This window comes from Lathyrus oleraceus, chromosome 1 (assembly GCF_024323335.1).
Source record: "Lathyrus oleraceus cultivar Zhongwan6 chromosome 1, CAAS_Psat_ZW6_1.0, whole genome shotgun sequence".
NCBI classification, from domain to species: Eukaryota; Viridiplantae; Streptophyta; class Magnoliopsida; order Fabales; family Fabaceae; genus Lathyrus; species Lathyrus oleraceus.
Window position 1 is genome coordinate 319,627,294 of NC_066579.1, and position 70,862 is coordinate 319,698,155.

General features: G+C 36.7%; 8 protein-coding genes, 1 long non-coding RNA gene and 1 pseudogene across 13 annotated transcripts; 3 read left to right on the plus strand and 7 right to left on the minus strand.

Annotated features, from left to right (window-relative positions):
• Positions 1-447: 447 nt before the first annotated feature.
• Positions 448-8,724, plus strand: LOC127133374 (uncharacterized). 3 transcript variants are annotated; one of them, XM_051061732.1, is made up of 10 exons: positions 450-1,057; positions 2,095-2,866; positions 3,399-4,023; positions 4,150-4,321; positions 5,307-5,658; positions 6,018-6,128; positions 6,618-6,969; positions 7,064-7,289; positions 7,817-8,038; positions 8,237-8,724. In XM_051061732.1, exons 1-10 carry the CDS (start codon positions 537-539, stop codon positions 8,379-8,381), a joined length of 3,498 nt encoding a protein of 1,165 aa, XP_050917689.1. In that variant the 5' UTR covers positions 450-536; the 3' UTR covers positions 8,382-8,724. The 3 variants fall into 3 exon arrangements, with proteins under 3 accessions (XP_050917692.1, XP_050917689.1, XP_050917690.1); XM_051061733.1 differs by having other exon boundaries at positions 451-1,057; positions 3,402-4,023; XM_051061735.1 differs by lacking the exons at positions 7,064-7,289; positions 7,817-8,038; positions 8,237-8,724 and having other exon boundaries at positions 448-1,057; positions 6,661-6,921.
• A 3,255-nt stretch (positions 8,725-11,979) lies between these two features.
• On the minus strand, positions 11,980-12,642 carry LOC127104913 (F-box/kelch-repeat protein At3g06240). The gene has a single exon (XM_051042053.1). It carries the CDS (start codon positions 12,640-12,642, stop codon positions 11,980-11,982), a length of 663 nt encoding a protein of 220 aa, XP_050898010.1.
• Positions 12,643-12,708: 66 nt separating this feature from the next.
• Positions 12,709-13,158, minus strand: LOC127104922 (putative F-box protein At3g10240). Its single transcript, XM_051042063.1, has one exon. The coding sequence runs from the start codon at positions 13,156-13,158 to the stop codon at positions 12,709-12,711; it is 450 nt and encodes a 149-aa protein (XP_050898020.1).
• Positions 13,159-15,174: 2,016 nt separating this feature from the next.
• LOC127104930 (uncharacterized mitochondrial protein AtMg00300-like) lies at positions 15,175-15,510 on the minus strand. Its single transcript, XM_051042072.1, has one exon. The coding sequence runs from the start codon at positions 15,508-15,510 to the stop codon at positions 15,175-15,177; it is 336 nt and encodes a 111-aa protein (XP_050898029.1).
• Positions 15,511-23,708: 8,198 nt separating this feature from the next.
• Positions 23,709-24,887, minus strand: LOC127104938 (F-box/kelch-repeat protein At3g06240). Its single transcript, XM_051042079.1, has one exon. The coding sequence runs from the start codon at positions 24,885-24,887 to the stop codon at positions 23,709-23,711; it is 1,179 nt and encodes a 392-aa protein (XP_050898036.1).
• A 6,728-nt stretch (positions 24,888-31,615) lies between these two features.
• Positions 31,616-40,697, minus strand: LOC127133452 (disease resistance protein Roq1). The gene is made up of 6 exons (XM_051061739.1): positions 40,158-40,697; positions 38,870-39,983; positions 38,472-38,759; positions 37,990-38,387; positions 32,339-32,660; positions 31,616-32,241 (listed from the first exon to the last, which is right to left on the minus strand). The coding sequence occupies exons 1-6, from the start codon at positions 40,640-40,642 to the stop codon at positions 31,711-31,713; spliced, it is 3,138 nt and encodes a 1,045-aa protein (XP_050917696.1). The 5' UTR covers positions 40,643-40,697; the 3' UTR covers positions 31,616-31,710.
• LOC127133410 (uncharacterized) lies at positions 34,726-37,808 on the minus strand. 2 transcript variants are annotated; one of them, XM_051061737.1, is made up of 2 exons: positions 35,388-37,808; positions 35,068-35,248 (listed from the first exon to the last, which is right to left on the minus strand). In XM_051061737.1, exons 1-2 carry the CDS (start codon positions 37,544-37,546, stop codon positions 35,221-35,223), a joined length of 2,187 nt encoding a protein of 728 aa, XP_050917694.1. In that variant the 5' UTR covers positions 37,547-37,808; the 3' UTR covers positions 35,068-35,220. The 2 variants fall into 2 exon arrangements, with proteins under 2 accessions (XP_050917693.1, XP_050917694.1); XM_051061736.1 differs by having other exon boundaries at positions 34,726-37,808.
• A 110-nt stretch (positions 40,698-40,807) lies between the features above and the next one.
• Positions 40,808-41,764, plus strand: LOC127104944 (protein REDOX 2-like; annotated as a pseudogene).
• A 162-nt stretch (positions 41,765-41,926) lies between these two features.
• LOC127133436 (methylecgonone reductase) lies at positions 41,927-43,584 on the plus strand. Its single transcript, XM_051061738.1, has 4 exons — positions 41,927-42,453; positions 42,544-42,787; positions 42,960-43,139; positions 43,219-43,584. The coding sequence occupies exons 1-4, from the start codon at positions 42,137-42,139 to the stop codon at positions 43,441-43,443; spliced, it is 966 nt and encodes a 321-aa protein (XP_050917695.1). The 5' UTR covers positions 41,927-42,136; the 3' UTR covers positions 43,444-43,584.
• Positions 42,525-43,283, minus strand: LOC127133468 (uncharacterized). 2 transcript variants are annotated; one of them, XR_007807450.1, is made up of 2 exons: positions 43,135-43,283; positions 42,525-42,773 (listed from the first exon to the last, which is right to left on the minus strand). It is a non-coding gene; the product is annotated as an uncharacterized LOC127133468 (long non-coding RNA). The 2 variants fall into 2 exon arrangements; XR_007807444.1 differs by having other exon boundaries at positions 43,056-43,204.
• Positions 43,585-70,862: the final 27,278 nt, after the last annotated feature.

A 70,862-nucleotide genomic window follows, 5' to 3' on the forward strand; every position in this document is an offset into this window, starting at 1 on the left:
ATTAAAAAAAGATTGAAATGTTAGTCTTTGACATACTCCCTTTATACTATTAAGGTGATGACAAATGATGTTGATAAATTTCCCCACTATGCTAATCTTCTAACGTTCATTAAAGCTGTAAAAAAAAAGATAGACATATTAGTTTGTGACATACTCTTTGAAAGGGAAATCAATGTGAGCTAATGACCTAGATCATTTACTTATTGTCCATGAATCCTTCTCCTTTTTTATATGCCTTTTTAGTAGATGTTTTTAGTGTGTTATTTGTAAGGAACTTGTCTATACTTTTTCTTTTCTTTTCCTTTTTCTCGATGTAAGAAAACAAATTTGTTTTATAAATTATAGTCATAAATAAAATCGTGATTATATTAATTAAATATCACAATATTTTCTTAAATTTTATAATTTTTTTTATTGATTGACACAGTTTTTTTATGTCTTAATTTTAAACTTCTTTAAAATTCCAATCCAATACACCGAAAGCCTTTTATCACCGCGTCTTCTAACCCTCGAAATCGGGTTTTCAGATTTTCAAAATGGAGCCAAAATCGTTTACCCCGCCGGGAGAATCGACGGCGCCACCGTCCTCCGACGAGGCAAAAATTTCTCTATTCCCTGTCACAAACTCTTCTCTTCAAATTACTACTTCCTCGGTTCCTCAATGGCTCAGTAACTCGAGCTTTACCACTGACCTCTCCGTCATAAACGACGACGTCGCATCACTACTCAACCGAGAAACCGTTCAATCCCCGTCACAAGACGACAACGACAGCGATGAAAATCAAGCTCAGGTGAAGTCCTTGCCTCCTACCTACGCGATTCTGGAATCTTCGGAATCCGATGGCGACGGAATGGAGAGAGTGGAGAAGAAGAGAAGCAAGAGAAAGAAGAAGAGGCGGAAGCGTGATCGGTCAGATGAGAGAAGTGGATATGATGGTTATGGTTCAAGAAAGTCGCGTGTTCGAGCTTGGGCTGATTCTGAGGCTAACACTGCCAAAGATTATTACTTCGACTCTCACGGTGATCGTGATAATCTCGCGTTTGGGTGTATCTACAGGTATATTGAATGGAACAATTGGAATTTGAATTGAATTTTTGGTTCATTTCAATTTGCAAGTGGTTTTGTATTGGATTCTGAATGATTAGTGTTTCTGTCAGTGAGGGTGTTGAATGATAGTGTGAATTTGGTGCTGTTTATGCAAACAACTTATGGCATATCAATAAGCTGTTTTTATCTCCATTTTTTAATTGTGCAAGATGACTTATAAAAGCAACTTATGGCATATCTATAAGCTGTTTTTATCTTCATTTTTTTAAGTTGTGCAAGATGACTTATAAAAACAACTTAAAGCTTATATGAAGATGATTTGACTTTATTTTAACTTTGATATTGAAATAACTATTACATACTCACTTGCATGATAAACATTTATCTTATAAGTGCTAAATTAAATTGTTTATCCAAAGAGGGCCTAATGTTTATTTATATGTTTATAATGCACTGTAATGGGGACCATGATTTAATGAGTATTTGGCTTTATTGGCAGGCATAATGACCACATAGATAGGCTTTTTTAGAGTTTTGCAGGTTAAGACTTATGATTATGAATTATATAGTAATTAGTATGGTTCTGTTAAGCTTGTTTTTATTACTGTTGCTCCCGAAGTTACTGTCAGATACCTATGACATATTAGTTCTTGCTTGTTTTAAGATCATTAAGTAAATTAGTGAAGAATTGGTCTTCTCATTACTGTTAGCCACCTAGGCGAAGTTCTACGGAGATTGCAGATTATGGAAGTGGTTCCAAGTTAATTTTCCCAAAAAATTGAAACAAAGTTACTTATTTTGGGGCTTGAGAAATAAATGGGGAAGTCGATTGAAATTTGACTTTTGCACTCTTAGATTATTAAGTTAGTGATTAAAGTGACGCGGCGAAGAACATAATTTAATTTCCATTGAGCCTGTGACTTCTTATTTATACTCAAGAAGTTTCTTCCCACCCCCCATCCACACAAAATGATTATGTTTTGCTGATTATTTTATTTGTGTTGTTAGTAATGTGTGATTATATTTCTCTTATAAATTCCATGCAGAATGGATGTTGCCCGGCACAAACCGTATAATCCCTTAAATATATCTGGGCAACATGTTAAAGGTTTGTATTGGTGGAATCAAAGTGGTTCACTAGGGGAAAGAGATGGCGATATTGATGCTTTGGATGATAAAATGAAGTCTTCTGGGCGATACTGGTCTGGAAAGTATATGGCTTTAGAACAACATAAAAGCTTCAAGCGCATTCGGCTTGTTGCTCCAAAATTGTCTCCTCATACAGCTCACAATGAGTTTATACCTTTATCAGATGTTGGTACATCTCATGGCGCTGTTGGCAGTGAATCCGACTCTAAAGTTTCATCAACAATTGAAGAATCTTGGGAAGATGAAATGTTAAATAAAACTAGGGAGTTCAACAAACTAACAAGGGAGCACCCCCATGATGAAAAAGGTTGGATAGCTTTTGCAGAGTTCCAAGATAAGGTTGCAAGAATGCAACGACAGAAAGGTGCTCGCTTGCAATTACTTGAAAAGAAAATTAGCATTATGGAGAAGGCAGTTGAGCTTAACCCAGATAATGAAGATCTATTACTTTTCCTTTTAAAAGCTTACCAAACAAGAGATAGCTCAGATGTGCTAATTGGGAGATGGGAGAAGATACTTCTGCAACATTCTGGAAGTTACAAGTTATGGAGCGAATTCTTGCATGTTGTTCAGAGAGATTTCTCCAAATTTAAGGTTTCAGTGGTTAGGAAGATGTATGTCCATGCAATTGAAGCTCTGTCTGCTTCATGCAGCAAGCACTCTAGGCAGGTTCTCAGCTTTTTTTGCTCACCCTCTTCTTATTTTGTGCGTGAAAGCAAGTATTGTCTATCTTTTTTTTTTCTTTTCAATTTGTTATCTTGTTTGCACATGTAGTGTTATTCTGTATACAAGGATTGATCAGATCACTAACTTGGCTGCAAGATAATATATAATAGGGAAAGATAAAACAAAACAAAGGAAGGAATATTAGTCACCAAGAAACTTTTTATTTATTTATAATCTTTTTGTTCCCTTTAAAAGTGGTTGGAAGGCGAAGGGTTTATTTGACCGATATTGAAATCTTATGCGTTGTCATTTTTATATATTGATGGGAAGATGAAAATTGAACTAACCTTCTATTTTGCTTACGTTTTGGAGGTGTATAAACTTGGTGCTTTTTTGTCAGAGGTCATGAAGTTGATGTTTTAAGAAGTTGTCCACATCAATTCCATGACTGTTTTCACTTAGTAATTTCTTCTTTCATTTAAATATTTCAGAAGCTCCTCGAATAGATTTTAAATGGAAGAAAATTTGTTTTTAGCAGGCTCATCAAGCTCCTGATTCGTCACTGGATCCTGCAATTGTTCAGCTAGAACTTCGTCTTGTGGATATATTTCTCAGTCTTTGTAGATTTGAGTGGCAGGCTGGTTATAGAGAAGTTGCCACTGCTTTATTTCAGGCTGAAATTGAGTTTAGCTTGTTTTGTCCACCTTTGCTACTCACAGAGCAGAGTAAGCAGAGACTGTTTGAGCATTTTTGGAATAGTCACGGTGCTAGAGTTGGAGAAGAAGGAGCTCTCGGTTGGTCCACATGGTTGGAGAAAGAGGAGGAAACTAGGCAACGGGTCATTAAAGAGGATCTCTCACATGAAAATGAAGGCGGAGGTTGGACTGGTTGGTCAGAACCATTGTCTAAAGATAAGGAGGGTGTCACCAATTTCGAAGTTGAGTCTGACAATGATATGGTTATAGAGGATAATCAAGATGAGGATGAATACAAAGATGTTGAGCCCAAAGATGATACTGAGAATTTGCTAAAGTCGCTGGGAATTGATATTAGTGCTGGAGATGATGGCGAAGTTAATGACATTTTGACCTGGATCAAATGGTCAGAAGAAGAGTCTTCCAGAGATTGTGATCAGTGGATGCCTGTTCGAAGGAAGTCAGGTAGGATTTTCTCTCTCTGAATTCATCATGACTATACTTCTCTTAAAATGTATTTGTATACACACATGTATACAATTTTATTACAAACATCATGCTTATTTAAATGTGTTGATGAACAATTAACAGATACAACCCCTTCTACTAGTGAAGCACTCAAAACAGAAGAGGATGAACAACTCTCGAGAATCATATTGTATGAAGATTTAAATGAGTATCTTTTCACTCTGAACACAAATGAATCTCGAATATATTTGCTGTCCCAATTCATTGACTTCTATGGTGGGAAGATGTCTCAATTGTAAGTTTTTAGCTGTAAATATCAAATGCTAGAATTTATTAATATTGTTATGAGATAGATTTCTTTATTTCTATATTTGGCAGATATGTATATTAGTTTCTAGAGAAAACCATTATTTGCGGGTGTGTCCTTCCAGGGTGGCTTCTTGCTTATACGTATGAGTGTTATTTTGACAGAACTGGACTATAAAATTTGACAACAACTTAGATGATTAATGCAGCTCAATACATGGTTAAACATGTTTAGTAGATCATTAATGAATATAACAATGTGTCGCAATTCACTGACCAACCACAGAACACCATTAACCACTATTTAGAATATCATTAACTATGATTTTAAGGAATATATTTGAACACAAATTGTGGTTATTACTGGTGAGATTTCATGTATATTTGAAAACCTGAAAATCATGTAAATTTGAACATACTTAGATGGTTATAGTGAATAATATGTTGTTTGAACACCTGAAAATCATGGTTAATAACGCTAAGTATTGTGATTAATTATGTTCGGTGGGTGATTGATTAGTTGCGACACCTTGTTATCTTCATTAACCATCTACTGAATGTAATTAACATCATATTTGATACCGTCCAAATTCTTGTCAATTTTGTGTTATAATGTGCTGATGTGTTTAGTGGAGAGGATGGTGGAAAGTATTAGAGAGAGTGTCGGGGTAATGCCTATAGTGGAGATGATGGTTTGGGCATGTAGAGAGAAGACCGGTAGATTCTGTAGTAAAGAGGGTAGACCAGATGGTGAGAAGACAAACAGTTAGAGGAAGAGGAAGACCTAGAAAGACTATAAGAGAAGTTATTATAAAAGATCTCGAGATGAATGATTTGGATAGAAGCATGGTCCTTGATAGAACATTATGGCGAAAGTTGATCCACGTAGCCGATCCCACTTAGTGGGATAAGGCTTAGTTGATGTTGTTGTAAAGTGTTGATGTCTTTGGTTTTGCTTCATTTTTCATTTGTAGGTTTTGCACAAACAGTCCAACTTGGATAGAGAACACCCTTAGCTTGGAGGATCTACCAGATTTTATGTTAGAGAAGCTGAAATGCATCCATAACATTTTGACAAAAGCACAGGATATTCCTACTGGTTTCACTTTTGACTTCCTATTAGGAAGTTTCACGATGAATGGTGATATGATGAAATTTGTACGGAATGCAGTTTTGCTTTGTTTAACTGTTTTTCCGCGTAATCACATTTTGGAAGAAGCGGTTCTGGTTTGTGAAGAGCTTTATGTTACTAAAATGAGTTCTTTTAAATGTGCTGTTACACCATGTCGAGCTTTAGCAAAGTCTCTCTTAAAAAGTGATAGACAGGTACTCATCTCTTTCTCTCTCCCCCTCCCTACTTCCTTGCTCCTTTCTGTATCATAAATAAATTGAATATATTTTTTAACAAGAAATTAGCATCTACAGCTATTGCCATTGAAATGTTGTAATACAACTTACCAACATGTTTTTATTTTTCTCCCTTATCTAATGGCTAAAATGATGAAATGAATATTCTCAAAGAGGGATGCCATCTTGTTGCTATTCTTATTTTTGAGGAAATAATCAAAAACTATATTTCATTGGACATTCTATGGTTCATTTGTTATAGTTGGCAAGCTTTATCAGATTCTCAAATTTTGACTAGTGACTTTTGACTTCTAGTTTTTGTATTTTGTTTATTGTAGGATGTATTGTTGTGTGGTGTATATGCACGAAGAGAGGCTAATTACGGCAATATTGATCTTGCAAGAAAGGTGTTTGACATGGCATTGTTATCTGTGGAAGGGCTTCCTGAGGTATATACTGTATTCTCTACTCTGCCGCAACTTGGTTATAACCCTTTTCATACTTTTCCAATGTTTTCTTTCATATAGCTACAACACTTACTCCGGGATTAGATGGGGTGTATTATTTGGTCTATTTGGTTCAAAGCATATAACCTTAACAATAGTGAAGTTAAAGTTACAAAATTATTGAGGGATTGGACAACTTTATTCCATAAAATTTTTATCTCTTTTTTTTTCTTTCTTCGGGTTGTTGTATTTTAGGAGGATAACATATCCACTTTCAAATCTTTAATTGTTTCTTATCCATATGAAATTTAATTATTTTTTATTAAAAAATGCATCAATGATTGCTTTAAATTTAAGACACAGAGGTTGCTGATCTCCCTTCTAGATTGTCCTATATACAGACACATCCATTTGTGTGTATTAAAATTTATGTATACATGACCTCCTTGCTTTATTATTTTCTTAATTGCTTTCATTAACTTTATGGAGTAGGGGATACAGTCCAATGCACCTCTTCTATATTTCTGGTATGCAGAGGCGGAGCTTGCGAATAAAACTGACGATGGTCGTGAATCTTCATATCGTGCTACACATTTACTGTCCTGCTTAGGCAGTGGTACACAATACAGTCCATTTAAAAGTCAAGCATCAAGTTTGCAACTGCTCAGAGCACGTCAAGGGTTTAAAGAAAAACTGAGAACAGTAGGATCATCTTGGGTTCGTGGCATAATAAATGACCAATCTGTCGCTCTGGTATGTTCTGCTGCATTGTTTGAGGAGCTAACTACTGGATGTGATGCGGGCATTGAAGTTTTAGATCAAGCCTTTACAATGGTGCTTCCAGGTTATGAATCTTCAGTTTTTAACTTTGATGAATGATTGCAATTGAAATTTATTGTGTTACTTATCATCTCTATCCGAATGCTTGTGACCTGCAGAAAGGAGAAGCCATAGCTATCAACTTGAATATTTGTTTAACTATTACATAAGGATGCTTCAGAGACATCAGAAGAAATCTAGTCTGATCAATGTATGGGAATCCATCTCTCAGGGCCTCCAGATGTATCCCTTCAGTCCAGAACTCTTAAAAGGTGTAGTGGAGGTTGGCCACTTTCACACGACGTCTAATAAATTGCGGCGGATCCTAGATGAATGTTGTTACAAGTAAGATCCTTAACTTGTAGTTTTAGCAAGTATAAAGACCGTTTATGTAATGTATAGTGTTTGTCTAAAAGGTGAAATTAAATTGAAACTTCATCTTATATCATAGTTTAATAGATATTCCAAATTGCAAACAAAAGACACCTGTTTTGGAAACATTTATGTGTTAACTTGATGGTATAAAGAAACCTTCATATATTAATATTTCCTTTATTCTTCTGATTTGGAAATCTTTTTTATCTGATTAAATGAATCTTGAATGTTATTTGCTCGTTTGGACTGTGCGTTTCCTTTATACAAGTGTAACATTATTGATATTTTTTCCTGCATAATGGTGGTAGTAGATCCTCTCACGTTGAAAAAAACACGGGGAATTCGTGTTTTTAATCTCTACCTTTCAGTCCTCCTATCTTCATTTTTAAACACATTCTCTCAATTCTTGAACACTGGAGAATCCATTTCCACAATTTTTAGCTTTTCTCTTTACAATAAACTAAGCATTCTTTACTTATTTTACATTATATCGACAGGAAACCATCTGTAGTTGTCTGGCTTTTTGCATTGTCATACGAGATGGCTAGAGGTGGTTCACACCACAGAATCCGTGGGTTGTTTGAAAGGGCAGTCTGTAATGATATGCTTTGCAACTCAGTTGTACTGTGGCGCTGCTACATTGGGTATGAATTGAACATTGCACACGATCCTTCTGCGGCTCGACGTATTTTCTTTCGTGCTATCCATGCCTGCCCCTGGTGAGGACTTGTGTTTTAGATTACTTCTAAATTCTAATGCTCACAAAATGCACTTTTTGCTGAATGGGCAGAGTTGTTCTACTATACTTGTATACAAAAAAATTCATAATGAAATGTGTTAACTTTTTTTTTTTCTTCATTTAGTTAGTTATTGTTATTGTTATTATTTGATTTAATTAATGTAAATGTGCATATCAGGTCGAAACGGTTATGGTTGGATGGGTTTCTCAAGCTAAACTCTGTCCTTACTGGAAAAGAGCTTTCTGATCTACAAGAAGTAATGCGGGATAAAGAACTTAATCTGAGAACAGACATTTATGAGATCCTTTTACAAGAGTCATGACCTCTATTATCCAGAATCCGGCAGTAGTTTATTACTCGATGCACCGCCCTTGGCCTAATATGACGTGATCTTTTCTATCGAGGATGTTTGTGCAGTCAAAAATATTGTTGAGTTTGCTGTTTTTATTCGGGTCAGTTTACAAGCATGCTTATAGCTTGTAGGGTCAATACAACTATAAAAGTACTTGTAAGTTCAAGAGACCATCATTGGACAATGTATTTGAATGCGCTAGGGGCTATGTGGATGTAAATATATATTGTAGTAGAAAGAAAATGCAAATATTGGAGCCTGATGTTGCTAACTTTTGTTGTTTAATGATTATTGGTTGCGTGTTTTTGTTAAACGACAATACAACCTTGTTTAATAAATCAATAGGAGTTTGATTGGTTGCACTGTCTGATTTTATAAATTAAGATTTGGCTGTTGCAAGGTTGCATAAAAAGGTAGATAATAGAGGGCAGAAAAAAAAAGCCAAAATCTTTGAGATGCCAAAGATTTATGCTTGATTATTAGTTTCCTGCAAAAACATTTTTGCAGCAAAAAAACTGCTTAATGTAATAAGCAAAGTTACATAATAAAATACAAACAGAATGCAAGCAGCATGAAATATTCACTTTTGGTTTTCTTTCCAACATTTATAACCGTAAAACTAACAATGAAAATGTGACAGTTAGTACAAAAAGGGAAATTATATTGTACATAAAAAATCTAATATTAAATAACACTTCCATTATTATTCTGCTTCTTAAATTTAAATTCCTGTATGATTTTGTAGTCTACCTAACATTTTTTTATACTATTATTTTATTTTGATTAACAGACAGTAAAAATAATATGGTGCATTCTGTATACTAATAAAAAACAGCTTCCTCTCCCACATAGGTATGCCAAGAGTTGTGTACATTTAAGGTATATATTTAAGCTGAACTCAAATCAAATATCTTCATGGCTGTCAAAACCTGCAAAATACAATTTGGACCAAAAAGTTTGACATGATAGTTTATGGATTGACAAAACCTACTCTGATGAATGTACTACATTAGTGAGATATAAGTAAGGTAAAAAAAAAATACAATCTAGCTTATTAAACTAAAAGAAATGTTTAATTTTGCAATAAGAACTTAAAAGAAATGAAGTCCAATATCCAAAATCTTGCTAAAGTAACAAAATTGTTGCATAATATACCTGATGATGACTCAAACGATGAATTATCATGAGCCATACATGAAACAGACACTTGATTTGTAGTGGAAGTCAAAGCCGAGGGTGCTAAGTTCACTTATTGGAACAAGAAATAGGATCGTTGTTACTTGTAGATGAAGCCACCTCAATTTCACCACAAGGTTTGGTAGTATCTGTACCATCATTACTAATCACAGATTTCCTTTTATTGAAATTGGGATGCCCATGTTTTTGATAAAAAAAAACCATAGTTTAGCCATTATGATGACATAAGGTGCAAACTCTGTTAGAATTTTCGAAACTAAAATTGTGTGAATTACCTCTGCTCTTGAAGTTTTGTCTATGTGCCACATTAACAAAAATAGAAGAATCATCAATTGGGCCCACAATTTTGTGATTGCTATCTTCTTGAATAACTAGAAAATACATTCAATTAATTGATGGTAAGAGATCCATGATGAATACTTATGTTTTCACAACACAAAAAGAATCATTCAATCCTGTACGAAATTGAATGACTTGGTATTCAAGTCTATAGTTTTGAGCAAGTTGTAAAGTAGTACAACACCATTGTTGAATACATGTGTAGATAGGTAGAGATATGTGTGAATTTAATTCTTCCCATAAGCCTTCCAATTCCAAAAAATACTCAAAGACAAAATTAAAATAGTATTTTAGATTATTGATAGATGAAATGTAGCTATGGGAATTCTAACTTCCCATAAGCCTTTCAATTCCAAAAAAAATCTCAAGGACAAAATTAGAATAATATTTGAGATTATTGATAGAAAATGTAGCTGTGCAACAATTAATAGTCATGACAAAAAAATCCGAATCCTGACCCGATTATAAATTTATAATCTAATGAGAAAAAATAAATTTAAATTGAGGTGGAGGCGTAATCCAATTTTTAATTACGGATGCAGGGGTGAAAGTGGGGATGTTAGTACCCGCCCCACATCCGCCAATTAAATTTAAGACTTAAAAAGTCTTTTGGTCCATGTAACTTAGCGAATTTTTGATTTTGATCTCTCTAATTTATTTTTTCTGGTCTGAGTCCCTATATTTCACTTTTGTGTTGGTTTTAATCCCTAAAAATAAATTCCGCAGGAAAATTAGAAGGAAAATCTGAGAAAATCTGGAGATTTTGACTTTAAGAACTAAAACCAATACAAAAAGTAAGATATAGGGACTCAGACCAAAATAAATAAATTACATGGACCAAAATCAAAAACTCGCTAACTTACCGGGATCAAAAGACTATTTAAGCCTAAATTTAATTTATTATCTTTATTTTAATAATTTTTATTATTCATTTACCCTTCTTAATTTTAAGATATCAAGTTTATTTGAATTATTATTATTTTTTTTAAAAATGAATAGATATTACAATTATATTTAAAATAATAAAATATTTAATTTGATTATTGATTTTTGTGTTTATAGAAAAAATATATATTTTTAAAAAAATACAATTTATGCGGGTGAGCGCGAAGTAGGGATAGAGAAATCCGTTCTTCCTGTAAGATGAGAATGATACATGGAGATGAAGGCGGAGTTGATAATACTTAAAACCGTTCATTGATACAATATTGAAATGTTCGAAGTGATTAATGATTATAGGTTAATTAAATATCTATTTATATTTATTTAGGTCATTTTATAATTATGTTAAATAAATCATCAGTAAAATATTTTAAATAGTTAATGAAATATATGTTTATAAATAGTTAATAGTTTATAATTTAGTGGTTAATAAATTATATTATGACAATTAGTATGATAAACTCATATTTGCATTATAAATAGTGCCTTCATGATAATTTTTTTTTTTGAAAAGTAAATGTTGCAACCAAAAAGAGAGAAAATTTGTCACACAATTATCCCCCATATATAATAATAAGTTTAGATTTACTTTATTTAAATAGATTATAAATAAATGGAAGATAAATAAAACAAATTTAAACTTAGAGTATCAATTTTATCCTCTTCCAATTGTCGTCTTTTCTTATTTCTAGTTTTTTATCTGTACAACTTCTTATTACACAATTATAATAACTATCATTTAAAATTGATCGCTTTTGTAAGTCTTATGAATTTGACTCATTCACTAACACACATTCACCTTATCTTTGTTTTCTTATTTGAATGATGAACTAATTTGAGAAACAATAGAATATTGAAAAAGATGTAAAGGAAGAAGTCTAAATCTTGGACAAAATAAAAAATAAAACACCATTCATACTATTGAAAAAATCAAATTAACTTAAAAAATAAAAGAGTACTATAAAATAAGACAAATGAAGCAAAATTATGGCTTTTAAATATTCCATATATTTGATAGTAATTTTGACATGCTCAATTGATCAACAACTTTTATACAAAGTAAAATCTAATAACCACAATCTTATGAAATTTAGTCCTTGATAAAAAGAAAGATTTTCTTATAAAGGAGTATTTGAAAAGTATGTAAAAGATCATTAATAAGAAGCTTCTCTATCTTCTGGGTATTCAAATCAAACTGAACTAGTTCTTTGTATTTTGTTCTAAAAAATATTTCACCTTTGTTTCCTGCTCCAATAGGACGATCAATATAACTAGGTAATGACTCAACAATGAAGAGTTTAGTCCACGACTCCTTCATACCATATTCACCCAAAATTGATATGTAAAGAGTAGATGTTATACTTCCATAATTCGTAGCATAAGTTGTAATAAAAGCAACGTACCCATTTAATGTCATAAATCGTTTATCTTTAGATTCACAATAGAAATTACCATCCACTTGTAATGGTAAAGGTGTTTTGTAGAACACCTCACAACTCAAGTCAAATGAGACCAAACAATCTTCATCTCTATTCCACCAATGACACACTCCATTTGTGTGCAATGTGGCACCCAAAGTAACAGAACCAAGAGGAATATCTACATCAAGTTTCCTCCAAGAGTCCGTTCTTAGGCTATACAGTTCCCATATGGATTCATTTGATTCAGTATCTTCTATGCCACATCGAATCCATTCCATTGCATTCCGAATCACTTTATAATCATCTCTAACACGGTCATAACCAAATCCCATAAGTGAGAAGACAAATCTGTAATGAGATGGTTGAGACTCAACGGGACTAGGAGGAAGCACTTTGAATTACTTAGTAGACAGATTCCAAAATACAGTTTTTGGAACTACAGTACCAGTGTAGAGGCAAAACATTTCATCAACAAAAGTACCCAGAATGTTAATACGTATGTTATCCTCTTGAAATAATGGTGGCCAATCTAATTTGACCTTATTTTCAAATTTCTCACCATAACGCGAAAATAAGGTGCCGCAAAATCCATCATATGAAAATTTAAACTCTATGGTGTGACATGAATTATCATCATAAGAAAAATTATTATTAGATGCAAAATTGATGCGATACATGTTCATAAAATTAGGGTTTTCAAATAAGAGAGACCATGATTTCTGTATACACCTAAATCGCACCAAAGATTTTAGAGGCAATTTCGATATAATGGACATTGTAAGATCATTAGGTACATGATTTCTTACCTTTTCAGCTGTAATAGAATCTGTCGATTTTGAATTCTCCATTTCTCAAATGGTAGACGCGATTAAATGATTAAGAAAAACTATTTAAACAGAGTAAAACTGCACACCAAACACAATTAAGCGATTATGATAATGAGAATCATAAGATTTAGAAATTTGTTTCCCCCTAAGAATTCTTTCTCATTATATACTCCGCAAGTTTGATCCAAGAGATGATCTAATTTTTGAGTTTTCTTAACTATGAAGTTTTTGGTTTAGTCTTAATTACTACCTCTAGTCTTTAATAAAAGAAAAAATTTACTTTTTAGATTAATCGAAAAATCAATGTATCTGGATTATATATAGTCTAGATACATTGATTCTTCAATGAATCTAAAAAGTAAACCTTATCTTATATTAAAGACCAAATGGAGTTATCACATCTCAAAAAATGCGATCCTTCGTGGGGTGTTCGCACGCTCACGGAAAAGATGTTCGAACAAAGTCGCCACCAAACTTTACTTGTTCCAAAAGAGGAAAAGGAAAATATGGATAAAACCCTTAAAAATAAAAACAAAATGATCTTCCAAACTAAATTAGGGGTTGGGAGTCGGTTACGCAAGGGGAAGGTATTAGCACCCCTCACGTCCGTTGTATTCAATGAGAACCTCTTAGTTAGATTTATGATAGAGTGTTAGCTATGTTAATTGTTATCTTGTACTTATTGAGTGAGAAAAATAAAGAGAGGAACATGTTTTTTATTAAGGGGGTGTCTGACAAGAATTCTTAATCCTACTCTTACGTATCTTCAGGTGCTATGGAGAACTCAAGGCTACGTAGTTCTACTTTGAAAAAACTATTGGGTGGATTGCTTTTAATGAGTGATCCTTTAGACATATCAAGTGATTAAACCTTTACTTTCTGCTCACTCTTGGAGGCAGAAGTCTTTGTTTGTTTCACGTCAGATATGGATAAAGCATACTTGTTTCTGAAAATGTTTTCCGAGTCGCGCAAGAGTGGAAAACAAGTTTGATTTGTTAAGTATTTTGTTGGATGACGATTACTCAAATGACCGAGTAAGGATACTCGTATCCAAGTAATCGAGAAGAGGAATAAAATGCTCTAAACCATCTCCTTTTTCATCCTTAATTGTAAAAGGTTTTAGATAAGATTAATGTAATTTGGATGAACGACAAATACTCAATTGACAAAGTAAGGCTACTTATATCCAAATACTCATGGAAGGGAATAAAAGACTCTAAACCACCTCCTTTTTCGTCTAAGTTTATTACGAAAATGAGTTTGACTTAAGTTTGATTATGAAAGCGATTTGTGGTGAACCAAATTAGAAGTTTTTAATAGATGACAATTGCTCAAATGACCGAGTAAGGCAACTCGTATCTAAACAACCGAGGAGAGGAATCGAAGACTCTAGACCATCTCCCTTTTCACCCTTTTGAAAGCAGTGTTTAAATATGATTAGGTAATTTAAATTTGATTAGGGAAAAGACACTCGACGTTTGATCGAGATTTTTATCATTTGTGTTAAATTTTTAAAACTAAATGAAATGATTTGAAGGTTTTTTAGAATGATGGAGAAGTGGATAATGAAAATGGTTCTGATTTGGGAAAATTGCTTGACGTTGGACTGAGTATTTATTTTTTCTTGGGTTCTTTTTGAAAGTGTAGATTTTAATCTTTGAATTAACAATTAACTAAGTAATAAAAGAAAGCGGTAAAATTATTACACATTTAACCGAAGGCACCTTACCTTCTCCGTCAGAGTTCTATTCATCCTCTCTATAACACCATTTCGCTGTGGTATCTTCCTTATAGAAAAGTGCGTCTGAATTCCATTCTCCTCACAGGAATTCATGAACTTCTTGTCTATGTATTCAGTTCTATTATCAGACCGCTAATACTTTATTTTTCTCCCTGTCTGGTTCTCAACCTTCACATTCCATAGTTTGAACTTGGAAAAGATCTCAGATTTATATTTCATGAAATAAACCAGAACCTTACGAGAAAAATCATCAGTGAATGTCACAAAGAACTTGGAACTTCCAATAGAGTACTCTGTTATAGGTCCCAAACATCAGAATAGACATACTCTAAGATTCCATTGGTCTTGTGTTTCCTGATTTTGAAATGAACTCTACATTGTTTCCTAAGAATCCAATACTTGCACAATCCAATTGTGCAACTACGAACATCCTTAAGCAAATTCCTCTTATATAGTTCCATCATCCGAAGTTCACTGAGATGACCCAAGCGCATGTGCCACCATTTAGTTGCATCATTATCGGTTTTAACAAATGCTACATCACCTATAACTGTGCCCCCTAACAACTTATAAATGATTCCTGCAGTCCTCCTTGTCGTCATCACTGTCATTGCACCCTTGATAACCCTCATGGTGTCTCTATCTCCATCTGACCGGATTGAATAACCATTTTATTGAAGAGTACCCAGAGAAATTATATTCTTCCTCAATTATGGAACATAACTCACCTCACTCAATGTGCGCACGCCACCATCGTCCAAAGAAATTTTAATTTTCCCCTTTCTAGTGATGATACAAGTTTTATCATCACCTAAATAGACAAAACCAAAATCACCTGATATAAAAGGGTTGAACCATTCCCGATGCATCGTCATATGGTAGGAGCACCCAAAATCAAGAATACATGCATCAGTGCACTTTATAGATGAAACACAAAGAAAATCCTCTTCACTACAAGAGTCATCATATTGAACTACATTTGCTGAACTATTGTTCCCTGTCTTGTTTGGGCAGTCCCTCTTCCAATGGCCAATTTGTTTGCAACCATAACAATATTCTATTTTTCTGTCCTTGGACTTGAACCTCTGTTTCTTTCCAGAACACACTGCCTTGCCCTTGCCTCTGCCATGGTCTTGACCTTCTTTCACAATAAACCTTCACCTGAGCTTCCTCCACCTTCTTCTACACTTTGGTGACGTTATGTGTATTGTAAAAGATTATAAGAAATTGAATCCAGCGTGATTGTTTCCTTCCCTATGTGAGAGTGATCATAAGAGCTTGGTAAAGAGCATACTAAATTAATGATTTTTTCCTCATCGTCAACCTTTACACCAAGCAGTGTTAAATCAGTGATGATGTTGTTGAAAGCGTTGACAAGAGCCTACAAATCGCATTCTTCCTGCATCTCCAGGCTATAGAGATTATGCTTCGCGAACAATTTTTTCATAAGCATCTTGGACATGTACTGATTTTGCAATTTTCTCCAGACATCCTTCGAATTTCTGAGGTCTAGGATATGATTTATCACGTCATCAGAAACACAAAGTCTTATCAATCCTGTAACCTTCTCCTTCATCTCATTCCAGTCAATAGTTGTGATGTCTGTCAATTTCTCATCACGAAGCGCCTTCTGTAAACCTTGTTGAGCCAACAAATCCTTAACCCTCCTTTGCCATAAACTGAAATTTTTCGTTCCGTCAAACCGACTCACTTTGAATTTTGCACTTCCCAGATTAAGCGTCATCTGATACCAATTGCTAGAACAGAAACTCAAATACAAATCAGAGTAAAGAAAAACACACAAAAGCTTTATTCACGTAGTTCGTCCAAATTGCATACGCTTGCGACTATAGAGTAGGTATAGTTCCTTTTATTTATATCTTGTGAATTGCATATAGATACAATGTTACAAGCCATATATATAAATACAAGGTTTTAGTTTATCTAACATCCTAATCCCTAGTTTCCCTCAACAAACAACTATATCTACCAATAATTATCTTAACAATATGAGCTATACTCTCAACAACCTATAGTTATCTCAACAATCCACACTACTAGAAAATATACCTTCGGTGACACAATATTATAACGGTCACTTTTCAATCGTAGTCATATCATATTTTGTATGCGCATCTTCTTTTTTTAATTTTATTAAAAAAAATTTCAACACGGTTCCTGAAAATAGCCGTGGTCGTAGAACATGGATGACAAACTTCGAATCTCAACTTCAATATTTTTCCTTTTTTTCAATAAAAATAAGCGCGTGTCTGTTCACATTTATGGTTATTTAAAAATTGAAAGGATAACAACTATAGTTGTTTGATTCAACAATGGTTATATGTTCTATATTTCACTACGGTTGAAGTTTGCAACCGTTGTGAAATTATTTCCCACAAAATTAAAATATAAAAGGTACTTCATTCCGTTGTTATTATTGTTATTATTTGATTTAATTAATGTAAATGTGCATATCAGGTCGAAACAGTTATGGTTGGATGGGTTTCTCTAACTAACCTCTATCCTTACTGGAAAGAGCTTTCTGATCTATAAGAAGTAATGTGGGATAAAGAACTTAATCTGAGAACCGACATTTATGAGATCCTTTTACAAGAGTCATGACCTTTATTATCCAGAATCTGACAGTATGTTAGTACTCGATGCACTGCTCTCTACCGGATGTGATGTGACCTTTTCTATCGAGGATGTTTGTGCAGTAAAAAATATTGTTGAATTTGCTATTTTTATTTGGGTCAGTTTTCAAGCATGCTTATAACTTGTAAGATCTATTGAATTAAGAGAGATTAAGAGACATTTAGGTTAAATCGTGTGCTTTGAAAAGTATTACGAAGACTTTATTATATATATATATATATATATATATATATATATATATATATATATATATATATATATATATATATATATATATATATATATATATATATATATATTACAATTAATTATATGATATAGTCAATGTGAGACTATTCTATATACAAATATTCTCAACACTATATATTTACAAATATCAACACTCCCTCTCAAACTTGAGCATATAAGTCAAATGCACCAAGCTTGTTACATATATAATTAGTTATGGGACTTCACAAAGATTTTGTAAACACGTCTGCCAATTGATCATTAGAGTTGACAAAGCTTGTGATGATGTCACCTGACTCGATTTTCTCTCTAATAAAGTGACAGTCTAATTCAATATGTTTGGTACTTTCATGGAATACTGGATTTAAAGCAATGTGCCATGCAACTTGGTTATCACAAATAAGTGTCATTGGTCTTGCTTCTTCAATTTGAAGTTCCTTGAGCAACTGTTTTAACCAAATAAGTTCACATGTTGCCATTGCCATGGCCTTATACTCTGCCTCGACGCTTGATCTTGCAACTACATTTTGTTTCTTGCTTTTTCAGGATATAAGGTTTCCTCCAACAAGTACACAATATCCAGAGGTGAATTGTCTATCAATGGGTGACTCTGCCCAATCAGCATCAGAGTATCCAATTATCTGAGTATGTCCTTTATCTTCATAAACTAAATCTTTTCCTGGAGCACATTTGACGTATCTCAGAATCTGAATAACAACATCCATGTGTTCCTGATAAGGGGAATTTAAGAACTGACTTACCATACTAACTGCAAAAGAAATGTCTGGACGAGTGACTGTGAGATAATTCAACTTTTCAACCAATCTCATATACCTTCCCGAGTCAGATAGAGGCTTCCCCTGATTGGATAGTAGTTTGACACTTGGATCCGTAGGAGTATCAACTGGTTTAGCATTCAACAAACATGTTTCTTCCAAAATATCCATAAAATATTTTCGCTGAGAAATCACCAAACCATCTTTAGATTGGGTTACCTTAATACCCAAGAAATAATGGAGTTTACCAAGATCTTTTATCTAAAATTGATTTGAGAGATGTTATTTTAATTGGAGTATACCCTGCTGATCACTACCAATTATGACAATATCATCTACGTACACAATAAGATAAATACACCATTGGGCTGAGTGACGATAAAAAATAGAATGACCAGCTTCACTACGGGCCATACCAAACTGTTGTACTACATCGCTGAATTTGCCGAACCAAGCTCTCGGAGATTGCTTAAGACCATAAAGAGATCTGTGTAACATACACGCCATATTTAATGACTCCCTCTGAGCAAAAAATTCAGGCGGTTGCTCCATATATACTTCCTCTTCAAGATTACCATGTAAAAAAGAATTTTTGATGTCAAGTTGATGAAGAGGCCAATGTTGAATGACTGCAATGGTTAGAAGTCTAACAGATGCCATCTTGGTTATAAGCGAGAAGGTATCACTATAATCCAATCCAAAAATATGAGTGTATCCTTTTGCTACCAAGCGAGCTTTAAATCGATCAATCTTATCATCTGGACCAACCTTCATTGTATAAAGTCAACGACAATCTACTAAAGATTTTCCAGGGGGTAGAGGAACCAGTTTCCAGGTACCATTGCTTTGAAGAGCACACATTTCATCAATCATTGCTTGCCTCCACTCAGAGTGAGATAATGCTTTACCTGGAGTTTTAGGAATAGAAACAAAGACAAAGAAGACAAACAAGTTTACTGCAAAAGGGAAAGACGATGATACCATAAATCAATATAATGTGGAAAAGGATTTCGTGTTTGACGTATACCTTTTTGAAGGGCAATCGGAAGACCGGAATCCGATTGTAGGATCGGATCCGGTGATGGCAGAGGTGTGGAGGAGAGTCTGCAATGACCTCAGGGACATGTATGACCCCAGGGATAGGGACGACAGACGTTGGGTGACAATGCTGATATGTTTGAAGTGGTCGAGAATTGTGTGGTAGTACTTTCTTGAAGTGGTTTCGGAGATACATGGCTGGACTCGAAATATGGAAGAGACTCGAAGAAGGTATCATCAGCCGATACGAGGTATCATTGTAGAGTATGAGAAGAACAACGATAACCCTTTTGGGAACAATGATAACCAATAAAGACACACTTTAGTGATCGAGATGCTAGTTTATCAAGACCAGGGGGAGATTATGTACAAAACACGTAGACCCGAATAATCGAGGAGGACTTGGTGGAGAGGAGAGTTTGGAAACAGGATTGAATGAGAGATTTTGTTATTAAGGACAAATGAAGGCATGCAATTTATGAGGTAACATGCCGTGAGCACTACATCCCCCCCAAAACAGAGAGGAACATTACCATGGAGAAGTAGGGTCTGAGTGGTTTCTACGAGATGCCAATTTTTGGGTTCGGCTATCCCATTTTGTTAGGGTGTATGAGGGTAAGATGTTTGGTGCAGAATACCATTGGATGACATAAAAGTTTGAAATTGTTGGAATAAATATTCACGTGCATTGTCACTTCTTAAGGTACGAATAGACAAACCAAATTGGGTTCTTATTTCTCGATAAAATTGTTCAAAAATAGAAAACAATTCATATCTGTTCTTCATTAAAAATATCCATGTGCAACATAAAAAATCATCAATAAAAGTTACAAAATATCTAGACTCAAAAGTAGACACAGTATCCGAGGGACCCCAAACATCAGAGTGAACTAAAACAAAAGGGGATGCAACCCGTTTATTGACTCGGTCGGGAAAGTGACTACGAGTATGTTTCCATAACTGACAAGACTCACAATGTAAAATGGATAATTTAGATAGACTAGGCACCAACTTTTGTAGCTTGGGAAGACCTGAATGACCTAACTGTGCATGTATAATGAGTGGAGAATCTGTGGTGGAGCATGTGGTAGATGACATAGAAAAGTAGTAGATGCCTTGAGACTCACATACGACGCCAATCGTTTGTATCGAACTCTGATCCTACATAGTAACATTATTATTAGTAAATGTGATAGAACAATTAAGGGAACAAGTTAAATGACTGACTGACAGTAAATTAAATGGGCAATTAGGTACATATATGACATAAGTCACAGAGAGAGATGGTAGAATTTGAACAGTACCAATCCCTTGGGATCAGGTTTGAGAATCATTTGCAGAAGTTATACTCGGAAAGAAACCAGAGGTAGATAGGGAAGAAAAAAGACCTTTATTACCAGTAACATGATCAGACGCACCAAAATCAAGGACCCAAGGACCAATAGGAAATGATTGAGAGAAGCAAATAAATGAATTACCAGTATGTGCAATCGAAGCCGTGGAACCAGAGGTCTGATTAGTTTGACACCACTTGAGAAAATCCTCGTAGCTTGGCGTAGGGCTCTGAAGAGAAGGTAAAGTTTGCATAGTGTTTGGGTTATCAATTTGAGCTGCATTTACCTGGCGTGGAGGTATGCCATGTAACTTCGAGCAACAGCCGATAGTGTGTCCAAGTCGGTTATAATGGTCACACTTGGGACGAGGTTTGGAGTTGGATGACCCTCCTCGAAGGTGATTTTGATTGTTTCCAAGAGATGCAAGGGAAATAGTGTCACCTGGTGTCAGAGCAACAATAGATGGAGGGGAAACCAGACCAAATGCATGAGGTGTAGCCAAGCGTAACAATTGTTCACCAATTGCATCATAGTTTTGAATAATAGTACCTGATAAAATCTGGTTACGAACGGACTCGAGTTCTGGTGGTAGTCCCTAAAGTGCCATGACCATGAAAAGTTTACTTTGTTGTTCGGAATGAGCTGTTGCATCTTTTGCATAAGGCATGTGATTGCGTAACTCGCTTTCAACGCATCAAGCTTACTCAGATAGGCTTGCATATCCATATTTCACAACTTCAGTGTGTCAAATTTGAGGATGACACTGTATAGAAAATGAAAGTCGTTGGAGAAGACTTTCTTAGCCTTTTCCCAAACCTCATTGCAAGTGGAGAAGACTTGATACTGCACTTGGAGGTTAGGTGCGATGGAAAATCATAACACAGTACACATAGAGGCATCAATTTTCTTCCAGTTAGAGAGTTTTGCGGCGGTAACATCAACCAATTTTGTGGTTAGGTGATCTTCATGTCCCTGACCATGAAACCACATATCGACAGCACATGCCCATATGTTATAGTTGGCTGATCCGATTAGTTTTTCACATGGGATAAACTGAACTTTAGTAAACGAGACGAAATCAGCATCTTCCATGGCTTAAAGAAACAAAATCGGGACTGTTTGAACTGAAGCACAAATTTCCGAGAGTTGAAATGAAAAGCAGAGACTAGATCTGTGACCGATGGAAGGAGCCAAGTGTGTCGGCTGGGAAAAACGGCCGGATCGGGCGACAAGATGGTTTTACCTGAGAATTTTGAGAAGTGAGAGGCAAACTAGAGTGATGACACGGTTTGTAAAAAAAAAAATTCTCACCAGAATCCAGTGGGTCAACCGAGTAAAGCACGATGAAGAGTTGTCTCTTAGTAGGCTCTAGATATCATATTGAATTAGGAGAGACTAAGAGACATTTAGATTAAAGTGTGTGTTTTGAAAAGCACTACGAAGACTTTATTATATATAAAGAGATTACAACTAATTATATGATATAGTCGATGAAAAACTATTCTATATACAAATATTCTCAACACCATGTATTTACAAATATCAATAGTATCAATACAATTATAAAAGTACTTGTAAGTTCAAGAGATCATCATTGGACAATGTATTTGAATGCGCCAGGGGTTAGGTGGATGTAAATATATATTGGAGTAGAAAGAAAATGCAAATATTGGAACCTTATGTTGCCAACTTTTGTTGTTTAATGATTATTGGTGGCGTGTTTTTGTTAAACGCCAATACAACAGTTTCTAATAAATCAATAGAAGTTTGATTGGTTGCACTGTCTGATTTTATAAATTATGATTTGGCTGTTGCAAGATTTATTCTGCTTCTTAAATTTAAATTCCGGTATGATTTTGTAGTCTACTTAACAAATTTTTATACTATTATTTTACTTTGATTAACAGACAGTAAAAATACAATGATGACATCGATGACATATTCATGAAACACAATGATGGATGAAATTTCATCTAAAATAAAATTAATGAGCCACGAATAAATGAGATGGTTGCACCTTTCCCATATGCATCAGTTTAAATCAAGAATAATGGGGATTTCATCGATCCATCAATGAACTTAAGCTTCATAGTTGTGTTATAAATTATGCCATCAATGAACTTAAGCTTCATCGATCCACCCAAGGCTCACATAGTAAGATAAACTCATATTTGTGTTATAAATTATGCCTTCATAATTATTAATTTTATTTGAAAAGTAAAATGTTGCAACCAAAAAGAGAGAAAATTTGTCACACAATTATCCACCATATATAATAATATGTTTAGATTTATTTTATTTAAATAGATTATAAATAAATGGAAGATAAATAAAATAAATTCAAACTTAGAGCATCAATTTTATCCTCTTCCAATTGTCGTCTTTTCTTGTTTCTAGTTTTTCACATGTGCAACTTCTTATTACACAATTATAACAACTATCATTTAAAATTGATCGCTTTTGTAAGTCTCATAAATTTTACTCATTCACTAACACACATTCACTTTATCTTTGTTTTCTAATTTGAATGATGAACTAATTTGAGAAACGATAAAATATTGAAAAAGATGTAAAGGAAGAAGTCTAAATCTAGGGCAAAATAAAAAAATAAAACACCATTCATACTATTGAAAAAAATTCATATTAATTTAAAAAATAAAAGTGTACTATAAAATAAGACAAATGAAGCAAAATCATGGCTTTTAAATATTTCATACATTTGATAGTAATTTTGACATGCTCAATTGATCAACCACTTTGTATACAAAGTAAAATCTAATAACCACAATCTTATGAAATTTAGTCCTTGATAAAAAGAAAGATTTTCTTATAAAGGAGTATCTGAAAAGTATGTAAAAGATCATCAACAATAAGCTTCTCTATCTTTTGGGAATTCAAATCAAACTGAACTAGTTCTTTGTATTTTGTTCTAAAAAATATTTCACCTTTGTTTCCTGCTCCAATAGGACGATCAATATAACTAGGTAATGATTCAACAATGAAGAGTTTAGTCCATGATTCTTTCACACCATATTCACCCAAAATTGATACGTAAAGAGTAGATGCTGTACTTCCATAATTTATAGCACAAGTTGTAATAAAAGCAACATACCCATTTAATGTCATAAATCGTTTATCCTTAGATTCACGATAGAAATTACCATCCACTTGTAATGGTAAAGGTGTTTTGTAGAATACCTCAAAACTCAAGTCAAACGAGACCAAACAATCTTCATCTCTATTCCACCAATGACACACTCCATTTGTGTACAATATGGCATCCAAAGTAACAGAACCAAGAGGAATATCTACATCAAGTTTCCTCCAAGAGTCTGTTCTTAGGCTATACAGTTCCCATATGGATTCATTTGACTCAGTATCTTCGATGCCACATCGAATCGATTTCATTGCATTCCGAATCACTTTATGATCATCTCTAACACGGTCATAACCAAATCCCATAAGTGAGAAGACAAATCTGTAATGAGATGGCCGAGACTCAATGGGACTAGGAGGAAGGACTTTGAATTCCTTAGTAGATAAGTTCCAAAATGCAGTTTTTGGAACTACACTACCAGTGTAGAGGCAAAAAGTTTCATCAACAAAAGAACCCAGAATGTTAATGGATATGTCATCCTCTTGAAATAAAGGTGGCCAGTCTAATTTGACCTTATTTTCAAATTTCTCACCATAACGCGAAAATAAGGTGCCACGAAATCCATCATATGTAAATTTAAACTCTATGGTGTGACATGAACCATCATCATAAGAAAAATTATTATTAGATGCAAAATTGATGCGATACATGTTCATAAAATTAGGATTTTCAAATAAGAGAGACCATGATTTCTGTATACACCTAAAACGCACCAAAGATTTTAGAGGCAATTTCGATATAATGGACAATGTAAGATCATTAGGTACATGATTTCTTACCTTTTCAGCTGTAACAGAATCTGTCGATTTTGAATTCTCCATTTCTCAAATGGTAGACACGATTAAATGATAATGAAAAACTATTTAAACAGAGTAAAACTGCACACCAACCATAATTAAGCGATTATGATAATGAGAATCATAAGATTTAGAAATTTGTTTCCCCCAAAGAATTCTTTCTCATTATATACTCTGCAAGTTTGATCCAAGAGATGATCTAATTTTTTAGTTTTCTTAACTATTAAGTTTTTGGTTTAGTCTTAATTAATACCTCTAGTCTTTAATAAAAGAAAAAATTTACTTTTTAGATTAATTGAAAAATCAATGTATCTGGACTATATATAGTTCAGATACATTGATTCTTCAATGAATCTAAAAAGTAAACCTTATCTTATATTAAAGACCAAAGGGAGTTTCATATCTTGAAAAATGCGATCCTTCGCGAGGTGTTAACTCGCTCGCGGAAAAGATGTTCGAACAAGGTCGCCACCGAATTTTACTTGTTCCAAAAGAGGAAAGGGAAAATATCAAAACCCTTAAAAACAAAAAGAAAATGGTCATCGCAACCGAATTCGGATTCAGAAATCGGTTACATAATGGAAAGGTATTAGCACCCCTCACGTCCGTTATACTCAACGAGAACCTCTTAATTGTGATCTTCTACTTATTGAGCGAGAAAAAGAAAGAGAGGAAAACTTTTTTTATTAAAGGGATGCCCAATAAGAATTTTCAATCCTGCTCCTATGTATCTTCAGGTGCTATGGAGAACTTAAGGCTATATAGTTCTATTTTGAAAGAACTACTGGGTGGATTGATTTTAAGAAGTAATCCTTTAGACATATCGAGTGATTAAGCCTTTACTTGATGCTCGCTCTTGGAGGCGGAAGTCTTTATTTGTTTCACGTCGGATATGGATAAAGCATACTCGTTTCTGAAAATGTTTTTGGAGTCGCGCAAGGGCGAAAAACAAGTTTGATTTGTTGAGTGTTTTGTTGGATGACGATTACTCAAATGGCCGAGTAAGGATACTCGTATCCAATTAATCGAGAAAGGGAATAGAAGGCTCTATACCATCTCCCTTTTCATCCTTAATTGTAAAAGAATTTAGATAATATTAATGTATCTTGTGAAGAAGAATAACGATCCAAAACGTAGCGGAATTTAAAATTTTCTCCTTTAGTGATCCTTACGAATGGGCATGATCAGTGATAGAATCGCTACCTCTTGTGACGATTGAAACATTTGATGCAGATCTACGGAGCGATCACGAACGTTGAACGATGACAACACCTCTACTCAGTCCACACGAACGAATTCCTTCAATCTTAGTGCTAGCTGCTACGAATGAAGGCTTTGAGTGTGTGAGAGAGAGAAACGAAATTGCAACTGCTCAAACGCTTCTGCACAAGGGTTCTATTTATAGAACCATTTGTGTGAGCTATAAGCTAAAAAAGCCCACTTAAGTGTATGTGGCCCATATCTTATAATATGCCAAAATCACTTAAGCGCGTGGTACCTTACCATATTTTGTATTCTACTTAAATACACCGTACCTTACGATGTTCTACAATTCACTTAAGTGCACCGTACCTTACGATGTTCCTTAGTTACTCTATCTCTCATCAATCCGTCCTTTTGTGTGTGACCCTGTAGGTTTTCGTGGCATTGACAATTATATTAAATCACACATTTAACATAATAAACAGTGAGCGGTATCTAGCAACACATCACTGCTACCCAAGACACGAAAATGTCATGTGATCTGACAAATCCTTCTGTGATAATACTTATGTGTATAATTACCCTTTTGCCCTTATGTCTATATTGGACACAAGGCATAGACCGTGTCATCCTTGTCCAGTTCAATATTGGGCCCATAGACATTTATCCTGTTACGCAGGATGGGCAAATTCCATCTAGGTCACTCATGTCCCTTAGCATGCTTCGTGGAGTACCCATCAACTGTCTTTATGGTCATCCAGTTACGGACAACGTTTGATCAGCAACAAGGCACTCGACTCTACATCTAGGGTCCATAGTGATTTCAGGTCGAAGGGTGGTATACACCATTATCACCATGAGAATAACTTATGACACTTTGCATAACATTCTATATAGTATTCTCATAGCGGGTCAATCCAGTGTAAATATTACTCTTAATATTCATACCTATGTTTAAGACTTGATAACTCCTTATCCATGATCCATGAGATGTGATCATCAATCTATATACATAATAGTCTTAATGCTTTAATGTTATCCCACTTCACAATAAAGCTCGACTACGGATACTTTAAGAATAGTGTCCTTATGTTTAATGTGGTCTCATGATCAAGTCACACTTGATACATTAAACGGAATAGCTATTCTAGGGACTTTATTAAACAAACATAATAAAGAAAAAGCCTTTTTATTATTAATAAATAATTCGATACAAGTACCAAAAGTATTGGCCTCTAGGGCTTACACCAACATCTTGGATGGACGATAAATACTCGAATGACAAAGTAAGGTTACTTGTATCCAAATACTTAGGGAAGGTAATAGAAAGCTCTAGACCACTTTCTTTTTCGTCTAAATTTATTACGAAAATGATTTTGACTTAAGTTTGATTACGAAAGCGAATTGCGGTGAATCAGATTAGAAGTTTTTAATAGATGACAATTGCTCGAATGGTTAAGTAAGACAATATGTATCCAAACAATCGAGAAGAGAAATTGAAGATTCTAGACCATCTCCTTTTTCACCCTTTTGAAAACAGTGTTTAAGAATGATTAGGTAATTTAGATTTGATTAGGGAAAAGGCACTCGATGTTTGATCGAAGTTTTTATTATTTGCGTTAAATTTTGAAAACCAAATGAAATGATTTGAAGGTTTTTTAGAATGATGGAGAAGTGGACAGTGGAAATGGTTCTGATTTGGGAAAATTGCTCGACGTTGGATCGAGTATTTCTTTTTGTTCGTTTTTGAAAGTGTAGATTTTAATCTTTGAATAAACAATTAACTAATAGAAAAAAAGGAAAGCGGTAAACTTATTACATATTACGGGATTGGGGATACAATTTTGTTGAATGATGATACAATATGACAATTAATAAAAAGAGCTCAATAGACAACTATAAATAACACAAATCTCGTTGTAAGAAGGCTCGAGAGAAAGTCAATAGACCAAAAATAAATCAGAGTTTTTAACTACTGAATTTAACGTTATGTTAATCAATTTTCATGTTATGAGCTTCTTTAATATTATTATGAATTATCATGAGGAAGCATTTTTGAATGACAGTTCATGAACAATAAATAGTAAATAATGTCACTGTCACATAACATCATTTACATTGTATAGTAAGTAATAATGAATTGTGCTTGCTTGCTAGAGGTTTTAGGTGAAAAAAGGAATGCACAATATTTTTGTTTGTTTGGAGACGAAGTGGTAATAACTACTAGAAAGTCACACACACAACCCTGAGTACTAGGGTTCAAACCCGGTAAAATCGGCTTCTGCCAGCTAAGTTAAGATTTGAACGAATGCACATATTTCTATGGATAGATAGCATACCATTGCTAGTATATACGCCTTATTGAGAACATGATGTGAGATTTTGTCATATATTTAACAAAACCCACCAACCCTAATAAAAACTCAGTGACCAACCAAACCCTTGAATCATTCACTACCTTACATTGTTCATATTAGGGACCATGCATTCATCATCATGGGCAAAATAGTCAAAACTACCATAATAAAAGCTTGCTCAACCTATGGCTAAAATGTGTCTTGAACTTTTATTTATGGAACCTTAAAAGTGTGGACACAATACAACCACAACTCAAAGTTAACATACATAGGAGAAGCTTGAGAATCGAACTAAACACAAGAGAAGATGGAAGTGTTACTAAATTCGGAGAAAAATATGCCAATGATAGGCCAAGGCTCTCCAAACCACTCTCAGGCAAGAACAATTCTCTAACTTTTTCTTTGGAATTTGTATCTTTTTTTGTCTTTAATTTTGTTTGTTTTTTGTTTTGGTTGGAAATGTTTAGAAAGCTGAAGATGGAGTATGTAGATCTCTACTTGATTTACTGTCCAGTGAGGTTGAAACCAGATATTGAAGGCTTTAACTTTACCGGAGAGGATGTGATTCCCTTTGAAATTAAAGGAACATGGAAAGCTATGGAAGATTGTTATAGATTAGGCTTGGCCAAGTCTATTGGTGTTAGCAACTTTTGTATCCAAAAGCTTTCCTTACTCTTGGTATCCAAATATTTTTCCACAGTAAGCAGACCGTTTTTGAGGGCGTATAAGGCGGGCTACCGTATAAGGTCCAAAGTTCGACACATTTAAACCGTAGCATAAAAGAACCTCATAAAATATTTATCACAGTTAAACCATGATAAAATAGGGTCCCTATTTGATTTGTCACACTTTAACCGTGGTTAACTTACACATGACCTCAGAAAACTTAAGACGGTCGTGTGATTCGGTATTACGTTAAACAGTAGAATAAAGTGTTAATCTGCATGTGTCAAAAAATCAATTTTCTAAGAAGTTAGCACAAGTTAATTCATTCTTGCATATGGATGAAATGAAATGCATTGAATTGGTAGTATGTATCTTGTTTGGATTCAGGTAGAAATGAATCCATCACGACAACAAGGAAAACTCAGGTTCAACTGATTTTATATTATATGCACACTACTGTATTGTGATGACCGTTAAAGATAGTACTAAGATGGATCCACGAGCAAGGGACAAGTGTAATTGTGAAAAGCTTCAACAAGGAGAGAACTGAACCAAGAGGAAGTGGACAAAATCAATAAGATTCCACAATGCAGACTTTACAAGGCAGAAATGTTTGTATCTGTAAATGGACCCTACAGATCTTTGAAAGAGCTGTGGGATGGTGATCCTTGAGCAAAATCTTGTTTAAAAAAATCAAATTCAGCATATATCTGATTTATTTTAATTTTTTTCCTTATTTTCTTTGCACAAAAACATTCTTATTTTCTTTTAACTCGTTTTAAATTATCTTAAAACCTTACATTCTCTCGTTAAAGTGTCTCATCCAAACATGAGCTCTAAAGATTTGGTAATTATCATAAAACTACATCCCTAGCACACTTGCTTATACTATGAAGTCCTTGTCCTTCCTGTATGAAAATTTGAAATTTAATAGCAGAACAAGCCACTGACACATAAATAGCCACCTAGCTCTAACATATTTTTCTTACTAATTTGAGTTTGTGGCTTTTAAGTTGGCTTCAAACACTATGACACTGCTGCTTTGTGTCTAAATTTCCAACTCCGTATCAGTGTTTGCATCTACAAAAATCTACTCTTTTTATAAGGCTTGTTAAATCGAATATTTTCCATGCTATATTTATCTTCGAATATGTGGATTCCGCATTTTAAAAGTAATAAATCATTCATCTCACGGATGTATGTAACTTCTGCATGGATCCACTCATTTGTTGAAAGTGCTTCCTCTAGGTTGACCCGTTTCTCATTTATTCCTCCGCTTCTAAAGTTGTCTAGTACCCAGCTATGCAGATGCAAATCAAATAGATACGCATGACCCGATTTCATCTCGGGCCAGTCACGAACTTCCTGAGAGTCAACATAATATTCATAGCCATTGATGAACAAATTGATTCTTGCTAAGCAATCAAACGTGTCAACACCATGATTCAATTCAGTAACAAGTAAGAGAGCAGCGGAAGGGAGGTAGTTACGAAACCAAAAAGAAATTGAAGGCCCATTACTCTGGTGCTCAAACCAATCTGGAATCCTCTCAGTTCCTGCAGGAAAATAGAAGTGGGTGCCTCTAGCCTCATGCAATTCCTGTATTCTCATAAATCACATTCCCAAGTTGAGTTAAACATTATAGATCATAAAATGAACACATATAGTGATGGACACTTGGCGAACACATATAGACATGAAGCGATTCGTGTTTCAAGAAGTGGAAAAGTTAATGGGAGTGGAGAAGTTAATGAGACGTGCAAATGCATGATCTCCTAGAAAATAGGAGTAATGATGAAATTCTAAGAGGATCTTTTGGAAAATTACAATGATAATGATGATGATGACGTCAGCGAGAGGGTTTGAACTGTGTCGAAAATACATTAAAAAATGTCACCTTTATCTTTTTGATTCAAAATGGAAACATAATATTTTGGGAGGAAATTTGATATCTCAGATTTTCGACAAACATTAATTAAAAAAAGTACGACAAGGATCATGTAATAAGGGTTTTTTTGAAAGTCAAAATGATCCGTTATGGCAAACCATGTGAGAGAAAATTCAATTAAATATGACTTAGAATATCTCCAAGAGCAGCTCTAAGATGAATGTCTTCCAATAATGTTCACGTGGTTTCCTAATGTCATATTCATCAATTCTTACAGAAACAGAAAATCAGACTAATATCTCAATACTTCTTTATCACAATTTCATCTTCCGCTGAAAAAGCATCTAGTGGACATGGGAGTTTCAGAAACACAAATGTTGCAGCAAAAACGTATAGCTTTATTGTCATCCATATGGAACTCGGTTCTTACTGAAACAAAACGAAAGGAACGCAAGGGCTAGAGTCCTTGATCCAGGTGCATGCTATTGTTCTCTCATCTGATTGAATCAGTATTGCCAAATCTAACTTTGGAAATTCGGGTTTTGATGAGGAAAATGGTGTTGGTAGAGTCAATGGTGGTGCTAATAATGTAAATGGTGAATTTTTGACACTTATATAATCCATATCTCAAGCGTAAATGCATCCATTAACAAAGTATGTGCATTAGTGAACACTGAGGACCTGCCAATACATGAATACAAATTTGTGTCTAAATTTGAAACTCCATTTTAGTCTATGCATCTACAAATCTACTCTTCTTATAAGGATTGCTAAATCGAATATTCTCCGAGCTATTTTTCTCTTTGAATATGTGGATTCCACTTTCTATGCGCAATAAATCCTTCATCTCATGGGTGCATATAACCACGGCATGGTTCCACTCATTTTTTGAAAGTGCTTCCTCTAGTACGAATTTCATGCTCCAGATATTCTCGTTTTTATTTCCGCAACTAGATCCGTGGTATACCCAACTATGCAGGTTCATATCAAATAGATAGGCATGCCCCGATTGAATCTCGGGCCTAATTAAAAACATAAGCTCATTAAATCTATAGCCATTGATGAACATTTTGATTTTTGCTAAGCAATCCGACGTGTCAGCCCCATGCTTCAACTTAGTCAAAAATAAGAGAGCAGCGGAAGGGAGGTAGTTACGAAACCAAAAAGAAATTAAAGGTCCATTACGTTGGTGCTCAAACCACTCTGGTATCCTCTCGGTTCCTGAAGGAAAATAGAAGTAGGTGCCTCTAGCCTCATGCAATTCCTGTAAGTCATAAATCACATTCCTAAGTTTAGTTAAACATGATAGATCACAAAATGAATTATTAAATAATAAATCAAATACTTATGAAGAAAAAAACCTGATTTAATAGCAGCCTTCTAGATGATGATGTCAAAGAAACGCAAGATTGTGCAGAGAAATATTTTAAATTCGGTGGAATTCCTCTAATTTCCTTCAGATTCTTGCAATCATCTAAACAAAGCTTATATAAAAAGTCACAATCTTTGAGGCATTCGGGAAGAATTGTGAAATGATTCGCCGACAGGTCTAATTTTTGCACATTAGCAAATAAAGTAAGAAATTTTGGAAGAGATTCATCTGACAGGTTGGAGTTAAAGAGGTGTAGAGATCTCACTTTTGAAAACATCTCAGAACTGAATTTATCATTTTCTTTTGGCAATAATAGATGACAATGTTTGACATCAACTGATACAACCTGCTGCACAAATTGTATACCAGAAAGCACTCTTTGAGTGAGTGTGTACTCCTTAGAGAGAGAAAAGAAAAAAAAAGAGAGAGAAGAAGTTTCTATTCATTCCACACACCATTCTGTTTCAGTACACAAAGTTATATAGCTATTACATCATAACCACTTGCGAAAAATACGGAAGGGTAAAAAAACAGAATTGCAACACAATTAAACCACTAATGCCTTTCACCAAGGACTCTCCTCTAACAAACAAAGTCTTCCATCCAAGCTGGCTTTTTGGTCAACCTTTTTCCAAGCTTTGGGCTTTCTACTTTGGTCTCCCTCTCACTATTGGGCCTATTATCTTGCTGTTGTGGGTTCTCACAAACAGGGCCCGTATCACTCCCCTCCCCTTCCGAAATCACCTTGTCCTCAAGGTGGAAAGTAGGATAAGTAGATGTGAATGTGGCAAGATCCTCCCAAGATGCCTCTTCCACTGGAGATCCTTTCCACTGAACTAGAACTTGAGATGTTGGTAAACCATGTATGAGTACAGTGCGTGTGTCCACTATTGCATCCGACTGTTCTAGGGGCTGGTTGTTGAAGCTGTCACTTGGCAGGTCCTGTGGAGGCGGAATATCAGTGGCGCGGAATGGTTTTAGGACTGAAATGTGGAACACAGGATGAATACGACTATCCGGTGGCAGCTGCAGCTTGTAGGCAACAGGACCAATACGCTCAATAACCGGATACGGTCCATAATATTTCTTAGACAGCTTGTGATAGCGGTGTTCACGTGCCGTCGTTTGACGATATGGGCGAAGACGAACAAGGACCAAGTCTCCGACAGCAAACGAAAGGTCGCGGCGGTGGGCATTGGCTTTTTGAGTCATACGATGTTGAGCAGCTAGCAAATTCTCCTTAAGTGTGCGTAATAATTCATCACGAGTAAGGAGAGCATCTTCCAATGCTTGAATAGAAGTTGATCCTCTGGTGTACACCGGAATGGAAGGAGGTTTTCTACCAAACAGAGCTTCAAATGGTGACATTTTGAGGCTGCTGTGATAACTAGTATTGTAGTGGAATTCGGCCCATGGAAGAAAAGAAACCCAAGTAGAAGGTTTGTGTTGAGTAAATGCCCGTAAGTACTGCTCCAAGCCTCTGTTAACCACCTCGGACTGCCCATCTGTTTGCGGATGGTAGGCACTACTCATAGATAACTTCGTGCCACTCAACTCAAAAAGTTTGCGCCAAAAGTTACTCATAAAGATCGGGTCACGATCAGACACAATTGAGCGGGGAAAACCATGGTGGCGAACAACCATGGAAACAAACAATTCAGCCACTTTGGAAGCAGTAAAGGATGCCATGAGAGCACCAAAATGAGCAGATTTGGATAAGCGGTCAACCACCACTAAGATCACCGTATAACCATGAGCTGAAGGTAGTCCTGTAACAAAGTCCATAGTGATGTCTTCCCACACCACCTCTGGCACAGGCAAGGGTTGTAACAGCCCGGCAGGAACTTGAGTGGAGTATTTAATTTGTTGACAAAGAAGGCACGAAGCTACAAAACGTTCCACAGCTTGGCGCATACCCTGCCAAAAGAAATTGGCTGCAACACGAACGAGGGTACGTTTAACACCTGCATGCCCGCCACTAGGGGTGTCATGAAATTCACTAATAATAGTAGTGCAAAGCGGCGACGAGGGATTAAGAACATAGCGCCCATGACGTAAAACCAGCCCATTGCTGATGGAATAAGGAAACATCAAGGTAGCTTGTGCAAATTTCTCATGAAAAGCCAACAAAAAAGAATCCGAGGCATTTTCCTTTCGGAGCTGCTGTATAATTCCGAAAGTAGGGGAAGAGACTAAAGCCAAAAGTGCAGAAGAATCAGGTGAATCCCAATCGGGCCATGCTGCCGGTACGCGGGACAGAGCATCTGCAACTTTATTTGAGGCACCGGGTTTATACTCTATGCGAAATTGAAAACCCAATAACTTTCGCACGTATGCCTGTTGATCGGGAGTCTGAATAACCTGCTGTAATAATTCCCGGATGCTTTTATGATCAGTCCGAATGATAAAAAAATGACCCAAAAGATATTGTCTCCATTTGAGGACTGCGTCGGTGATGGCATGCAGTTCTTTTATGTACACAGATGCAGCCTGTAATTTTGGGCCAAGTTTCTTACTAAAAAAAAGCAATGGGATGACCATCTTGCATTAGGACAGCCCCAATACCGAAGTTAGAAGCATCAGTCTCTATGACAAACTCTTTAGAGAAATCTGGTAATCGGAGAACTGGAGCTGCCATCATAGCCTGTTTAAGAGCAGAGAATGCAGCAGTGGCGGCTGTAGTCCAGCTAAAAGAATCATGGCGTAAGAGATCTGTCAACGGTGCTGCAATCGTGGCATAATTTGCAATAAAACGGCGGTAATAACCAGTCAAGCCTAAGAATCCCCGAAGTTGTTTAACATTGGAAGGCGGCGGCCATTTCATCATGGCATCCAACTTGGTGGGATCAGCATGAACACCCTTGGAAGACACTATGTGGCCCAAATAATCAATGGATTCCTGACAAAACAAACATTTGGACAGCTTGACAAAAAATGAATTAGTTAACAGGCACTGTAAAACCAAATCCAGGTGATTTAAGTGGTCCTTAATAGAAGAACTGTACACTAAAATGTCGTCAAAAAAAACAATCACAAACCTCCGGAGGAACGGAGAAAACAGTTGATTCATGGTCGCCTGAAAAGTTGAAGGCGCGTTAGTAAGGCCGAAAGGCATGACCAAAAACTCAAAGTGGCCCTCATGTGTGCGAAATGCCGTTTTGTACGTGTCGCGAGAATGCACTCGAATCTGATGATACCCTGCGCGAAGGTCCAGTTTGCTAAACACAGTTGCCCCACCAAGCTCGTCCAAAAGTTCATCGATGGTGGGGATAGGAAATTTATCCTTAACCGTCGCTGCATTCAAAGCACGATAATCGACACAAAACCTCCAAGAGCCGTCTTTCTTTCGGACCAACAATACAGGCGAGGAGAAAGGACTATGGCTGGGAATGATGATCCCTTGATCAAGCATTTCGCGGATTAATTTCTCCATTTCTGTTTTCTGAAATTGTGGGTAACGGTATGGTCGCACATTTACAGGTTTTGTTCCTTCAATCAAATGAATGCGGTGATCGACGGAACGACAGGGAGGGAGGCCCATAGGGGTGGTGAAGATGTGATTGTAACTCTGTAAAAGGTCGCGAAATGGTGAGGTGAGGTGTTTGGGAAAGGAATGGGTGGAGTCAGGTTCTTTATGTGACTCCGGGAGGGACTTTGTGATAGTGAAAATACCCGCAATATCATCACTGTGTACAAGGGCTTGGAGTTGATGCAAGGAAACAGAGTGTGGTGCCAAGGAGGAGTCTCCCACCAAGGTGACCGGAGTACCTTTCCAACAAAACTCCATGGTGAGAGCAGAATAATCATGGGAGACCTTTCCCAATGATTGAAGCCACGGAAAACCCAACACAACCTCCGGGCCCTCAATTGCTAAGACAAACAGATCAACGGAAAAGGTAATACCTTGTAAGGTAATTGGAGCATTCTTACAGCACAAGGTACAAACCAAGAAGGTGCCACATCCGGTTGCCACCCGGAAACGAGAACACGGAGTCACAGCTAGACCCAAACGCTCTGCCAGTGTTGGTTTAATGAAATTGTGGGTACTTCCGCTGTCAATAAGAATCGGAAAATTGTGGTGCTGATACACCCCTGTAACGCGCAGCGAACGATTCTGTAATTGACTAGATAACGCGTGTAAGCTAGAGATGTCACCTGAAATTTCATCCGGCGGGTGGTCCTCAGGTTCTAGGTCTGGTTCCTCGTCTTCATCACCTAAGAGGATGAGAACCTTGCTACTGCAACGATGGGATGGATTCCATTTTTCATCGCATCGGAAACATAACCCCTTGGCACGGCGATCCCGGAGTTCCGCCGGAGGTATGTGACGGACAGCAACATTGGTTTTAGGTGTGGGTAGTAATGGGGGTAGGGTATTCGGTTTAAGGGTGGGAGAAGTATTATGGGCGAAGGGAGTGTTTTGGGGATTGGTCGTAGAAGTTGCAATAGATGATATGTTTGGGTTTGTATTGTGAGCTGGGCCTTTGGACCAAAATTTTCCCTGGGTTGGAGTGTCATCCAAACGGGCTTCATAAGCCCTTGCCATAGCAAAAGCTTCCATAAGTGTTGAGGGTCGGTGGAATTGCAATTCCCGGCGGAGATTTCGTCGCAAACCAGTAATAAAGAAACTGATAAGTAAGGATTCAGAAATACCAGTAACTTTGTTCATGAGATCTTCAAATTGGGCCTGAAAATCCGCTACTGAACCGATTTGAGAGAGTTTAGATAAATCACCTTCTACGTCTTCGTATGGAGTTGGGCCAAAGCGGTTGCGAACAGCTTCCATGAAGACGGTCCACGACGGAAGCAAGTGGTTGCGCATCGCCCACTGGAACCATGCGGCGGCGCGACCTTCCATGTGAAATGACACGATCTGAAGACGTGCGTTTTCTGGTGTCTGGTGAAAATCAAAAAAAGCTGTGATCTGAAATAGCCAATCGATTGGATTAGAACCATCGAAACGAGGAACACTGAGTTTAAGCGAACGTGATGCCGTTTCCGGAGACCCGTGCGGTGGATGTTGATACGTGGAACGGAGGTTAGCAACCTTGGCATCAACCTCCAGTAAATGACTATGGAGAGTGGAATGAATGGTGTCAGAATGTAAGGCAAGTGATGATTTCAGAAGATCACGTAACTCAGCCGATTGGGCGTCCATTTTGGATTGAAGGGCGTTCATAAGCTCAGAAGGGTTCATGATGAAAGCACCAGTGATACAACCTGCTGCACAAATTGTATACCAGAAAGCACTCTTTGAGTGAGTGTGTACTCCTTAGAGAGAGAAAAGAAAAAAAAAGAGAGAGAAGAAGTTTCTATTCATTCCACACACCATTCTGTTTCAGTACACAAAGTTATATAGCTATTACATCATAACCACTTGCGAAAAATACGGAAGGGTAAAAAAACAGAATTGCAACACAATTAAACCACTAATGCCTTTCACCAAGGACTCTCCTCTAACAAACAAAGTCTTCCATCCAAGCTGGCTTTTTGGTCAACCTTTTTCCAAGCTTTGGGCTTTCTACTTTGGTCTCCCTCTCACTATTGGGCCTATTATCTTGCTGTTGTGGGTTCTCACAAACAGGGCCCGTATCATCAACCTTCTTTAAATTTGACATCATAAGACTGCTACTCGATAACCTAACTCTTCCATTTCCAACTATTTCTAAAAGGCAAAGGCCAGTGAGATTTTGAAATGAAAGTGGAAATTCTTCTATGGAAGTTTCACGCAATTCAATGAATGTTATATGTTGCATCTCTCCTAATATTTCTGGAAAACTTTTAAGACTCTCACAACCTGAAAGTTTCAATTTTTGAAGAGAGATCAACTTTAAGGGTGGAACACTCTGGAGCTTGATGCAACCCTTAGCATTCAAGTCTTTGAGTTTGTTCAAGTGCCCAACAGAATTGTGGATTGTAAGTAAATTCTTACAATTTTCCATCGATAATTCCTCTAAATTTGATAAGCCCGATATATCATGTATATGCGTTAAATATTCAGAATCTTTAAAGTTCAAAACTTTGAGATTCGTTAACTTCTGCATAAATAAAATTAAAATGAATAATCTTTAAATGGATTTAGAAATATATACAGAATAGAAAAATGTATTTGTTTCACTTGCCTGGTTCAAAAAGCTAGCCAATTCCAACGAGGTCAAGCAGTTATTGGGTAACTTACATATGATCAGTTTTTTAGGACAAAAGTTAGTTGGTATATACCGTGAAGGATATCTTTGCCATTCCAATACTCTCAAACTATTTGGAAAACTTGTGGGACATTTAGAAAAACAACCTTGTTTAATAATAAGTGTTTTGAGATTTTTCATCTTCTTGAAGCTCTTTCCCTTCCAATCAATTACTATTTCATCCGAGGTGCAATCCAGATATACGATTTCAATTTTATCTGTTCCCTTTTAACAAACAAATAATCACGATATAGGTAAGACTTTGACACATGAAAGTATAAAATAAGAAATCGAGGCTTAAGATTCAAAAATCAAAGAAAACATATAAATCTTACCAAATTTTCTTCTAAAACATGAACTATATCTTTATGGAACCACAACCTGCTGCGTTTACCAGGCTCTTTGGGTGATTCTTGTCGAATAATTTCCTTCCCCATGTCCTGAATCAAGTCATGTAATGTCACAATACCAGGTTTACCTTCCTGACTGATCTTTATGAGAGATCTATCAACCAACACTTCAATTTGATGCTTCATGCAGTCCCCATAATGAGCTTCAAGTATATCTTCAATCTCCAACAACTCAAAGCCTCTGAAGCAACAAGAAATGTCAAGAAAAACACTTTGCTCATATTCCTCCAAACCATCATAGCTTACCTTCAGTATCTCTTGGATCTTTTTGTTAGGAATCTTTTCGTACCAATCCAATGTAGATTTCCATTGTCCTATATTCTTTCCAAACAAATTGGAACCGACTACTTCTAAAGCCAATGGAAGTCCAGAAGCATAAGTTGCTGCACGTTTTAAAATGCCTTCAAAACTTGAATCAATTGTTTTATTTTTAAATGAGTTCCACTTCAACAATTCCAGAGCTTCTTCTTGATTTAACTTATCTACTTCATATGTTCTTTCAATCCCATGATTTGCTAACAAATGTTTGTCTCGAGTGGTAATAATTACTACACTCCCAAGACCAAACCAATCAAGTCCTCCGGCTAAAACCTGCAACTGCTTCAATTCATCAACATCATCGAGAACCAACAAAACCTTCTTTCGATGTAGCCTTTGCTTTAAGATTGGAATTCCCTCGCTGACATCTCCTAACCGGATTTCCTGTCCCTTTATTTTGGAAAGGATCATCTCTTGGAGATGTTCCAAGTTATGTTTAGCTGAATTTTCTCTCACGTTATGAAGAAAACATAACACTTCGAATTGATCGGCCATGGAATTGTAAATTGCTCGGGCAAGTGTTGTTTTTCCCAATCCTCCAATTCCATATAACCCTAACATTTGGACTTTATCATCAAATCTAACATCAAAAAGTGAATTTACTTTTTGTAATCGAAATTGGAGTCCAACAGGATAATTCGCAACATGCAAAGGAACACGACTAATCTTGTTGGTGACGTTTTTTACTATCTCCCCAATTAAATTGTATTCATATTCATTCCTGACCAAACAAAGAATTGTTTCAGGAAGTGAATCAAGAAGGATATGAGGAACATTGGAAAGTATATCCTAGGTGTGCCCCATACATTTTTATAACAGAATATACTAACAAACATATATTGTAGTTCAAGCTTTACGAATAGATGGGACATATAAAAAGAGTCAAGTGTTTTACCCAATGTGAAAACTGTAGCCTGACCAGTTAGATGCTTGGTTAAGAGCCATCTTCCATTTTTGCAACCTCTCCATATTCTCCGTGTTGTTTTGGAACCTCTCTGCATGCTTAGCTATTGCTTCACCGTAACTTCCAATTTGATGTCGCAAGGCAGAAGGATCGACGCCATAGAAAACGGGCAAAACCAAACGATTATTTTGTGTAAAGTGTTGAATGATATGGACAAGTTCGTCTAAGCAAAAGGAAGAAGAAGCATAGTTGAGAGAGAAGACAAGAATGGCAATTCTAGAGTCTTCAATGGCCTTAGAAAGTGATGTTTTAATTTCATCGCCTCCTTGAAGCTCTCTATCATCAAGGAAGGTGCGGACTCCTGAATCAGATAGAGCTCTGTAGAGATTTCCAGTAAAACCGTAACGAGTGTCGCAGCCTCTGAAACTGAGGAAGACATCAAAGGTGAATCCATATGAAAAAGAAGAGGAAGCCATGAGAATAGAGAAGAAAAACAAATATGAATATTAAGAATCAGTGTTCGTGTGTGATACTTACTAGTATCTTGCAGTTTTATATAAAAAGTAAAAAGTATAACGCGTTTACGAAAATGCTGGAGGGGATCGGTTTCCAAATTTTAGTATTCATTTGACTCAAAGTCAATGGGGGTTTGGATATTCACATGGCTAGGAATTCAAATATATCTCTTTTTGGCAAACTCATTTAGGAACAAATATTTGTTTGACACTCATTTTCTTCACTCTCCTTCTAAGGTTGAAATGAATCCATCTTAGCAGCAAGGGAAAGTGAGGGAATTTTGCGAGAAGAAAGGAATTCATGTTAGTGCTTGGTCAACTCTTGGAGCTTATAAGGTAACTTGGGGTTCTGGAGCTGTCATGGAGAATCAAATTCTTCAAGACATAGCTACTGCAAAAGGGAAGACCATAGCTCAGGTAATTTAAAATAATGTCATGTTTGAATAAACAACTTAATTAAAAGCTCTTATGATATAAGTATTTATGCATAAATTATTATGATTTCATTTTCAGGTTGCACTTAGGTGAGTGTACCAAATAGGATCAAGTGCAATGGCCAAAAGCTTCAACAAGGAGAGGATGAAATTGAAACAAAACCTTGAAATATTTGATTTTGAGCTGAGTGAAGATGATTTAGACAACATTAAGCTGATTCCACAGAGTAGACAATACTTAGGAGATATGTGGCTAGCTGAAAATGGATCCTGCAAAACCTTAAAAGAACTTTGGAATGGAGGTGTTTGAAAAATTTCCAGTCAAAGTCCAACAGAATTATAGGATATGTACTAAGAAAATAAATTTCAAGATTTGATTTTCATGTTATGAGCTTCTTTAATATTATTATATATTATCATGACGAAGTCTTTTTGACAGACGGTTCATGAACAGTAAGTAGTAAATAATGTCACTGTCACAGAACATCATTTACATTCTATAGTAAGTAAGAATGAATTGTGCTTGGTTGCTAGAGGGTTTTTTGGTGAAAAAAGGAATGCACGATATTTTCTTTTGTCTGTAGACGAAGTAGTAATAACCATACGAAACTCACACACACAACCATAAGTACTAGGGTTCAAACCTGGCAATATCGGCTTTTGCCAACTGAGTTAAGATTTGCGGATGAATGCACAATATTTCTAGTATATATGCATTATTGAGAATATGATGGGAGATTTTGTCATATATTTAACAAAACCCACCAACCCTAATAAAAACTCAGTGACCAACCAAACCCTTGAATCATTCACTACCTTACGTTGTTCATACTAGGGACCATGCATTCATCATCATGGGCAAAATAGTCAAAATTGCCATAATAAAAACTTCCTCAACCTATGGCTAAAATGTGTCTTGAACTTTTATTTATGTAACCTTAAAGTGTGGACACAATACAACCACAACTCAAAGTTAACATACATAGGAGAAGCTTGAGAATTGAACTAAACACAAGAGAAGATGGAAGCAAAGAAAGTCTGTGAAGTGTTACTAAATTCGGAGAAAAATATGCCAATGATAGGCCTAGGAACTGCAACAGCTCCTCTTCCTACAAATGAAGCTCTCACCTCAATTTTGCTTGATGCCATTGAAATTGGTTACAGACATTTTGATACGGCCTCTATCTATGGTACTGAAGAACCTCTAGGCGAAGCTGTTTCAAAAGCTTTAGAACTCGGCCTTATAAAAACTCGCGACGAAGTGTTCATTACTTCCAAGTTATGGTGCACCGATGCTCACCCTGACCTTGTTCTCAAGGCTCTCCAGACCACTCTCAAGCAAGAATAATTCTTTAACTTTTTCTTTGGAATTTGTATCTTTTTTCGTCTCTAATTTTGTTTGCTTTCTGTTTTGGTTGGAATGTTTAGAAAGCTGAAGATGGAGTATGTAGATCTCTACTTGATTCACTGGCCAGTGAGGTTGAAACCAGACATTGAAGGCTTTAACTTTACAGGAAAGGATGTGATTCCCTTTGAAATTAAAGGAACATGGAAAGCTATGGAAGATTGTTATAGATTAGGCTTGGCCAAGTCTATTGGTGTTAGCAACTTTGGCATCAAAACGCTGTCCCTACTCTTGGAAAATGCTACCATCTCTCCTGCAGTTAATCAGGTATAAGAAGCAATAAAATGAAATAACCAAATATTTTCACATAGTAAACGATTCAGTATTACGCTAAACCATAGAATACTGTGTGCGTATACAGTGTCAAAAAATCAACTTTCTTAGAAGTTAGAACTAGTTAATGCATAGAATTGGTTGTATGTGTCTTATTTGGATTCAGGTAGAAATGAATCCATCATGGCAACAAGGAAAACTCAGGGAATTCTGCATGAAGAAAGGAATTCATGTGTGTGCATGGTCACCACTAGGAGCATACAAAGTATTTTGGGGTTCAAATGCTGTGATGGAGAATCCAATTCTTCAGAAAATTGCTGAGGCTAGAAATAAGAGTGTACCTCAGGTTCAAATATCATATGCACACTACTAGATTGTGATGACTGTTATGATTTAAGTTAATCTCTAACTTGGATATCATGCAGATAGTACTAAGATGGATTCACGAGCAAGGAACAAGTGTAATTGTGAAAAGCTTCAACAAGGAGAGAATGAAACAAAACCTTGAAATATTTGATTGGGAACTGAACCAAGAGGAAGTGGACAAAATCAATAAGATTCCACAATGCAGACTTTACAAGGCAGAAATGTTTGTATCTGAAAATGGACCCTACAGATCCTTGGAAGAGTTGTGGGATGGTGACCCTTGAGAAAAATCTTGTTTAAATAATCAAATTCAGCATATGTCTGATTTATTTTAATTTTTTTCCTTATTTTCATTGCACAAAAACATTCTTAATTTCTTTTAACTCGTTTTAAATTATCTCAAAACATTACATTCTCTCGTTAAAGTGTCTCGTCCAAACACGCGCTCTAAAGATTTGGTAATTATCATAAAACTACATCCCTAACACACTTGCTTATACTATGAAGTCCTTGTCCTTCCTGTATGAAAATTTGAAATTTAATAGCAGAACAAGCCACTGACACATAAATAGCCACCCAACTAACAATTCTAACATTTTTAGAGTTTTTGGCTTTTAAGTTGGCTTCAGACAGTATGACACTGCTTCTTTTTAAGCAAAATGAGCCTGTAGGAAAAGCCGCGATGAAGTATTCATCACTTCAAAACTATGGCCCAATATATGACACCATGACTTTGTTCTTCCAGCTCTAAAGACCACATTGCACTGACTATGACAGGAAACTGGGGCTAGATTGTATGGATCTCCATTTGATTCATTGGCCAGTTAGGGTTAAAGGATTTTCGGGCCTCTATAAAATCAAGATACGTAACTAATGTGCACTATTAACTTTTAAGATCACACCAATAATATGAAAAATGTCATAAGTCAGGCTTAGCAAAGTCTATTAGCATATGCAGCTATGGTATTCTGGACTGGTTTGATAGAAGACTTTCCCGTTTCATTTCAAAATCTCACCGGACTTATTTCAATATCTATAAAGGGACATGGATTGTTTAGGTTACCAAGTTTCATTTCAAAGATGCCAAAATTCTCAAGTATTTGGGTTCACCAATATCATTGCACAATCCCAAGACTATCCACATTGTCTTCAAATGTGAAATGGCTTTATCTCTATGAAAGCAAACTCTCAGTCTCAGATGAATATCTTCCAATAGTTCTCACTTTGTTTTCTAATGCGGAAGAATTAAATCGAGTTGGAGTCAATCATCGGTAGAAGCAATTCATACTGACTTTTTTGGATATTGCATGTTGCTCTAAAGGGTGTGAATATACACAAGTTCAAGAGATACTTCATGCACATTATGGTCATTGCATAAAAATCCACGTTGGAGTGTTGGTTGATAAGTCTCTCATAAAGATAAATGTTTATGGTTATGTGACATTACATGTCTTGGGGAGAGAGTTTAATCATGTAGAATATTCTTCATTTCTTCCAATCTTGGCAGATTGTAGTGTTTAGTGAGGCATAGGTAGGATCAAAGTAACATGGCCCCATCACTTACAGCCAAAGCAAAACGACTCAAGATGAAAATTTCCACGTGAGTAGGTGTTTGTGTTTCTTTTGTACAAAGGGTATAGTACCATATAAATGAGTAGACGAGGAGGAAGAGCCTAGGAAATCATCATTGCCATAGTTGTGATCACAATATTTGGAATCACATGAAGACATGGTTATAAGAGTGTATTTTATTTTGAAAAACGAAATTTAGAGAAAATTAGGGAGCAAGAGGAAGTCTTGTTCTTTAGAGTACTTAAATGGTGAAACCAATTTGAGTTATTATGTGGATTACTATAAACCACCTCATTTTAAAGCAATCCATTCAATTTTATCTTCAATCATGCAACTCTAACACAAAATCATGTTGTGTTCTATAATTATGCCTTATAATAATATTTTATTTGTATTTAATTATTTTTGTCTTACAAACAGTAACTCATTATTTTCGAGCACTCCTTTTATACGTGTATACCACATCCTTGAAAATTCGAAATTGCCTTTCATGTGTTTAGAGATGCATCTCCGAATGGACCAAAAATCCCGTCAACCTTTTATTTTTCAAGTTTCAATCAAGTTTAAAAAGTTATGATCTGGAGATACATCTTCATATAGTATTTGGGTGTATCTGGAGATGCATCTCCGAATAACCTCCTGAATCATTTCACAACATCACCATTGTCCCAACATCATAATTTTTTAGGCCAACTTATATTAAAGTAAAATCAAAGTAAAATGAAGTTATTTCAAAGTTAAATGAAAGCAAAAAAGTCATACATTAATCTAAGAAGTCAAGACCATACATAACATTTGTCTGAAAATACTAAAAAATAATACATCTAAACATAAACTATCTACTGGGTGTCGCGACTTGAAATTTACATAATCGCCACCATATTTTATTCGTTCCTAAGAAACAGAAAAATAATGATAACACCTGAGGGTTAATGATGTGACATAGGATTCAAGAGCCGGTTAAGTAAGAGGAAAATGTTAGACACCCCTCATTTCCATTGTATTCAATGAGAGCATTCTCTAGTTCTAGGATTAAGCTTGTTTGTCTAAGGAAGGGGTACTCAACTTATCGGGAAATTCTTTCTGTTTTATGTCTCTAATTTTTTTCTGGATCGCCCTTTTGAGTTTTCAATCCACCGAGACGCTCATTTTTGCCTAAGTAGTCCTTTCGGGTTTTCCACTTAGCGGGCTGTTCTTTTATTTTTTAGGCGAAGTATTTCTTGACTGCATCTGCGTTCACATGACGAGTGAATTCTTTACCATCCATAGTTGTAAGAATCAATGCACCGCCTGAAAATGCTCTCTTAACAACATATAGACCTTCATAATTGGGAGTCCATTTTCCTCTGGAATCTGGCTTGAACGATAAAATCTTCTTGAGCACAAGGTCACCTTCTCTGAACACTCGAGGTTTGACCTTCTTATCAAAAGCCTTCTTCATCCTTTGTTGATACAACTGACCATGACACATGGCAGTCAATCTCTTCTCTTCTATTAAATTCAACTGGTCAAACCTGGTCTGACACCATTCAGCTTCAGTCAACTTTGCTTCCATGAGCACACGCAATGAAGGAATCTCAACCTCTATGGGGAGTACTGCTTCCATACCATATACAAGAGAGAAAGGGGTTGCCCCTATTGAAGTGCGGATGGATGTACGATACCCATGTAAAGCAAATGGGAGCATCTCATGCCAATCCTTATATGTGACAACCATCTTCTGGATAATCTTCTTGATGTTCTTATTTGCAGCTTCAACAACCCCATTCATCTTGGGTCTGTAAGGAGAAGAATTATGATGTGCAATCTTGAAGTCTTTGCAAAGAGATTTTACCATATTGTTATTCAAGTTCGATCCATTATCAGTAATGATATTACTTGGCACACCATAACGGCATATGATCTGATTCTTGATAAACCTTACAACAACTTGCTTGGTTACATTTGCATACGATGCCGCTTCAACCCATTTTGTGAAGTAGTCAATTGCCACTAGAATGAAGTGATGTCCATTCGAAGATTTGGGCTCAATCATCCTAATCATATCAATTCCCCACATGGAGAAAGGCCATGGAGAAGAGATAACATTCAAAAGTGTCGGAGGAACATGAATCTTATCAGCATAAATTTGACACTTGTGGCATTTCTTCACAAACTTGCAACAGTCGGATTCCATTGTCAGCTAATAGTAACCTGCTCGCAACATCTTCTTTGCCATTGCATGTCTATTGGAATGAGTACCAAAGGAACCTTCATGCACTTCAGTCATCAACAAGTCTGCTTCGTGTCTATCCACGCATCTGAGCAAAACCATGTCAAAGTTTCTCATGTACAATATATCACCATTCAAGTAGAAATTATCGACTAATGTTCTCAAAGTCTTCTTATCTTTCAAAGATGCCCCAGACGGGTAAATCTGACTTTGGAGAAAACACTTGATGTCGTAATACCACGACTTTTCGTCTTTGATCTCTTCAACAACAAACACATGAGCTGGCCTATCAAGACACATCACAGATAAATTGGGGACTTTATTCCAATACTTCACTACAATCATTGATGCCAATGTTGCAAGAGCATCTGCCATCCGGTTCTCATCTCGAGGGATATGATGAAATTCAACCTTTATAAAGAAAGTCGAAATCCTCCTCGCATAATCTCTATATGGTATCAACCCGGGTTGATTCGTCTCTCATTCTCCTTTGATCTGATTCATAACCAAAGCTAAATTACCGAAGACATCCAAATACTTGATTCTGAGATTCATGGCCTCTTCAAGCCCCATAATGCAAGCTTCATATTCTGCCATGTTGTTTGTACACTTGAAAGTCAATCTAGCTATAAATGGTAGATGTGTGCCTTGAGGAGTAATAATTACTGGCCCAATGCCATTTCCATATTGATTAATAGCTTCATGAAATACCATGTCCCAACGGGAACCAGGTTCTGGCCCTTCTTCAAGCAATGGTTCATCACAATCTTTCATTTTCAAGTACAAAATATCTTCATCAGGAAAGTCATACTGTACTGACTGATAATCTTCAATTGGTTGGTGAGCCAAATGGTCAGCCAAGATACTACCTTTGATTGCTTTTTGAGATCGGTATTCTATATCATACTCTGATAACAACATCTGCCAACGGGCAATCCTCCCAGTTAAAGCAAGCTTCTCAAATCTATACTTGATTGGATCTATTTTGGATATCAACCAAGTGGTATGATTCAACATATACTGACGCAGACGCTTAGCAGCCCAAGCCAATGCGCAACAAGTCTTCTCAAGCATTGAATACCGAGTCTCACAGTCGGTGAACTTATTACTGAGGTAGTAAATTGCAAATTCTTTCTTTCCAGTCTCATCTTGCTGACCAAGAACACAACCCATACTATCTTCGAGCACAGTCAAATACATGATCAATGGTCTTCCTTCGACAGGTGGAGACAAAATCGGAGGCTCAAGCAAATATTCTTTGATACTATCAAAAGCTTTCTGGCAGTCTTCGGTCCAATCACAAGACTGGTCTTTCCGAAGAAGATTGAATATAGGCGCACATGTGGCAGTCATGTTGGAAATGAATCTGGAAATATAATTCAAGCGGCCGAGAAAACCTCTGACTTGCTTCTCAGTTTTGGGCGCAAGCATCTCTTGTATTGCTTTGACCTTGGTAGGATCAACTTCAATACCTTTCTCGCTAACAATAAAGCCCAACAACTTACCAAAACGAACACCAAAAGTTCACTTATTGGGATTCAAGCGGAGTTTATACTTCCTCAAACGCTGGAATAGCTTCAACAAATGCTCAACATGTTCCTCTTCATCAATTGATTTAGCAATCATGTCATCGACATAAACTTCAATCTCTTTATGCATCATATCATGAAAAAGAGTAGTCATTACTCTCTGGTAAGTTGCACCAACATTCTTTAGACCAAAAGGCATCACTCTATAACAGAATGTTCCCCAGGGTGTAATGAATGTGGTTTTCTCCATATCTTTGGGTGCCATCTTGATTTGATTATATCCGGAAAATCCGTCCATAAACGAAAAGACTTTGAACTTAGCAGTATTGTCTACCAACATATCAATGTGTGGCAGAGGGAAATCATCTTTCGGACTGGCTTTATTCAAATCTCGATAATCAACACACATGCGGAATTTTCCATCTTTCTTCGGTATAGACACAATATTGGTCACCCATTGCGGATACTCAGTGTAACACCCCAATTAAAATAAGATAATTATTTAATTTAAATTAATATTTTATTTATTAATTTAATTGAATAATTGGAAGTTGGATTATCATTATTATTTTGGAATAATCATTATTTGGATTATTATTTTATTGGAATAAAATAAGTTGGAATAATAAAAAGTCCCATTTGTGGTAAAAAGGGTTTTCACGTGAAAAGGAACAGAGAAACGGCTGAAAGTGGAAAAGGCAAAGAGGCAGAGCAAAAGAAGAGGAAAAGCTTGAAGCTAACGGAAGTGCCGGATTAACTCAGGTAAGGGGGGTTTATCATCGATTAACGGGTATTATGGGATAGTATGTGATGGGTAGTGAGAAACCATTGAAATTGCCTCTGATTGGATGATATATGTGATGAACTTGTGACTTATTGATGAACGAATTTGGGTGATGATTGATGAGAAATTCGTAGGAATTAGAGGTAGAAAGGTTAACAATTTGTGAAATCGAAAATGTATGATTCGTGTTAGATGTTATGTGTAATATTGTGTGAAATTTGGACTGTGGAAGGGTAAATTGGATAGATCTCGTAGCAGAGAAAGCCATTGCAGATCTGAGAGTTCTGGTTTCTGGTCATACGCGTATGGCACTAGGCAATACGCGTATGAGATGGCTGGTACGCGTATGGCACTAGGCAATACGCGTATGGATGAGGAAGATGATGTTTTGAACGTGTTTTGGTCTCTGTTGGTACGCGTATGGGAATGTGATACGCGTAGCATACGCGTATGGGCGTGGGCATTACGCGTATGGATTTGGTCAGGCGTGGGCAATACGCGTATGGGCATAGGCAATACGCGTATGGGCAGAATTGTGATTTTCTGTGCTGTTGTTGTGCAGTTTTTGGTTGTTTAGGCTGAGTGATGTACTTAGCTGATGTATGATGTAGCAGGGATCATTTCCCGTTGTTTTGAGTAGTATAGGTATTAGTAGAATGTGCTAATACTGTATTTGATTATGTGGCATGATGTGATATGCTTTTGTGATAAAATGTATTAATGATGTGTGATGATAAGCATGATGCTGTGAATGTATCAGTTATGTATGCATTTGTGAATAGACTGTCTTATGGCTTAGAGTGTGAGCTTATGTCTATTCTTGAATTGTTGCTGTTGTTGTTGCATTGCTAGGTGATTAGCATGCTTATTCTAGCCTTTGGGGCTGTAGCTAATTTCCATGGTGAGGAATTAGTGAGTGAACCATGGTGGGTTTGTTGTTGATGTTTGCATGCTAGATGATTAGTGTGCATAGTCTAGCCTTCGGGGCTGTAGCTAATTCCCATGGTGAGGAATTGGTGAGTGAGTCATTAGATCTCAAATGAGTGGGACTAGTGAGCTTAGTAGCCGTATCTGGATTTGATCGGTGAGCTTGAACTGTATGTTCAAGAATAGTCGGTACCGCATGTGTGGAGTCTCATTTCATAATGAATGTATGGCATATAATATGAATGGATGTATTCCAGTATTATATGTGTGTTATGTGTTGTGTTGTTGATGTTGAGTATGGTTGAGATTATACATATGCTATATGTTACTGTTGAATATGAGGTTTGAACGGATATTGCCGTTGCTGAGTGCGTAGTCTGATTAGGGTGAATCGATGTGTTATTTACTTAGCATTACATGTTGTTCTATAATGCTTATTATATTGATTGAGGAACTCACCCTTACATCTATTTTTCAGGTAACGAGCAGTGAGTTGAGTAGAAGCTAGTGCTATGGAGTCTAGTGTCGTCCTTAGTGGGTCATGCTCTGGTAGATGTAACATCGGGAGGGAATGTTTGACTATGTTTTAATTTAGTTGTTGATTCAACTTTACATGTAATGTAGTACATGATTTGAATGTCGATGTTTTGTACCCGCTGCGAATTATGCAAAAGAGACTTATTTTGATTTAATAAATGAGCATGACAGGATATTTTGATAATTGTTGTGAAATGATTGTGTGACACCCTTCGGGGCATAATTACTCTGATTGATATGTTATTATTTTAATTAAATATTTTGGGGTATTTAGAAGGGTGTTACATTAGTGGTATCAGAGCATAGTCGGTCGAGTCGAGTCGTAATTATTCTGTTTCCCCTGTACGGTATAGGTGTTGTGTAACCTATCAGTACTCATTGTTTTAGTTTGTTTGGGTTTTCAGAATAGAGATGGCTGGAAGAGGTAGAGATGATGCTGCAATTGCTGAGGCTCTGGGTATGCTAGCTGGAGTACTTGGAGGAAATCCGAATGTTGTGGGAATGGGAGCTGCTCGTCAACTGAGTGAGTTCCAGAAGAACAATCCTCCAATGTTTAAGGGAGCATACGATCCAGATGGCGCTCAGAAGTGGTTGAAGGAGATCGAGAGAATCTTCCGAGTAACTGAGTGTGCCGATAACCAGAAGGTCAGGTTCGGTACGCATATGCTGTCAGAGGAAGCTGATGATTGGTGGGTTGCTACCCGCACTGAGTTGGAATCTGCTGGAAATGCTGAGATCACTTGGGCTGTGTTCAGAGAGAGATTTCTGAGGAAGTACTTTCCAGAGGATGTCAGAGGAAAGAAAGAAATAGAATTCTTGGAATTGAAGCAGGGTAACCGGTCTGTTACTGAGTATGCTGCTAAGTTCACAGAGCTGTCAAAGTATTATACTCCCTATAGTGAGGCTACTGGGGAATTTTCCAAATGTGTGAAGTTTGAGAACGGGTTGCGTCCCGAGATCAAGCAGGCGATTGGATACCAGCGGATCAGAGTGTTTTCTGATTTGGTTGACTGTTGCAGGATTTTCGAACAGGATTCCAAGGCTAGAGCAGAGAGCTATCAGCAAAGGGTTGATAGGAAAGGTAAGAATCAGATTGATCGTGGAAAACCGTATGCAGCTGGCAAAAGTTTCTAGCGGCAGAGTGGGATGAAGAGGCCTAGTGGGGGAGACTCTAGTGCTCCTGTTAAGTGTTACAGATGTGGTCGGGCTGGACATCGTGTTCATGAGTGTACCAGTGCTGAGATGAAGTGTTTCAAGTGTGGAAAAGGTGGTCATTTGGCTGCAGAGTGTCGGTTGAAGACTGTGACTTGTTTCAACTGTGGAGAGGTGGGTCATATCAGTCCACAGTGTCCTAAGCCGAAGAAAGAGAATCAGTCAGGAGGCAAGGTCTTTGCTTTATCGGGTTTTGAGATTTCTGCAGATGATCGTTTGATCAGAGGTACGTGTTATATTAATGGCTTTCCTCTTGTAGCTATTATTGACACAGGTGCTACTCATTCCTTTATATCTTTGGATTGTGCTGTGAAACTTAAGTTAGAGATATCTAAGATGTTGGGAAGTATGGTGATTGATACTCCTGCGAAGGGTTCAGTGACTACTACTTCAGTTTGTTTGAGTTGTCCTTTGAGTATTTTTGGTAGAGACTTTGGGATAGACCTTGTGTGTCTTCCACTAGTGCAGATTGATGTTATCTTGGGAATGAACTGGTTGGTGTTTAACCGGGTTTCCATCAACTGTTTTGATAAGACTGTAATATTTCCTGAGGTTGAGGCAGGAGAGAGTGTGGTTCTATCAGCGAGGCAGGTGAATGAGGAAGTGGCAGATGGGGCAGAGTTGTTTATGCTGTTAGCGACTTTAGAGGCTAAAGATAAACTAGCAATTTGTGATCTAGCCGTGGTGTGTGATTTTCCTGATGTGTTTCCTGAAGAAGTAAATGAATTGCCGCCAGAGCGTGAAGTTGAGTTCTCGATTGATTTGGTACCTGGTACTAGACCGATATCGATGGCTCCGTACCGTATGTCTGTTGTTGAGTTAGCTGAATTGAAGAGTCAGCTGGAAGATCTGTTGGATAAGAAATTTATTCGTCCGAGTGTGTCACCGTGGGGTGCACCAGTGTTGTTGGTTAAGAAGAAAGAAGGTACTATGAGGTTGTGTGTGGACTACAGGCAACTGAATAAAGTGACGATCAAGAATCGGTATCCTTTGCCGAGGATTGATGATTTGATGGATCAATTGGTTGGTGCGAGTGTGTTCAGTAAAATAGATTTGAGATCTGGGTATCATCAGATACGTGTGAAAACTGAAGATATTCAGAAGACTGCTTTCAGAACAAGGTATGGACATTATGAGTATTCTGTAATGCCTTTTGGTGTGACTAATGCGCCTGGAGTATTTATGGAGTATATGAATAGGATTTTCCATCCGTACCTAGACAAGTTTGTGGTAGTGTTTATTGATGACATTTTGGTGTATTCGAAATCTGAAGAAGAGCATGCTGAGCATTTGAGAGTGGTTTTGGGAATTCTACGAGAAAAGAAGTTATTTGCTAAACTGTCTAAATGTGAATTTTGGTTAGAAGAGGTTAGTTTTCTTGGTCATGTGATTTCAAGAGGTGGTGTTGCTGTTGATCCTTCTAAGATAGAAGCGGTGTCTAAGTGGGAAGCTCCGAAGTCAGTTTCTGAGATAAGAAGTTTTCTTGGACTTGCAGGTTATTATAGGAAGTTCATTGAGGGATTTTCTAAGTTGGCGTTACCGTTGACAATGTTGACTAGAAAGGGGCAAGCGTTTGTTTGGGATTCAAAATGTGAAGAAGGTTTCCAAGAGTTAAAGAAAAGGTTGACTACTGCTCCTATCTTGATATTACCGAGTTCGTCGGAACTATTCGAGGTTTATTGTGATGCTTCATTGTTGGGTTTAGGTGGTGTGTTGATGCAGAATAAGCAGGTTATAGCTTATGCTTCGAGACAGCTAAGGGTTCATGAGAGGAACTATCCGACGCACGATTTAGAGTTGGCAGCTGTGGTGTTTGTTCTGAAGTTGTGGAGGCACTATTTGTATGGGTCAAGATTTGAGGTTTTCAGTGACCATAAGAGTTTAAAGTATTTATTTGATCAGAAAGAGCTGAATATGAGACAGAGGAGATGGTTAGAATTTCTGAAGGATTATGACTTTGGTTTGAATTACCATCCGGGTAAAGCAAATGTAGTGGCTGATGCATTGAGTAGGAAATCATTGCATATGTCTATGTTAATGGTTAGGGAATTGGATTTGATTGAGCAGTTTAGAGACTTGAGTTTGGTGTGTGAGAGTACTCACAATAGTGTTAAATTGGGGATGTTGAAGTTAACGAATGGTATTTTGGATGAGATCAGAGAGGGTCAGAAATCCGATATGCTTTTGGTTGATAAGCTGACTCTAGTGAATCAAGGTCAAGGTGGTGAATTCAGAGTTGATGAGAATGGTGTTTTGAGATTTGGTAATCGGGTGTGTATCCCGGATGTTACTGAGCTTAAGAAGAGCATTCTTGAAGAAGGACATCGTAGTGGTTTGAGTATTCATCCTGGAGCTACGAAGATGTATCACGATTTGAAAAAGTTATTTTGGTGGCCGGGAATGAAGAAAGAAATTGCGAGTTTTGTTTATTCCTGTTTGACTTGTCAGAAGTCAAAGATTGAGCATCAGAAGCCGTCTGGGCTAATGCAACCGTTGGCTATTCCAGAGTGGAAGTGGGATAGTATCAGTATGGATTTTGTTTCTGGTTTGCCGAGGACAAGTAAGAATTTTGAGGCTATATGGATAATTGTTGATAGATTGACGAAGTCGGCTCATTTCATTCCGATCAGAATGGATTATCCGTTAGAGAGATTAGCCGAGTTGTATATTGAGAAGATTGTAAGTTTGCATGGTATTCCGTCTAGTATTGTTTCGGACAGAGATCCTAGATTTACATCGAAATTTTGGGAAGGTTTGCAGAGAGCTTTGGGAACTAAGCTGAGATTGAGTTCTGCATATCATCCGCAGACTGATGGTCAGACTGAGAGGACGATTCAGTCATTAGAGGATCTTTTGAGAGCTTGTGTTTTGGAAAAGGGAGGTGCTTGGGATTGTTATTTACCTTTGATTGAGTTTACCTACAACAATAGTTTTCATTCGAGCATTGGTATGGCACCGTTTGAAGCTTTGTATGGTAGGAGATGTCGGACACCGTTATGTTGGTATGAGGCCGGTGAGAGTGCTGTGGTTGGACCGGAGATTGTTCAACAGACTACAGAAAAGATTAAGATGATTCAGGAGAAGATGAGAATTGCTCAGAGTCGTCAGAAGAGTTATCATGATAAGAGGAGGAAGTCACTTGAGTTCCAAGAGGGAGATCATGTGTTTCTTCGTGTTACTCCGATAACTGGTGTTGGTCGAGCTTTGAAGTCGAAGAAGTTGACACCTCGATTTATTGGTCCTTATCAGATTTTGGAGAGGATAGGAGAGGTAGCCTATCGTATCGCTTTACCGCCATCACTTGCGAATTTGCATGAGGTTTTTCATGTGTCTCAGTTGAGGAGGTACATTCATGATCCGTCGCATGTAGTCCAAGTAGATGATGTACAGGTGAGAGATAACCTGACTGTTGAAACATCACCTATGAAGATCGAGGATCGAGAGTTGAAGCAGTTGCGGGGTAAAGAGATTGCCTTGGTGAAGGTAGCTTGGGGAGGACCAGCAGGTGGCAATGTGACTTGGGAACTTGAGAGCCGGATGAAGGAGTCTTATCCGGAGTTGTTCGCTTGAGGTATGTTTTCGAGGACGAAAACTCTTTTAGTGGGGGAGAGTTGTAACACCCCAATTAAAATAAGATAATTATTTAATTTAAATTAATATTTTATTTATTAATTTAATTGAATAATTGGAAGTTGGATTATCATTATTATTTTGGAATAATCATTATTTGGATTATTATTTTATTGGAATAAAATAAGTTGGAATAATAAAAAGTCCCATTTGTGGTAAAAAGGGTTTTCACGTGAAAAGGAACAGAGAAACGGCTGAAAGTGGAAAAGGCAAAGAGGCAGAGCAAAAGAAGAGGAAAAGCTTGAAGCTAACGGAAGTGCCGGATTAACTCAGGTAAGGGGGGTTTATCATCGATTAACGGGTATTATGGGATAGTATGTGATGGGTAGTGAGAAACCATTGAAATTGCCTCTGATTGGATGATATATGTGATGAACTTGTGACTTATTGATGAACGAATTTGGGTGATGATTGATGAGAAATTCGTAGGAATTAGAGGTAGAAAGGTTAACAATTTGTGAAATCGAAAATGTATGATTCGTGTTAGATGTTATGTGTAATATTGTGTGAAATTTGGACTGTGGAAGGGTAAATTGGATAGATCTCGTAGCAGAGAAAGCCATTGCAGATATGAGAGTTCTGGTTTCTGGTCATACGCGTATGGCACTAGGCAATACGCGTATGAGATGGCTGGTACGCGTATGGCACTAGGCAATACGCGTATGGATGAGGAAGATGATGTTTTGAACGTGTTTTGGTCTCTGTTGGTACGCGTATGGGAATGTGATACGCGTAGCATACGCGTATGGGCGTGGGCATTACGCGTATGGATTTGGTCAGGCGTGGGCAATACGCGTATGGGCATAGGCAATACGCGTATGGGCAGAATTGTGATTTTCTGTGCTGTTGTTGTGCAGTTTTTGGTTGTTTAGGCTGAGTGATGTACTTAGCTGATGTATGATGTAGCAGGGATCATTTCCCGTTGTTTTGAGTAGTATAGGTATTAGTAGAATGTGCTAATACTGTATTTGATTATGTGGCATGATGTGATATGCTTTTGTGATAAAATGTATTAATGATGTGTGATGATAAGCATGATGCTGTGAATGTATCAGTTATGTATGCATTTGTGAATAGACTGTCTTATGGCTTAGAGTGTGAGCTTATGTCTATTCTTGAATTGTTGCTGTTGTTGTTGCATTGCTAGGTGATTAGCATGCTTATTCTAGCCTTTGGGGCTGTAGCTAATTCCCATGGTGAGGAATTAGTGAGTGAACCATGGTGGGTTTGTTGTTGATGTTTGCATGCTAGATGATTAGTGTGCATAGTCTAGCCTTCGGGGCTGTAGCTAATTCCCATGGTGAGGAATTGGTGAGTGAGTCATTAGATCTCAAATGAGTGGGACTAGTGAGCTTAGTAGCCGTATCTGGATTTGATCGGTGAGCTTGAACTGTATGTTCAAGAATAGTCGGTACCGCATGTGTGGAGTCTCATTTCATAATGAATGTATGGCATATAATATGAATGGATGTATTCCAGTATTATATGTGTGTTATGTGTTGTGTTGTTGATGTTGAGTATGGTTGAGATTATACATATGCTATATGTTACTGTTGAATATGAGGTTTGAACGGATATTGCCGTTGCTGAGTGCGTAGTCTGATTAGGGTGAATCGATGTGTTATTTACTTAGCATTACATGTTGTTCTATAATGCTTATTATATTGATTGAGGAACTCACCCTTACATCTATTTTTCAGGTAACGAGCAGTGAGTTGAGTAGAAGCTAGTGCTATGGAGTCTAGTGTCGTCCTTAGTGGGTCATGCTCTGGTAGATGTAACATCGGGAGGGAATGTTTGACTATGTTTTAATTTAGTTGTTGATTCAACTTTACATGTAATGTAGTACATGATTTGAATGTCGATGTTTTGTACCCGCTGCGAATTATGCAAAAGAGACTTATTTTGATTTAATAAATGAGCATGACAGGATATTTTGATAATTGTTGTGAAATGATTGTGTGACACCCTTCGGGGCATAATTACTCTGATTGATATGTTATTATTTTAATTAAATATTTTGGGGTATTTAGAAGGGTGTTACACTCAGCGGTCACAAGAAAATCGACATCAATCTGTTTCTGAACTTCCTCTTTGATCTTCACAGCCATATCAGAATGCGTTCTTCTCAACTTCTACTTGACTGGCAGGCATTCTGGCTTCAACGACAATCTATGCTCCACAATCTCAGAATCCAACCCAGTCATGTCTTGATAGGACCAAGCAAACACATCTGAATATTCTCGAAGAAGATCAATCAACCCCTTCTTAGCATCTGGACACAGTCGAGACCCAATCTTGACTTCCTTCACATCATCTTTGGAACCCAAGTTGACTAGCTCAATTTGCTCTTCAAACGGCTGAATAATCTTTTCATCTTGCTCAAGAAGATGAGACAATTCCTCACTTACTTCTACGTCACTTTCCTCCTCGGCCTCAAATACAGGGAATTTAAAATTTGGAGAAGGAGAAGGATCATTGTATTCAATGGGGTTAGGAACCAACCTGCATAATGATTTGATATTTTGATTTTAGAGAAGTGAATTCGTGACCAAATATTATGCAGATGGACAATTATATTGTTTATTTATGTTTTTTGTGATTACCATTTTCAGAATAAAGCAAAAAGTAAAAACAAAACATCAAAGATGTGGATGAATATAATTAATTTTATTGATGATCAATTTAAAATGCCCAAACAATGTTCACTTCTCCCTTAGGCATAGGAGAAGGATTTTAAAAATATAAAAGCAATTACTTAGATCTATGCAAAATAATAGGAATATCAACGACAGTTCAATTGTTGCATGTCCTTCCATGCGTTAGAAAGTTGGTGCAGTCTTCCTCTTCGCTATCCTCTAGCACAACAGCTAAGTGTTGTTCATTGCCATGAATGAACCCTCCGCTACGGAAGCTAAGTTGCATATCTTCAGATCTAGCAACTAATGAGCCTCTTTGGAACCCCAAACCAGTTCTGCCTTTGTTGTCGGAGACCTCTACCATACGCCCCCACTGATCAACATTGCCTTCTTCCACGATCTTCTGAGCATCTTTCAACGAGGACATAGGTGCCCCAACTTTCTTTTCAGCAGCAATAGACAAGGCTTGGAACGGAGTTCTAACATCATTCTCAGCTTCAACATATTCAAAATATGACAGATGGCTAACCAACAACGCCTTCTCTCCTCCCATAATCACTAGCTTGCCATTCTTGAGAAATTTGAGCTTATGGTGCAGAGTGGAGGTAATAGCCCCTGCCTCATGAATCCATGGCCTTCCCAATAAACAACTGTAGGCCGAGTGGATATCGATTACTTGAAAAGTAATATGAAAATCACTCGGACCTATCTTGACTGGAAGGTTCACTTCACCAATTACCGTTTTGCGCGAGCCATAGAAGGATTTGAAAATCACCCCATTATACCTCATGGGAGCTCCTTGATAAGATAACTTCGAAAAAGTTGACTTCGGAAGCACATTGAGTGGAGAACCGGTGTCAACAAGCACATTTGACAAAGCATCTTCCTTACAGTTCATTGAAATATGCAAAGCCAGATTATGATTTCTTCCCTCTTCAGGGAGTTCTTCGTCACAGAAGCTCAAATTATTGCATGAAGTGATGTTAGCCACAATGTGATCAAACTGATCCACAGTAACATCCTGCTCTACATATGCCTGTTCAAGAACTCTCTGTAGTGCTTCTCTGTGCGCTTCAGAATTCAAAAGCAGAGACAACACGGAAATCTTTGAGGGAGTCTGGAGCAGCTTCTCAACCAAATTAAATTCACTCCTTTTTATTAATCGGAGTTCCTCATCATCATCATCATTGGTTTTCAAGTTGCTGGATTCACCAGACTTATCCTTCGAACAACCAACTGGTTCTACATTAGGTAACTCCACCTTCTTTCCAACAATCATTTCTTCTTTACTTTCTGGGACCACATGCCTAAACACTCGACCACTGCGGGTCACCTTCGTTACATCATCAATGCTCACCACTGAACTAGTCGTAGGTAACGGTACCTCTTGACCATTCTTCAACATTGTAGCATTATACTGGTACGGTACAACCTTATCAGATGAATACGAGACTGGGCCCGTTAACCGTATTACCAACGGCGACACTGATCTTTGACTGACATTCTTATTGTTGCTACTGTCATATTGGATTATCAACCACTCTTGTTGCTTGAAAACGGGCACTATGACATTGACGTCGTCATCTACATGACGGGATTGAACAATCTGAATCATGGCTTCATCCATCAGATGCTGGATATCCCTTTTCACCACATCACACCCTCTTGGGTTCACACTACAAACAACACAACCATCATGGTCATGTTCACAGTCACTCACCATACAGATATCCTTGTGCATCTGTACCAAGGATCTTCGGATAAACCGGACATTAAAAACCTTGAACTCACCAGGAGAGTCGTCCACCATATTCACTGAAGAGTTCCCATGAGCGGGCAAAGGGTTAGCTTTTACATTTGGTGCGCGGTCCTCAAAGGACACTATACCACTCTTCATGAGCTTTTGAACCTCGTATTTCAACGGATAACAATTTTCAATGTCATGTCCGGGTGCACCCTGATGAAAAGCACAACGAAGCTCAGGTTTATACCACCAAGGAAGTGGTTCTGGGATTTGTGGTGGGTTTCTCAGTTGAATCAGGTTCTTGAGAACCAACAAGGGATATAACTCTGCATACGACACAGGAATCAGGTCAAAAGAGACCTTCTTCCTCTCAAAGTTCTGCTGATGATGATTGTTGTTGGTGTTTGTTCTTTGTTGCGGTTGTTGTTATTGACGTTGATGTTGTTGTTGTTGAATTGGTGTTGCTTATTGATTAGAAAATACCGGAATAATGGATGACACTTGATGATGATGATGTTGACGGGGTGGTGGATTTCTTCTAACCTGAGGCCTCCTCTGCCTCCCACTGGAAATTGCATTCGTCTCACTGTCCTTCTTCTTGCTGAAACTACTGTCATACCTCTTACTCGTTGACGCCTCATCTCTTGACAAACATCCTTCACGGACCCCTTCTTCAAGTCTCATCCCCATATTTACCATTTCGGTAAAATCATTGGGGGCACTAGCGATCATGTGTTCATAGTAAAATGAACTTAGGGTTTTCAAGAAGATCTTTGTCATCTCTTTCTCCTCCAAAGGAGAAGTGATCTGGAAAGCTAACTCCATTCATCTTTGCGCGTACTCTTTGAATGTCTCTTTGTCTTCTGAGACATAGACCTCAACTGGTCTCTGTCTGGCGCCATGTCCATATTATACTTGTATTGCTTCACAAAAGCCTCTCCCAAGTCGTTGAAAGTGCGGATGCTTGCACTATTTAACCCCATATACCAACGGAGTGCAGCACCAGTCAGGCTATCCTGGAAGTAATGAATAAGCAATTGGTCATTATCTGTCTGAGTTGACATCTTGTGGGCATACATCACAAGATGACTGAACGGACAAGAGTTCCCTTTATATTTTTCAAAGTCAGGCACTTTAAACTTCACCGGGATTTTGACATTGGGTACCAAACACAATTCAGCAGCACTCTTCCCAAACAGATCTTTACCTCTCAGCGTCTTCAATTCCTTGCGTAGCTCAAGAAATTGGTCTTTCATTTCGTCCATCTTCTCATAAACATCCGAACCCTCAGACGGCTCGGAATGATAGATGGTATCCTCTATGCGAGGCAAAGTGTGCACAAATGGAGGTGGCACAGACATGATCGGGCTAGATGCCGACATGGAAGCAAAGGTAGGCGCAAAGCCTTCTGGCACAAAATTGGGCGACATTCCCCACGGGATTCCGGCAGGTAGGTTCGGTGCGAAGTGGGCGGTAGCGGCAGGCACGGTAGAGGTAACCATTTCTGTAGTAACAATCCTCGCGGGAGGAGTTGCAGGCGTTGGAGAACCTTGGCTTTGAGCAGTAAGAACTGACTCCATCATGGCAGTCAGTCGGGCGATCTCTTCCTTCATCTCTTTGTTCTCTTGCTCTAGGTGTTCCATGATTCTCAGATGATTGGCTCTGGTGTTGTACCGGTGAGTCAGCTTGGCTTAAGCACAAAAGAAACACCAATCAGATACCTGGCAAAAACCTGCTTATGCAAATGATGCATGAAATGCAATGCTTGATTATTTTTTTATATTTCCAAGGAACCTACTATATCATTTACAAATATATAATATTTAAATGGCAATTGCAATAATTAGATATGACCAAAGATCTCTTTTTATTTATATAAATTGGAAGGATTACACTAAGTACAATTTCAGAAACCAAAATAAAAAGATACAAGAGAAAAGGAGACTAGTCATCCTAAGGATCCCTAACAATGTCATAAGATCTGGCTAAAGGCGCGTACTTCCTTCGAATGCGACGAATCTCGGTGTCAAAAGAAGCCTTCATTTGAGTCTTCTCGAGGACAAGCTGGTCAATAATCTTCTTCCAAGCAACGGAAGGTTGAGGCATTCTAGAAGATGAAACCTCTGGATCTCTCTATGTCTTCGTCACTCGGTCTTCAAGTAGCTCAATCAGTGAATCTTTGTCCTTATACTCCAACTGCAATTCTTCATGCTTCTTGCTCAAAGCACGAAAATGCTCTTCCCACATATCCTTCTCTTGCTTCATCTTGGCGAGCGCGTCTTCCAACTCCTCTATATATTGGTTAGGGAGAGTTAATGGCTCAACCACAACCATAGACATAGGTCTTTCACAAGGATAAGGCATCTTCAACTCCATAGCTCTCTTCTTCATCCAAAGAGTGTAAGCTTCTAAAGTTACACAATTGCACGGACCAAGCTCGGATCTTCCTTTCATATGCACATTATGCCAAGCATGCACAATCTTCTACTTCAAATGTTGTGGATCTTTACCCTCTTGATAGAAAAGACCTTCTAACAACATGTTGTTAAGTTTGTCTCTCAAGGGGAACCCAAGTTGTCGATGGGCCAAAGCAGGATTGTAGTTAATTCCTCCTTGTGTACCAATGAGAGGCACATTAGAGAATTCACCACAATAATCTCCAAACTGATTAAGGATGGATCATACCAAACTATATCATCATTAGTGAGAGACATAAGTCTCTGAGACCACCTTAGACATTGTTTGTTCTCCATAAAAGCAGGTGTCTGAGGCAAGTGCAAAATAAACCACTTGTACAGAAGAGGAATGCAACAGACAATCGTTCCACCACCTTTAGAATTCCTTAAATGCAAAGAGAAATACATGTCACCCAACAAAGTCGGCACGTGATTCCCAATCAAGAATAGTCTAATGGCGTTAACATCAACAAAACCGTCAATGTTAGGGAACAAAGCTAATCCATAGATGAGCAACACAAAGATAGCTTCAAAAGCGTCCACACTACCAACTTGAGCAAAAGTAGTAGCTTCCTTGATGAGGAAAACATATGGCAATCCAAATAACCCTCCTTTCTTCACCCAATGAGCCTCTATCTCAGACTTCTTCAAGTGAAGAGCTTCAGCAATAATACTAGATCGGGGAATCTCCTCCAATCCACTAAAAGGCACTCTACTAGAAACATGTATCCCCAAAAGATGAGAATACTCTTCCAAGGTAGGCACAAGCTGAAAATCTGGGAAAGTGAAACAATGGTAGAGAGGATCATAGAACTGAACTAATGGGAAAGTCCTTCAACTACATCACCAGACAAGATGGACAGAAGTTTCCCATGACGTTGTTTAAAGTCCAAGGGATCTAATACAAAAGATGGTAGCTTCCTTAACTCTTTCAAGTCGGGACATCTGAAAATGTACTTCTTAGTGTTCCTTCGTTCACAATCCATAGTCTGAAAATATTTGCAAATGATACCTTAGTTCCTTGAAATTTTCGTGTGATGAATGTTATGATGCGCATGAATGCATGAATGCAACAATCACAAATGAGGGATCACACACAAGGAAAACAAAGGTCAAGGGATGAATCAAGTCATTGTCAAGATCAATCATCCATTTTGGTTCTTTTTTTCCTTTAAAATTTTAAGTCAATATGGTTAAAATCATTTACATGTTTGATTAAGAAAAAAGTGTAAAGATGCAATGGCATAAGGCCAAGGTTTCTAATTTGCAATAAAGAGTCTAAGTTTCAAATCACAAGCAAAGAAGGTTTTTGAAAAGAGGGAGAGATTTGAAATTTAAGAAGTGGGAGGAGATGAAGAGACTAATCCTAAGCAAAAATTTAAAAGTTAAGGGTTGAAAAGATCTGACCAATGGGATGCAATCCAATAGACAAGAATGTCATATAGAAACCCACGTTTCTTTTGGACTTTAAATCAAGCAATATCAATAAGCAAGTAGCAAAATGAAGAGCAAGGCATCAAATAAAGATAGCCACATATAAGCTAGCAACTTCATAGTCTTCTTCATAATCTTCCCATGTCTCAGATGACATACTCCTTGAATGGCTCAGAATAAGGCATTAGACACAGGTTCAAAGTATCATTTACATCAAGACCATGTAGCAGATGAACTCAAGTGGATCTCAATACTTGCATCAGATGAAGATTCAAATCACAAGAACTTGGTTTCAGAAATATTGGCATTGGCCAAGTCCTTTTGCATAGGGAATGTTACCTAATTCTAAGTCCAAAGCTCAGATCAAATCTAGCAGTGCACACAAACATTTTTTAGGTTTTTTTTCTTATTTATTAGGTATTTTAAGGTCCTAATACCATAAACACAAACAAGATACACAAACAAGCATATACAGTTGTAGCGGGAAATTCATGATCATCAAGCTATTGACAAGCTAGGGATCAATTAACAAGAGTCGCCGCTGCGCTTTTATTGTTTCCAAGGGAAAAGGGAAAAAGTACGAACAAAACCCAATAAGTAAGAAGTTTTCAAATAAAACTAATAAAAGTCAGAGATCACAGGTAAGGGGGTTGGTTACACAGAGGGAAGGTGTTAGCACCCAAAGTGTCCTAGGTACTCCTAGGGAGCCCTTTTTGTGTGCATATGTATTTTGTACAAAGTGATGTTTACAAACAAATAGAATGGGGGGATGAGAAAAGAATTCATTAATTATATTTTTGTGTTTGACAAGACCTTCGGTCTTGTGCTTACGTACCAACATAAAAATGAGGGATCAAAACCTCATAGTTCGTGATACAAATTTCAAAAATGGATGCATTGATTTTAACAAAATTAGGTTTGAAAGGCACAAAGGCCTAAAATGATTTGAATGAGTTAGTTCTTTTTTTGCTTTTTTTAAAGTTTTAGGTCAAGTATAGTTAAGTTTATTTACAAGTTTGATTTAAGAAAAATAAGTTTGAAAATGCAATGGCATAAGGCCAAAGTTTCTATCTTTTCTTGCAAAAGTGGTCAAAGTTTAGAAAAATAGTTCACACAAAGAAGATTTTGAAAAATGGAGGGAGAGATTTTGAAATTAAAGAAATGGAGAGAAGATGAAGAGATTATCCTATGTATAAAATTTAAAAGTTTAGAGTTGAAAAGATCTGACCAAGTGGGTAGCAATCCAATAGACAAGTATGTCAATAGAAACCCAGAATTCCCTTGGACTTTTAGAATCAAGCAATACACAAATGCACAATTATATTATCTTGAAGAGCAAGGCATCAAATAAAGATGGCCTCATCCAATCTTATCCATTCCATGATCTTCTTCAAAAATAGACCATGTAACATATGAATACCACAAGTCACAGGTTCAAAATAACAGCTTCACAATGATCATGTTGCAGATGAATCCTAGAGAGGTCTTCAAAGATGTATCAGATGAATTTCAATTTGTAAGCACTTGGCTCTTTAACAAGTTGGCATTGGCCAAGTCCTTTAGCTTAGGAAGATTGCCTATATTCTAAGTCCATTTGTCCAAGATCAAACCAACAGTCCACTCAAAAGTTTTTTAGGGTTTTTGTTATTATTATGTACATTAATGGTCAAAGACCACACACACAAACAAAGTATCATAAACAAAATATATCACACAATATGGTCCAAATTGACAAAGTGAAAATTACATTAAGATAAACAATTAGAATGATATGTACAATGGCAAATGATATAAAGTGTTAAAAGTAAATTGCATTAAAGTAAAAGCATGAAATTAAAAGTTAGTAGTTAGTAGGTTAGGCGTTTATTTTGTTTTGCTTTTTCTTTTCAAGACATTCTTTGGAGAACACTCAACCCACTTATCACAAGCATGGATCCTTGAACCAAAACATCTTCCAAAGGAAGGAAAGAAGGCCAAGTTTCCACACAATACCATGAAAGAGGGGAGACTTACAATCTCACTAACTAGAATGCTTATGCCTTTTATGTCACAAATTTAGCGCTATGTTAAGAAATCGTAATTGGACTTATGTAGAAGTCACAACTATTTGAGGCCGGGCAATAGAATTTTGGTGTTAATGCATGTTAGAGATATAGTATAATGGACTATGCTCATGAAACACACCACACACAAAAAGAATATGCAAGGTGTGGCCTAATCTCATACATACTCATGTCAATTTTTCAATCAACTAGCATTAGGACTTTGGGATTTCATAGGCCAAATGAAATGAATGAAATAAGAAGAGGAATGAGATGAAGTGGGAAGGGGATGAATGAGATCACAAATTGGTCAAAGGATGACTTTTATTAAATTAATATCATTCATTCATTTTGGGAGATGGAATGTACATTCCATCAATCCCCTAAATCCAATGATATTAACTTGACAAAGTCAAATCAACCTTGACCAAGGCCCAACAACAATAAGCAAACTCATACAAATCAATACAAATGGTCAACAAATTTTAATTGGCATTTATTCAATTAAAAATAATAAAATAGTGCATTTAAATCAAATATGTTTTGTTCAATTCCTAAAATCGTATGAAAACACCAAAGAAATGGCCATGAGATTTATCATAGGTCAAACAAGGTCAAAGGACCTTGGAGAAAAAATTTCATAATTTTTGGACATTTAAAAATATTTTTAAACAATTAAAGACAAATGAAAAATCAATTAATTCATGAAAAATATTAATAATGATCCAAAAAATAATTTTAATTCAGAATATGAAAGAGAAAAATATTTGAAAATTTTCGGTGAAAGTCCCATATTTTTTGGATCAATATTAAATTTAATATGAATTATTGAAGAAAACGCAATTAAAATAAAAATTCAGAAAATCTAAATTACGTGGACCATCAGATCTCCCTCATTAATTGAGGTGGCAGATCTGATGGTCCCTAGCGCGCGTTCCACACGTACTTGAGTCAACTGCGCTGCAAAGGTGGTATTTAAAATCAACGATCAAGATTAAAACATGAGGGACAGATCATAAGGTTCAAGCCTTGCCAACTCATCACCGGAGCCAGAGCTCCGGTCATCTTCTCCGGTGGACCTCACCGGACTGGTCGACCATGAACCATCACCATAATGAAAAACAAGGACATGATCTTAAAGAAAAAATGGCACTGAAGTCGAATCTGACCTCCATTCATTTTAACTCCAAGTATATTGAGATATATGTGGAGTTGAAATTTGAGGTACATGAACTGAGTTGCTTCGATTTGACCTCAAAGCAACTCAATCTTCTTGCCTACATTGGTAGGACTTCAGACAACCAAAGAATCAATAGAATTAAGCAAGAATTTGAGAGAATCGAAGAGTTCAAAATTTCTGAAAAATACCTTCAATGGAGGTCTGAATTCGATGGATCTTGATCTTTCTTATGCTTGGACTCACTCCACTTGCTTGCAGGAGAAGGATTGAATGGTTTAGAAGCAATAGATTCCTGGAGAATTGAATTCCAAAACAGTGGAGATTCAAGCTCTAATTCAAGAGAATTTATCATGCTTATCCTTTGAGAATTGAGGGTTTGAAATGGGGAATCAAACCTGGCGCGATTGTCTGTGAATTTCTGAGCAATTGAAGCTCTATTTATAGCTGAAATGGTTGATAATTGCACACTCACATTCACTTTCCAATTTTGGCAAATGGTGATGTAATGGTGCATGGGCGTGCATAGGCCTATGAAATGATTGCTAGAGGTCCATAATTGAATATCAGATGCACTGAAGTAAGCTTGGATTGCAAGTCAAATGTACATTGATGCTTGAAGCTTGATCCATGCCAAATGATGTTACTCTATTTAAGCCATGTGTAGCCTATGCATTTATTGTCCAAAATGAATGAATTTGAGCTCTTTGGAAAGGTTAGATCAATAGGAACAACTTTCATGTTCAACACTTTTTCATTTGGAGCTTGGAACTTGGAGAAATTTGATGTGGAAGTTTGGAAATTTTTTACATATCAAATTTTTTCTAAGTGTCAAGCCATATGTCTCAATATTCCGTCTTGCTTAACTTTTTAGGGGAGCTTCAAATGAGAAAAGTGTCTTCATAAAAGTTGTAGATCTCTAAAAGACCTTCAAAATGGTCACAAATTTCATGTCATTTGGATTTTAAATGACAGAGGTATGCATTTTTGAAGTTTGGAAAAATCACTTGATCAATGGTATAGGTCAAAAGTGACCTATAATGTAGCCTCATATCACATGCTCAAAAAATTTGAATTAGCTCCCACTCCAAACATAAAAGTTAAATTATACACATTGAATTTGATTGTGCAACTTTTAAATCTTTCATATCATAAAAATTGAACAAGTTATGGCCTTGGGAAGTTAACTTTCAAATTAGGTTTAGACAAAATGACCTATAATCTTTCAACATAGAAAATGATTTTCCAAGCAAAAATAGCTCTAGGTCTCAACATAAAAGTTGTTAGGAATGTCATTTAGAGTAAGTTTTATCTTGGAATCATTTTCATATGGTGAAAATTGTAGGAGATAGGGTCTAGGGAGACCCAGTTTTGATTAGATGAATTCATCTGGCCAACCACCATCAACCAACTTGCTAATTTCCAATTCTCTTGACTTTCTTGGCTCATGGTAGATCATATATGCATAAGATGATGAAATTTGAAGTTTCCCTTGATAAATTTGATCAATTGGTGAGATAGCTTGTTGGAGAAGTTACTCAAAATACCCAGTCAAACTAGGGTTTCCAAGGAAAAATCACCCTCAAACTCTTAAAGAAAACTTGAACAATATAACATGTAGAGATCATTGGGACTCATATATGAAGTTCATAACCATTCTTGAATCAATTCTTGGTTGTGCTCTTTGTTCATGAGGGTCTCAAACCTTAGATGTGAACTTGATGAATCAATGAGATCATACCCTTCCTACAAAAGAGTTAGACAAATGCAAAGACATATTTTTGGTATTTTAGTTAGTAAAAATGATAATATACAAGTATGATATAATCACAAAATGCTTGGTGATCTCTCTCAAAACAAACCCAATGAAAGAGGGGTAAGGAGGATGCCAAGACATGATCCCAATGCTGATGCTTATGATAAAATTGCATGAGGGATCTTAGGGTCAAATTTGGGGTCTTACAACAGTCACAATATATGGCTCAAGTGAGCAAAGTGAAAAGGGCATAAACATAAACAAGTTAAATGGTATGTAAAAAGGGCAAATGAAATGGTAAATGACTTGAATTTAAATTGTATAAAGTAAATGACTTGTAATTAAAAGGTTAGTCAAATGTTAGTTGATTAGATGTTAGTGGAGTTTTGCTTTTCAATTGTTTAAGTCATTCTTTGGAGAACACTCAACCCTCTATTCACAAGAATGGATCCTTGAACCAAGACATCTTCCAAAGGAATGAAAAAAGGCCAAGTTTCCATACAATACCATGAAAGGGGGTAGACTTACAATCTCACTTACTAGAATGTTATGCCTTTGGGTCAAAATTTAGCGTTATGTTAAGCAATCATAATTGGACTTATGTAGAAGTCATAACTATCTGAGGCGGGCAATAGAAATTTTGGTGTTAATGCATTTCATAGATATGGTATAATGGACCATACTCCTAAAACATACCACACACAAAAAGAAAATGATTAAAGGATGAACCTAATCTCATCCATACTTGTATTGGTTCATCTCATATGAAGTTATTTATGAACCAATTAGCCTTAGGATATTGAGATGTCATTGGTCAATGAAAGGTACGGGATAGAATGGGATTGAAGATGAAGAGGGAGGGGAAATGACACAAACAAAAATTGGTCATGGGAGGAATTTTATCAAATTAAAATCATTCATTCATTTTGGGAGATGAAATGTACATTTCATCAATCCCCTATATCCAATGATTTTAATCCAACAAAAGTTAAATCAACCTTTCCAAGGCCCAAACACATAGTCAAACTTCACAAGTTAATAAAAATAACTCAACATAATTTTCACACAATTAAACAGTTAAAAATCAAATTTAAATGCATTAAATTAAATTATGTTTTATCAAAAACCTAAAACCTCTTCAAAACACCAAATAAATGGCCAAGAGATTTATCATAGGTGAAACAAGGTCAAAGGACCTTCGAGAAAAAAATTCATTATTTTTGAAGAGTCAGAAGTATTTTTAAACAATTAAAAATATGCACAAAAACAATTAAATCATGAAAAATATCAATATTAATCCAAAAAATAATTTTAGTTCAGAAAATGAAAGAGGATAATATTTGAATTTTTTTGGTGAAAGTCCTATATTTTTTGGATCAATAATGAAATTAATATGAATTAATTAAAAATAAGCAATTAAAAGAAATATTCATAAATTCAAAAAAAGGAGAGCCATCTGATCTCCATCATTAATTGAGGTGGCAAATCAGATGGATGAAAGCGCGTGTTCCATGGTGCACTACAGTCAACACGACATAGGCTTGGTATTCAAAAGCAACGCATGAGATTAAAATGTTTTAAAAGGATCATATGGTTGAGATGCAAGACAACTCATCACCGGAGCCAGAGCTCCGGTCTTCTTCTCCGGTGGACCTCACCGGACTGGTCCACCATCAACCATCACCAAAATAAAAAAAACAAGACATGGATTTAAAGAAAAAATGCTCAGGAGCTCGAATCTGGCCTCAATTTTGTCCAATTCCAAGTATATGAAAAGATATAGGGATTTGAATTTTGAGGATCATGATCTGAGTTGCTTCAATTTGACCTTAAAGCAACTCAATCTTCTTGCCTACATTGGTAGGACTTCAGCAAACCAACAATCAGTAAAAATGGATGAGAAATGAGGAAGAATCGAAGAAGAAAAGTTTCTGAAATCTCACCTTCGAGGAGCTTTAGATTAGCTTGATTTTGCTTCCAATTTGGCTTGGCTTGACTCTAGAAGCTTGCAGAAGATGATTTGGACGGTTAAAAAGCTTGGACTTTTGGAGT

What these genes read in the sequence shown, in the direction of transcription:
- LOC127133436 (XM_051061738.1), top strand. Translation starts at nt 42,137, where the DNA reads ATGGAAGCAAAGAAAGTCTGTGAAGTGTTACTAAATTCGGAGAAAAAT. An exon ending in GCTCTCCAGACCACTCTCAA is followed by an intron (nt 42,454 to 42,543) that starts GCAAGAATAATT and finishes TGGAATGTTTAG; the next exon opens with AAAGCTGAAGATGGAGTATG. An exon ending in GAAATAAGAGTGTACCTCAG is followed by an intron (nt 43,140 to 43,218) that starts GTTCAAATATCA and finishes GATATCATGCAG; the next exon opens with ATAGTACTAAGATGGATTCA.
- LOC127104930 (XM_051042072.1), bottom strand. Translation starts at nt 15,510, where the DNA reads ATGAGGGTTATCAAGGGTGCAATGACAGTGATGACGACAAGGAGGACT.
- LOC127104922 (XM_051042063.1), bottom strand. Translation starts at nt 13,158, where the DNA reads ATGGAGAATTCAAAATCGACAGATTCTATTACAGCTGAAAAGGTAAGA.
- LOC127133452 (XM_051061739.1), bottom strand. Translation starts at nt 40,642, where the DNA reads ATGGCTTCCTCTTCTTTTTCATATGGATTCACCTTTGATGTCTTCCTC. An exon ending in TGGCTAGCTTTTTGAACCAG is followed by an intron (nt 38,388 to 38,471) that starts GCAAGTGAAACA and finishes TTATTTATGCAG; the next exon opens with AAGTTAACGAATCTCAAAGT. An exon ending in GAAGGCTGCTATTAAATCAG is followed by an intron (nt 32,242 to 32,338) that starts GTTTTTTTCTTC and finishes TATGACTTACAG; the next exon opens with GAATTGCATGAGGCTAGAGG.
- LOC127104913 (XM_051042053.1), bottom strand. Translation starts at nt 12,642, where the DNA reads ATGGGATTTGGTTATGACCGTGTTAGAGATGATTATAAAGTGATTCGG.
- LOC127104938 (XM_051042079.1), bottom strand. Translation starts at nt 24,887, where the DNA reads ATGGAGAATTCAAAATCGACAGATTCTGTTACAGCTGAAAAGGTAAGA.
- LOC127133374 (XM_051061732.1), top strand. Translation starts at nt 537, where the DNA reads ATGGAGCCAAAATCGTTTACCCCGCCGGGAGAATCGACGGCGCCACCG. An exon ending in GCCTGTTCGAAGGAAGTCAG is followed by an intron (nt 4,024 to 4,149) that starts GTAGGATTTTCT and finishes AACAATTAACAG; the next exon opens with ATACAACCCCTTCTACTAGT. An exon ending in GGTGGGAAGATGTCTCAATT is followed by an intron (nt 4,322 to 5,306) that starts GTAAGTTTTTAG and finishes TTTCATTTGTAG; the next exon opens with GTTTTGCACAAACAGTCCAA.
- LOC127133410 (XM_051061736.1), bottom strand. Translation starts at nt 37,546, where the DNA reads ATGAACCCTTCTGAGCTTATGAACGCCCTTCAATCCAAAATGGACGCC.